Source organism: Spermophilus citellus (genome assembly GCF_964194105.1).
Source record: "Spermophilus citellus genome assembly, chromosome: 6".
NCBI classification, from domain to species: Eukaryota; Metazoa; Chordata; class Mammalia; order Rodentia; family Sciuridae; genus Spermophilus; species Spermophilus citellus.
In genome coordinates, this window is record NC_138187.1 from 164,537,255 (window position 1) to 164,608,868 (window position 71,614).

The 71,614-nt window shown below is 49.8% G+C and overlaps 1 protein-coding gene and 1 pseudogene across 2 annotated transcripts; one reads left to right on the plus strand and one right to left on the minus strand.

Moving 5' to 3' along the window:
• Positions 1 to 1,483: 1,483 nt before the first annotated feature.
• UCK2 (uridine-cytidine kinase 2) lies at positions 1,484 to 52,901 on the minus strand. The gene is made up of 7 exons (XM_081297737.1): positions 52,672 to 52,901; positions 13,355 to 13,514; positions 12,612 to 12,708; positions 10,232 to 10,374; positions 5,644 to 5,741; positions 3,966 to 4,014; positions 1,484 to 1,920 (listed from the first exon to the last, which is right to left on the minus strand). The coding sequence occupies exons 1-7, from the start codon at positions 52,768 to 52,770 to the stop codon at positions 1,781 to 1,783; spliced, it is 786 nt and encodes a 261-aa protein (XP_081153863.1). The 5' UTR covers positions 52,771 to 52,901; the 3' UTR covers positions 1,484 to 1,780.
• Positions 52,902 to 60,313: 7,412 nt separating this feature from the next.
• LOC308651335 (dnaJ homolog subfamily C member 12-like) lies at positions 60,314 to 64,607 on the plus strand (annotated as a pseudogene). The gene is made up of 3 exons: positions 60,314 to 60,328; positions 63,385 to 63,685; positions 64,160 to 64,607. The product of its transcript is annotated as a dnaJ homolog subfamily C member 12-like (transcript).
• Positions 64,608 to 71,614: the final 7,007 nt, after the last annotated feature.

Sequence of the window (71,614 nt, forward strand, 5' to 3'; positions counted from 1 at the left end):
TGGGAGTGGGTGGCTCAGAGACCCTGGAGGTTGGTCCCAACACCACAGGTAGATGAGGAAGCGGCTCAGTAAGTGAGGGCTCTGAGGAGGAGGACCGGCCCTCGGGCAGTGGGATACATGGCCAAGGCACTAAATGGTGTGGCACCTGGGAGCTTCAAGTAACGTCAGCATGCTGGGTGCTGGCCTCTGAAGGCTGAGGCTCCCTGCAGGATGGGCTCCGACTGAGCCTGGGCGGGCCCAGCAAGGCTGGGGGCCACATCCTCGGGATGCTAACCCAGCCTACACCCACCCTGCACCAGCCATGACTGTGGAGAGGCGAATCTGGCCCTGAAGCACTCTCCAGTGCAGCCACTCGCTGAGGACCCGCCTCAGAGCCACCCTGAGCCCTCGAGCTTCCCTCCCAGCCTGCATGGCCTCCTGGGGACCTCGGGGGCAGCAGATGGCAACCAGACTAGAGGGCCGATGGAGTGCAAGGGAGCCAGAGGGAAGCGGGTGGCTAGAGTAAGGAGGCAGACTACCCTGAAGGCTCAAGAGGCCGAGAGCCGCAGAGGGAGAAGGCGCTGCAGTGTCGGCATGGCAGCCACAGCGGGGTGACCGAGGGCATGGCCTGCCAAGCACCAGGAGGGTGGCCCCCGTGTGGCGAGCCCTGGCTCTTCTGCAGGTGGAAACTGGGGCACCGGACTCCTCACTCACACCAGCCTCACCCCGCGGGGCCCCCAACTCCTCCGCCTCCTGCCAGTGCGTTAGAATGCACACTTCCTCCCCACAAGATCTCCACCAAGAGGCCACCCGTGGGAAAGGGATCACCACCCAGTGCTTTCCATCTGGGACTCCAGCTTCGTGCCATGATTTAAATATGCTCCTTTAAAACACCTCCTCTGTAGTCCGCCTAGGAAGCCCCATCCTGTCCTACCACGGCTGGCCAGATCCCTGACCATGGGCACACTACCCCCTCTCACTGCATATCCCCCCATCACGTCCAACAAAAGTCCCTCGTGTGGGCAGCTCATCCCCAGGGCCCAGGAGCTCGGCTGCATGACATTGCAGAGACAGAAATGCCAAGGAATGCCACACCCGAGAACCAGCACGTCCTCAACTGAACTCCCTCCCTCCCGACTTATCACTTGGAAGTGACCCTCCAAGCCCTGTGGCTCTGGCTTCCTGGAGAGGCCAGAAAGAACTGGCCAGGAACCAGAGGTGGGGCAGGGCCAGCAGCCTCTGCAGACCTGTCCTCTCCCCTGGGATCGATTCTAAGTTTTGAGCTCACTAATTCAACGCAAAGGAGGACACAAGTCCCTCCTGTCAAGCACCCAAGCTTCAGCTCTCACAGGAGGCCATCAGGCTTCTGACCCCACTCCTGCCGAGCTCCTGGATGCCAAGCCAAGGGGCATCAGCCAGCCCACTCCCCACAACACAGCTCCAGCTCCAAGCCCCACATACACAAGCCAGGCCCCTGTAAAATACGGCAAAGAGCTGTACAGTGTTTGTACATTTACACAAAAATAGATCCTTTTATATATATCTCTCTATATGTGTGTATTTATAGTTGGTTACACGTTGGATTCATAATCAGGCATCACCAGGAGACGTTGGCACGGTTTGTTGCTTAAGCTCAGGTCAAGTTCTGTTGGATTTCGCCGTTCTGAAGTATAAACAGGAAAAAGAAAATAATCAAAGGCATTTCATCCCCAAGGTGTTTTCCTAAATACAGCGATGTCAGAGGAGACGGTGTGTACAGGTGAGCGGTGCCTCGGAGGCGGGCGGGTCTGCAGAACCCGGGTCAATGCGGCCGGCTGCTGGACTCCGATGGCTGCCTCTTGCGTGAAGGGGTGTAGCCGTTGAGGCAGCCGTTGGTCTGCCGCTTGGAAGGCCCTCCGTTGAGGATGTCCTGGATGTGCTGCACGATGAGGTTGATGGCCACTGCAGGACAGAGAGCAGCAGGGTTGGGAGGGAGGGAGGCCACATGCGCAGGGCTGGGAGCACTGGTGGACGCAGTGGGACAGGCTAGAGGGCTAGGGTGGCAGGGGACACAGGTCTGATGTGTGGACAGGCACACGGGAAGCACAGGCAAGGCACCCCGGGAAGTGGCATTTGCAGCCAAGTCACAACCTCCAGGCCTCGACGGGCTACCATGATGTCCCCTACAGGAGCACATGAGGAGGAAGGCAGACAATGCCAAAGAAAGGGCTTCTCACCAGCGAGGACCAGAGTGCCCCGCGGCAAAGTAACCAGCACAACTCTCCAGAGCGGGCAGCTGGCCCTACTGACACCACTAGCTGGCCATGAGGCCCTTGACTGAGGAGCCTGCCACCTAGAGAGGGCAACCCCAGGAAAGGGCTTCTCCTCCCTCAAAAGCACAGGGCAGAGCCACATGTATAGCCACCAGAAACAAGATACACCCCTCAACCAACTGATGCAAAGGTCACCAAGCACGGGACAGACACGGGGTGCTCCTGCTGCGATCCACACTCACTGGGTCACCAGACACAAAGGATGGCCCCAGCTGAGGGCCATCTGCCCACCAGCAACCCTGTACTGCCACTGTCACTGTCATGAAGACCAGAGACAGGCTGAGGAGCCTCTGCTGACTAGAGATCGTGTCAATGTTGCTTCTCCTGAACATGGTAACCGCACTGTGCCTGTGGGTCAGAATGTCCTCATTCTTTACCACGTGGTGATGCCAGGCATGGTGGCCCACGCCTCTGATTCCAGGGCTGTGATTTGGATACAGGGTCTCCCCCAAGAGCTGTGTGAGACAATGCAAGGGAGCCTGGAGATGAAATGAGTGGGTCTCGAGAGCCTGAGCCAAATCCATGGGTCCATCCTTTGGGGTCTGTACTTTGTTCCTGGTGAGCAGAGCTCTCTCTACTCTCTGTTGGCATGTCCTAGCTGCTTTCCTCTGCCATGCCCTTCCGCCATCATGTTCTGCCCACCTTGGGCCAGAGCAATGGGTTCAGCTGACCATGGACTGAACCTCTGAAACTGTGAGCACCAAATAAAACCCCCTCCTTGTGTTGTTCTTGTAGGTCTTTTGGTCCCAGCAATGAAAATGCTGATAAAACACCCAGCTACTGAGACGTTGAGAAAGGAAGGTCATAAAATCGAGGCCAGCCTGGGCAACTCAGTGAGACCTTGTCTCAGAATTTACAGGGAGGGTGGTGCTTGGGGGTACACCTCAGTGTAGAGCACTTGCTTGCCTAGCATGCAGGGGACCTGGGGCACAGTCCTCAGTACTGCTTTAAAAAAAAAAAAAAGGATCACCATGACAAATTCCCAAACCACTCAGCCAACTGTGAGTGCGCTACTCGGGACTGAACCCAGGGCTGCCCACACATGAAGCAAGCACTCTTACCACTGAGCAGCACCACCATTTTGTTGTTGTTGTTTTGTTTGTTTTGTTTTTAATTGTAAGGCAAGGTCTTGCTGAGCTACCTGGACTGGCCAGGAACTTGCAGACCTTCTGCCTTGGTCTCCCAAGTCACTGGGATCACAGATGTACACCACTGCACCTGGCAATCAACGTTTTAAATGGAGGACAAATGAAAAAAAGAGAAGACAGGGTCCTATCTGACATCCCAACTCTGCCACAGACGCCAAGTCAGGAGCTAGGTGGGCTCCCAGGCGAGCCAGCACCCGCACACAGCACCCAGGGGCCTAGCCAGCTGTGTTCTGAGGGCACCCGCGAGAGCAGATCCTCTGCATCACACTGAGGAGGCAGCCTGCTGTGCAGCCAGGTGGCGAGGCACCCAGGGGTCACCCTGGGCACCAGCAGAAGGCCATGGCTCCTCCAAGGGCATAGCCCTTGCCTGCCCTCACACACTGCACACCACTCAGGGAATGATCCCAAGACAGGGCTGCAGAGGGAATGCCTCTGCTCCCGTCGTAGAGCACAGAGCCCATGCCACCACACCCTGCCCCGGCCTGTGGCTGGCAGCTGCAGGGGTGAGGCGCCCGCAGGGACTCACCGAGGTTGTCTGCACCTCTAGGAATTATCACATCGGCATACTTCTTGGTCTGTGGAGAAAGACATGCAGAGTGTGTTAACAGAGGGGCTCAGAGTGCAGGGACCAGCCCCTCCCCAGGAAAAGGGCCAGCCTTCCTCAGAGCCAGGGAGGGAGGGAGCAGGCGAGGGCGAGAGGAACAGGGCGAAGGTGTCCCGTGTCAGTGAGGACACTGCTCCCGACTGGGCGGCACCTCAAAGCAACCCACGACCCGACTGCTCATCAGGCGCCTGACCTGGATGCACTCCATCCACGTTCCAGCAAACCAGGGAACTCTTAGTTCCTGGGCTAGCCCAATAGTCTGCACCACGACCTGCACAGAACGTGGGCCAGGCACACAAGAACCACCGGGCTCAAGGGGGCTAGGCCATCTGGGCTCTGACACAGTCTGAAGGTGACGGGACTTAGCCCAGGAAAGGCCAGAAAAGGCCCGTGGCCCCCGACCAGCTTCCCTGGCTCTGTAGGCACTCTCCGCGCCCGCCGTGTGAGCAGCCTCATGGTGAACTTCCACGCCAGGCGCTGGCACACAGTCCTGCCAGGCCCAAGGCCAATCCAGACAGCTCTCAGTCCCCGATTTACGGAGGAACAAGTTGGTCTTTGCTGAGCAAAGAGGGGCTGACAGTGGGAATAAGCAGCAACAACCCAAAAAGCATTTGTCCAGAATCTTCCACTGCATTCCAACTAGGTTAATGGCAAAGTGGTGTCTGACAATGAGGTCACTCTGGGTTTTTATCATTGAGTTTAGAGCAAGAAGGGCCTTGGACACTGAATGGACACAAAGCTTTCCACAGCTCCTGCGTCCCCTCGGCTGATGGACGGGTATCAAAGGCTGCTCAGGCCAGCTTAGAAAGCCTACCTGTGCTGGCTGGAAACAAGTCAAGTCCAACCTGATGTAAGATCTACCAACAGACTTCAAGAGACAGGCTGGGAACACAGTTTCCCAGGAGAGGAAAGAGAAGCTGATCACCAGGACAGGCCGAGGAATGCCCAGGCCCAGTCTTACTCCCACCCTGCTCAAGGCCTCTCCAGACTGCAGTCCCCAAAAGACCTCCCTAACTCCCTCACCAGCCTCCCCCTCCTCCCGCTGGGGCTCAGCCATGAATCACCAGGGGCTCCGCCATGGTTCAGCCACCCTGGGTCACGCCCCGGTCTCCAGCAGGCTCCCAGCAGGCCTCTCTGGGTCCCCAAGGAAGCACAGTGTGCCCCAGGCTGAGGGCTGGCTTCCAAGGCCCTCGACCCCCTACCTTGTCTCCACACTGTCTCACCTCAGCACTCCCAGCTGCCTGGGAGGACTGGAGGGCACAAGAGGAGGCTGAGAGGGCCACCCTGCGGCACGCTGAGGACCACCCTTGGACCTGACAGCCATACCACCTCACACGAAGTGCAGAACTTGCTGAGCCTACAGAGCCAGCAGAAGGCCTGGTCTGGCCCTCAGGTGCTCTCAGAGGAAGAACAGAAGGACGGAGCTCCCAGGAACACACAGGACACCAAGCACCTAAGGCTGCCCTCTCTTAGGACTCAGGGTGGAGATGCTCGGAGACAGGAAAGAGATTCAAGCTGGGGACTGTAGCGACTTGCATACCTTTATGTGCACCACAAAATTAAGTGTATATCCAACAAAACAAGCCAAAATGCAACTCACTGGCAAGCAGAATTCCTCAAAGGCAGGCTTGACGAACGTGATATACTGAGACAGAATCTGTTCAAGGTCCCTCCCTCTTTCGCTGATGTCCCTCAGTACTATAAGAGAAGAAAAACAAGGATCAATAAAACAGTGTGGGGGCCACCATGCATCTGCCCGCGGGAGAGCAGGCCCTGGGCTCCCTTCACTCCCACAGGCCACAAGCTGGTTCCTCACCTGTGAGAACAGGGCAGCAGCAGCTTCAAAGAAACAAGTTATGTGTCTAAGTCTTACTTCCCCGGATTTCACCAAAAATATCGTGGGAAACAGAAGACTGCCTGGGCCAGAGCCCGCAGCGTTCCTGTGTCAGCCCACAGCGGGCCCAAACCAGACTCCAATGTGAACTGCACACCCAGCACGGCCCTGAGGGCTCAGGGTCACAGGCCGCAACCTGGGCCCAGGCAGGTGGTGGCTCCACGCACCCTTCCCACTTATCTTGTCTGGAAGTCCAGCAACCCCCTACAGCAGGACAGATGAGTTCATTTTTGGCTCCTCACAGCCACCTGGGCAGGGAGGCCTTGCCCACTTCAGGCATAGAGGTTTGCAAACTGAAGGACTGTCTTTATTGAAAGGACACAGTGGCCCGGGGCAGAGAAGCAACCCAGGTGGCACAAGACTCGGCCATCACTATCGTCGCCTAGTCCATTTCATTCAGGGACTTTCGCCACTTTGTTAAATTCCTTTGTCAAAAAACAGAAAGGGGGCCGGTAGCCCTGGCTCTGCCACTATACCCCGACCTCCTTCAGCCTCGGTCCCTTAGGCAGTGAGCCCAGAAGTTTCCCTCACCAACACGGCCCTCGGTGGCTTGGGATCCTGCTGCCCAGCTGCTGTGTGTTCCAGCCAAGCCAAAGGTTGCCACCCCACCCACCATCAACTACAAGGGGCCCTTGGCTCCTTCTCCCACATTTCTCAAGTAACGGCTCAAGTGTGGGTGAGACGCGCCAAACGCATACAGGCAGGATCTGAGGGTGGACTTCTGGAAAGCCGTGTAGGAACAATCACTCTGCTTACACTCGAAGGTTTGGACCGGGAAGGAATGGAGTGGCTCTGACCCCGCCCCCCAGGACAGGAAGCCTGCCTCCCAGAGCTACCCCACAGGGGCAGCTGGCTTTCATACCAGCTCTGGTTATGCAAAGTCTGTGGTCCCCAGTGAGCCAGGACTTGCCTCACACCCACTCTGCCTGTCCACAGAGCCCACCGCCTCCTGCCAGGAAGCAGCTTTCTCCAGCCTTGCGGCGCGGCCTCTGCTCCTGCTGCCCCTGTGGGTCTGCTGGGCAGATGTGGCCAGGAGGAAATCCAAGGAACGGCCACATAGCTCCCGCCCATGAACCCTAGCATCTGGCACTCGTAGTGATGACTTTAACAGGACCAAAACATGCAGCCAGGGTGGCCTCTAGCCCTTCACACGTCCCCAGATAAAGCCCACAGTAAAGGAAGCCGGATCAAAGGGGCATCAGAGCTGGAGGAGAGCAAGTACCCTGGCACCCAGGAGGCCGGGGCTCCCCACAGCCCTGGTGGGGGCTTTGTTTTTCAACACAGGATGCGCATGGCTTCCGCACCGTGGGAGGCCTAAGCTCCTGCATGGCCTGGACACCCCACACATAGCCTCCTCCGCCCCACTAGGTCCTGGCTCCCTGTATCCTACAGACCCAGATGCTCATCCACTGGGCTTGAGAAGTGCCTGGTCATGCAGAAAGCAGATGTGCATTAGAGTCACATCAAGAGGGAGGGACAGGGAGGGAGGGGGAACGGAGAGGAAGAGAGGGACGGTGCCTCAGGAAAGCGGCCAGAAGGCTGTCTTGGCACAGGAACCCTGCAGACCAGAAGGCCCAACTCTGCAGCCAGAGACCCCGCAGGCACCGCCCACTGCAATGAGAAACCTGCCCCTTGACACAGCCAGAAACAGGACATGCCACGGGCTGAGTCAAAGCAAGGTCTTGGCACAAACCAGAACTCCTGGGACTCACAGCTGGCAGCTGTCCACAGTCTGAAGCCCACCCATTTGCTGGGCCAGGACAGGCCCTTTGAGAGGTCAGGGTCAAGCTGAGGAAGTGACAAGTCTGCCCACGATCCGTGCCTGGCCTCCTCACTTCAGCCCTTCCAACCCAGCACTGCTGTTCCTGGCCTGGATACAGCCAAGAGGAATTCAGGAGGAGCCACGACAAGGACAATCCCTCGCTGGTTACGTGAACTCACATCAGCAAGTGGCTGAGGAGCTGTGTCACCCATAGTGATGGCAAGAGGCTGGCTGAGGAGCTGTGTCACCCATAGTGAAAGAAGAGACTGCACATCCCACAGACCCTGCCTCCCTACCTGAGTGAGGTGGCAGGAGGGGCATCAGCAGCCCTGCTCGCCCTGCCCACGTGCCCCCTGCCCTGTACTCCAGGTGAGCGAGGTGAGGAGCTTGTGAAATAGGGAGTACCTGGAAGCCACGTCCTGAGTACAGGAGCACCTCTCCAAGGCAGAACCCCCACCAGGGCTGACTCAGCGTGGGATCATGTGCGCGGCAGGGCGTGGCAAGGAGGGGGCTGGAATGCTCCTGCTCATCCCTCCCTCTCCCTCAGTACCCGGTGCCCCCCACACCCATGCCAGGCCCTTTGTGTGTCCCATGTGGAGAGAATGGAGGCTCAGGGTGGAGCGTGGAGAAGGCCCACCAGGTAAGAAGGAAACAGCCTCGACAGTGAGCAACTGCAGCGTCAGGGTGCACGGGTCAGCAGCGCTGGGCCCGAGGCCTCCAGCGAGGGGGTTCCCCACTCCTCATGGGGATCTCATGCCAGAAGAGGACACGGGAGCTTAGCCCGCACAGTGAGGACCTGCTGGGTCCCTCCCGACCCCCTCCCCTGCTTCCTTCTCCAACACCCTGCGCCCCAGGCTGAGTGAGGCCCAGCAGCAGTGACCACATCAGTCCAGTGGTGCCAGCTCCCAGGATGTGGCCCCTGCAGTCCTACAGAGAGCCCAGAGAAAGCACCCCAGCCACCTGAACACAGGGGCTTCTATCTGCTACCCAGGCCTCAACTAACAAAGCATAGGCCACCCCACGGAACGACTAATCCTCACGACACTTGGGGTGCTCATCCAAGATGATCCTCTAATAGGAAGAAGAGCCCAGGACCACTCACTCCTGACTCCAAAGTGTATCCGCTCTGTACCCCAAGCTGCCTCACTGGTCCCGGCAGGAGTACCCACAGCAGGCGAGGGGGGCCCAGGCTGGTGAAGCAGAATCGAGGGGTGGAGGTTGGGCTGGGGCTCCCGTTACCTACCCACGGAGCCACATAACCCTACCCAGACAGAACTGCACTGCTTACAGCAGGCCTGTCCCACAGTTCCCACAAGGACACCAATGCCTGGGGTGTCCCAAGAGCTGCCCAAGTCACAAAACAGGCCGGAACTCTGCTGGGTCCAAGCACAGGCTCCCATCCTGCTCTTCTCTTGTCACATGGTGTTCTGCGTCCCTCCCAGACAGGGGCAGAAGTGGGGCTCCAACTATGTGGCGGTACTGCCCCTCAGAAGGGCCCACCCGGTGGTTTCTCCATGTTTCCCCAAGGCCCAGCGGTTCCACCAACAGCTCTGACAATGAGACCACTCCTTCCGATGGACACAGACCCAGGATCCATGGCTAGACTGCCCTGGCCGAGCAGCCGCCCTCGCTGCCCCCTCTCCTCTTGCACACAACAGGGACGCAGACTTGGTCACCTTTCATTCCCCTCTCTGCCACCTGTCCATCACCATCCCAATTCCTGCTCTGCTAGTACCTTCTCTTGTCCCCTCTCCTACCACCTACGTGACAGCCTGCCTCAGTCCAGATCCACAGATGGCCTCCCAAGACCTCCCAACCGCCCGCAGCTACGTTTCCTGTCAGAATGACCATCCAACAAAGAGCAGCAGTGCTCCACTCCCCTGCTGTCCCCGCCCGCCAGCAGCCAAACCAAGTCCTGGGCCTGCAGTGGCCCCCATTCACCTGCCCTGCACCTTCTTGGGTTACCTATGCCATCAACAATCCCATCTAGGTCCCAGGCCCCTAGTGCACCACACCCTCCAGAGTTTGGCCCCACCAGAGACCTCTGCACCTCTGGCTGTGGGCACAGGCTCAGAGCCTGCTCGGTGCCATCTGGAAAGACTGGCAAAGCTGGAGCGGCAGTGGTGGGAGGGTCACCCGGAGCTGTGGGGACAGGTTCTCCCATCTCCATGGCCTGTGGCTGAGCCAAGGTTGAGACATCCATTAGGGGGCTTTAGGGACCACAAGGAACTAGTGTTTAGTCACCTTTCCCTGGTGTGACAAGCAGGTGGACTTCTGGTTTCAACTCAGTGACCTCACAGCCTGTCTCATCCAAAACAGTCAGTGACTAACCCTTTCTCAAATGTCACCAAGTGTCTGGGTGGCAAGACATCCTGGGGTTGGATTGACGTGGCTAGGCTCGGCCATGTGCACACACGTCTACCCTGGAAAGACCCAGACTTCTGACTCAGGCAGGGGGGTAGGGAGGGCCACTCATGGACTCTCAAGTCCCCTGTCCCCAAGGTGGCCACCAACAGGGCTTTTAGAACACACCTCTTCGGGAGAGCCGGGTGTCTGCATCTGTATCCACAAAAAGTTTCATCTGGAACAGGTCTCGAACCTCCTGGGAATAGAAGGCCAGGATCCCTTCGAAGAGCACCACATCCGCGGGATAGACAGTGACCGTCTCCTCTTTCCTGCAAAGCAGAGGAGACAGGTCAGCTGGGGGATCGCGGTCGCAGCCCCTGCCCTGGGCAAGTTCCTGCCCTCCACAGACTCAGGCGCAAAACTAGTGTTGCGTCACTAGAAGAGGTTTAAAATAAAAGGCATCTGTCCTGGGAGTTCTACCAGGGCAGCCACTGTCCACACATGAACTTGACAGAGCTTTCCTGCAGAAGTACTCCACTTCTTCCACCGCCAAAGATCTGCAGTGATTGGAGCCTCTCTCCATCAAGACCCTCACTCCACCAGGTGCGAAGACGCACACCTATAATCCCAGCAGCTCAGGAGGGTGAGGCAGAAGGATCACGGATTCAAAGCCAGCCTCGGTGGTTTAGTAAGAGTCAGTGAGATCCTGTCTCTAAATAAAACATTAACAAGGGGGTGGGGATTTGGCTCAGTGGTTAGCTTCCCTGGGTTCAATACCTGGTACCAAGGGAAGAAAAAAAAAAAAAGACCCTCCGTCCACTGCCTTGGTAGGTGTGGCACAGGCCTCTTCCTGGGCAGCATCTGCTCCAGAATGGCCTTCCTGCGCAGTGGAGCTCCTGGGGCCCCCGCTGCTAGCTCGTCTGTGCTTCTTGGCCTGACATCCATGCCCTACAGGACTAGGACCTGAGGCCTACCTGGCTCCTACCTCCTTGTCCAGCCGCTGACTCACACCTACCCATGCCTCCTGCTCCCCAGCTGTCCACACAGAACTGTCCACACGATCCCTGAAATGCTTCCCAACTGTCACCTTGGAAATCTCTTGCCAACAACCTCTCCCCAACATACGGCTGCTCTATGCAACTGCTGGAGGTGTCCAGCCTCCTCTCAAGGACCACACTGCAATGCCTCCTCCTGAGCTTGGGCAGGAGCGGACTCGGTCACCAGCTTACCACACCTTACTAGTTATTTAGTTGGTGGAACTAACTCCCAGGATGCCCTCCTGCTGTGGTTCCAGGCTACTCTGCCATGAACACTTGGAAGGCGACCGTGAAGCAGAATCCACAGTGCTCAGGAGAGCATGGTGCTGAGGCCAGATCACTGAGAACACCTCTCAGCGTCACCAGGGGCTGGGAGCTGGACAAGGTGTGCTGGTGCAGGGGTCAGGCTGGACACTGATGTTTGCCCTCACTCTCTGGCTGCACTTACCAGCCCCAACATTCAGACCAGCTGCAACTCCTACACTGAACCCCTTTATTCCTGTATCATCTGGGAGGGTCGCCGGCTGACGCGGGGGCATGATGCCTGGCGTCCTGGGCTGGGCACCTCCCTCATGGCGACTCTTGGCTGCCTGCATCTCGAGCCCCATGCCCTCCTTCTTGGCTTCCTCCTCGGACCAGTTCCTTGCCATGCCTCAGGCACCTAAGAGAGGTGCAGGCTGGGTACACGCTGCGTTAAGGCTGAGATGTGCAGGCACAGAGCTCGCAGAGACGGCTGGTTCGTGATTACGGAGACATCTGGTAATAGATGAGTTCTAATTTCCTATCAACACTTCAACTCAAGAGAGAATGGGAGAAAAGAGCCAGGAGGGAAGAATGAAAAGTAGACAGACAGGAGGCACGCACAGCACCCGGCTGGAACTCCAGAAGGCCACAAGGAGCCCAAGGCATAGCGGAGCCACGCAGGTGCAGTGTGCTCTCCGGGTCAGCATCGGCTGGGACGTCCCCAGAGCTGCCATGTGAAAGCTGGATCAGAGTGAGTAGAAAGTCCTACAAGGGCCAAAGGTGCCCGGCATCAGGTAGCAGGAGGGAACTCCCCAGGAGCCCATTCCCAACACTCAGAGGGAGGAGGACACACTACCCAGCCAGCATCTGTTTCCAGTCAGGGCCACCCAGAGTGAAGCTGTGCTGAGGAACTGTTTGGCCTGGGTTGACAGGCCTCCTGGAGTGTCTGTTTGATCCTAAGACCTGCACCTGGCAACCTCCAACCCCCACACTCCTCCACTGGGTCCAATCCCAAGTCAGCAGGAGAGTAGGAAGAAGGGCTCCTTGTTCCTCCTGCCCTTCCTCCACTGCCTCCTTATATCCTGTTTCAGGAACAGCTCGGGGTGTGGAGCCAGAACACGTGTGCAGCCCTACCCAAGCACCATGGAGCACGCCCGCCTGACCATCCAGGAACGCCCCCCCACAGGTAGCCAGGGCACAGGGCCATACCATCCCTCCACTGGCAGCGACAGGGTGAAGGATGGGGTGGGAGTTGAGGCTGCTCTGGGTGGCAGGTACCCACTTACCGAGAATGGGAGACGAAGTCATACACGGGAATCTGGACTGTTTTCCCTTCAGTGATTTCTTTGAGAGTCTTCAAGATGAGTTCATTGTCAAAGGCATCTGAAGGAAGTCAAACCGTCAGAATGTCTTGATTTCAATTTAATTCCTCCCATGACCATGCACTCCAGGCCCCAGGTGGACGTGAAAGCTGCCTGGCCTCAGGCCAGCCAAGTGAGCTGACCGCAGGTCTCTGCCCCTGATATGCATCCCAGGCCTGCACCATCCTCCCCACCCCGAGTTCAGCCCTGGCCTGGGACTGGCACATGCTTGCCAGGAGGCCAATGACTACGGACACCAGGAGCCCTGTGCCTAGCTAGGCCTGACTCCAGCAACTGAGTGCAAGACACACCCAGGCAGCCACCCTGAGCCTGTGTGCCGGCCGATGAGCGGGTGACAGGTGCAGTGCAGGCTGCTGCAGCTTGGCAGTGGTATGAGGACCCACTGTCGGGTCATTCGGGGCTGGCCCACCTGAGGCCCAGGCTCTCACAGGTCCCCAGACATCCATCAGAGTGACAGTGTGTCACGAGCCAGGCACAACATCAGTGTCTTCCCAAATGCTTCCCAACTGTCACCTTGGTGCTTCTTCCCCAGAAGCCCACAACAGCCCTGCAAGGCAGTTCTTGAGTCCCCATTCAACCAGGGGAAGCCCAGAGGGCAGCACCTTCCCCTGGCAGCACTGAGCCACCTCCCCGCCCTCCTGACTCACCTGGGTGATCAAAATTGAACTGTCCCTTCAGGGCTTTGGCCTTCTGGTCCGACGTAAGGACACGGTAGAAGCTGTCCTGGCTCAGGATGACTACCTGCTTCTGGCGGTAGTCCACCTCGTTCTGCCCCAGGAGCTGCACGATCTTGGCACAAACTGAAGACTGCAGGAGAGAGAGCACGTGGGGGTAAGGGGCAGCGTGCAGGGTAAGGGGCAGCCTGCAGGCAGGAAGAGCAGTTGCTGGGCTGCCACGAGGCTCAGGAGGGCTGCCATCTCCACAGAGGGCAGAAAGGCCCAGGCTGTGGCTGCCCAGAGGCCAGCCCTCTCCTCCCTCCCTCCCCTCGCTGCAGTCCCTGCACTTGGGTACCATGGTGCAAGGTGGAGCAGACAGGTTCTGCCTCCTCTCCCATAAATACACAAACAAGGCAGCAGAAAGTAGGCCCTGGTGTGCTGACAGGATGAGGGGCCTGGGCACCTGTGGGACATCCTCTGTCTCTGCACTCGCAAGCCTAACCAGCCTCAAAGCCAGCCAGTGGAGGGCTGGGATGGTGCCCTCGATCTTCTTCTGCGGGCCACTTTTGCTCTATCTCTAGCCACAGATGCCACCCAGTGACAAGCCAGGGCCTTTCCACAGATGTGTGCCACAAGCATCACCCATGCCCAAGGAGCCCAGAGCGTCTCAATCACCTGGACACCAGCTCCCAGTGAGCAGCCTGTGGGCTCTGAGCTGTGCCTGGGGACGCACACATCTGCCTGTCCCCCCCAATACTGCAGGCAGTGTGCAGAGAGGGCCATAAAAAGTGAATTCAAAGCAAGGAGGTACTGAAGGGCTCATTCAATTAACTAGTTTCTTTTTTTCATTTGATACAAAGTTTAACTTTAAAATGTCTATATTACAAAAATTCTGGAAGCCATAACTCAAGGCTCCTTGTGGAACTGGTTGACCTAATTACAAAAGATGCAAAATCAGCATATTTAGAGGTATTTGAGGTTCAACCTTAGAAGGATTTTTTAAAGTTACAATTCTTACAAAAGCGTTTGAGCATAAGGAAATGGGCCACTCCTGTTGCAGTAGTCTATGAAAATAAAACTGTCTTACACAATGTACCCTGTTGTACAAGCAGTGACACAGACCTTGGAAGAATCTTGGAGGAACAGTAATATGTGGTGGGACTTGTTAATTATTTGTGGGTGATTTCCTTAGCTTGCGTGACTCTTCTTCATATTAATACAGATGAGCATTTAAATTACTTATGACTTTGGGACTGCATACCTTCCCCCCCACACCAAATCTCAGAAGGTAAAACTCGAAGGTGACTTTCATCCAAAAACAATTACAAACCAAGTTTTTAAACATCGGTCTGCCAATAATTTCCTTTTCCTAACTGGCAACTGTGTCCTACATTCTCAGGTTGTCAGAGAATAGTGTGTACCTGTAGCCTCTACTAGCAGAGAATCCAAAAGAAAGTGGGCGGGGTGGGGGTGCCCCTCGTAAAACTAAAGGGAGACACTGGAGCAGATGAAGGGGCCCGGGGAGGGAGGCAGGGAGAGAAAGGGAAGTGTTGAGGAATGATATCGGCCGGATGATACTGTTACTGTGTTCATGAACAAATGCGTAACAACAAATCCTACCATAACGTGTGACTACAAATCGCCAGTTAGAAAAGGGGGGAGGATTCCACTGGGAAGCCCGGAGAGCAAGAACGAAGAAGGCATTCTGGTGCCAGTGATTCCTAAATGGCCATCCGGGTCAGGGCGTTTTTATTACTCAGTTAAACCCACTAAATGTTGCTGATATGAGCAGCAATCCCACCAACCAGCAGGCAGAAAAGCTGTCCCCCTAATGTTGCAGCTCAGTGTCCCAAGCCAGGCATGACCTGGGCGTGCGCTTTAAGACTGGGCTAATAAGCAGACATAACAGCAACTCTGTCTTTACCCACTGCCCACCTGGGTGTCTCCTTCACTCCAGGTCCCCTTTGCCCTAATCCTGAGTAGGGAGGGGCACAGGGTAGGTGAGATGGTGGAATGAGACGATCATCACTGCCCTAGGTACATGTGTGACTGCACAAATGGTGCAGCTCTGCACCATGTCCAACCAGAGAAATGAAAAGTTGTGCTCCATTTGTGTACATGAAATGAAACGCATTCTGCTATCATGTGTAACTAACTAGGGGTTGGGGGGATGGGGCTTTGGTGCACACCTGTAATCCCAGCCACTCAGGAGGCTGAGGCAGGAGGATTACAAGTACAAGGCCAGCCTCAGTAACTTAGGGAGAACCTCTGTTAAAATAAAAACTAAAAAGGTGCTGGGGTAAGGTGCTCAGTGGTAATCCCAGGTTCAATCCCCAATACCACCAAAAAAAAAAAAGGTATGGAAAATTTTACCCTATGTGTATTTGCCCACAATTAAAAATAATTATTACAGCCGAAGGTGTCTCTTGCCATGTGCTAAACCCTGGGCTCAATGACATCATTTAGTTATTAGTTGTTCCCTGTGATGGGAACAACTGGTAGGCCAATTCTGTGGACATAACACCAGGGCCCAGAAAGGCTGGGTGACTCAGGCACAGGTAGGGACCAGGTGGCCAGCCCAATCAATGGGCCAGGACCCCTCCCAGGCAGGCGGATGCAGTGCTGGGGACTCTGCCTCTGACTTGCAGTGTATCTGGAATAATCCTGTCCTTGCCAGTGTGGCACGGAGAGAGGAGGACAGGTCTGCCAGGGCTGTGGGCTGATTCTGAACACAAAGTTGAGATGAGGTTGACGCAGGATCTCGGGAAGGAGAAGTGGAACCCATGAAGATCAGGAGAGCGACTCAGGACACCTTCACGTGTGCAGCAGCGGCGGAAGACTTAGTCCATCCCATCCCCAAATGAGGGAACTGACCAAGTTAGTACTAAGGTCTCATAGTGTCGGCAGACTTCAAACTGAATCTAATCAACAATGACAAGTAGCAGGGGGCTTTTCAGAGGCGAGGAGCCTTGGGGACGAGGCCTCACTGGTGGGACCAGCCGGCAGCAGGTCTCGCTTTCCAGAGGGTGTGGACACAGCAGTCCTCCCTTTCACCCTCTGCTCCTCCCGCCAAATGAGTACACGGCCATCCCTCCAGAGGACACTGTGACAGATGCTACTTGGAAGCTGAGCCAGAACCTTGGCCCAGGGCTACCAGCCTTGGGAACTAGGAGCAATGAAGTCTGCTCCCCACAATGAGGCCCCACAGCAAGGACCTTGTCATGGGGCAGAGCCTAACGCAGTGAGGTAACGAGCCACTTGTCCAGACCCTGTTGACAGAGGGTCTGTGGCTGTAAGGGAGGCGTGAGGCCATGTGGACTTGCTTCTGAAAAGCTGGGGGCTTCCTCCTAGTCCACAGGAGCCACAAGGAACTCAGCAGCCCAGCCCTCCCCAGGGGGCCGGCAGGACCCTCCCAGTCACCTGCCAGCCTCAAGTGTTTCCCCAGGTGTCAGATCAGAGTTGAGCAACCTCCACCCTCCTGGAAGCACCACAGGAGGCCCAGAGGACTGGGCCAGCACTGGATGAGAAGCCCCCCAGAAGCTCCAGCTCCAATTCCTGACCTCTAGGCAGGTCCTATAGGAGTCCCTCCAGAGAAGGCCCAGAGCTGAGAACACATCTGAGAAAGATCCTGACCATCAACAGGCACCAACCTAAGTCCTGGGCTTTTTGGTGTACTGACCAACTCACTGAGCTCTGTGGCTGAAAAGGGGCCTTACACACTCCTGGGTTCATAAAACTCAAATTTGGCTAGGCACTCTTCACAGGCACCAGCGCTGAGACATCAAACTGGATCAGAACCAGCTTGGACTGGCGAGCACTAGTGGGCCCCCTCACGGACACACTGCACACCGGGATGTCAGCTGCCCCTTAGGATCTGAAGGAGCTTCCAGGAACCCCCCCAGGCCCATGACCTGAGGCTCAAGTCCTCGAGTTTGCCCATGGCCCGTGCACACGCTCCTCTCTCCTTCACAGCTCCCTTCAGAGGACTTCCACCCTAAGGCAACACAAGTGCTACATAAAAGGGGTCAAAAGTCCATCGTGCTTGGTGCAGCTGCAGCCTAAGCCTGGTTACACAGGACAAGAACCTGGAGACAGAGGGCCAGCTTGACCCTCAAAGCAACCCTGACATGGGTCTTCTCACCCCCGTCCTGGGCATCAGGAAATGGAGCCAGGGAGGCAGACCTGGCCCAGGAGCACAGGTTTGGAGAACGGCTGGCAGACACAGCCTTCGCCCTGGCAGGCCAACTGTGGGACAAGTGCCCTTCACCACCACAGGAGCCGAGGGAACCTCTTCCCTCCCTTCCTAGGCGGCAAGACCACAGCGTTCAGCCCCAGCGAAGCTCATTCCTGCTTCCTGTAAGCTCTGCAAAAGCCCCCACTGGCTGGGCCCTTCAGAGTTGACCCTTCCTTGGTAGGAAATGCTGTCTACAATGCCTGTGTACATTTGGGAGAAATAAGAGGATGGCGCTGAAAACCTCAGCCCACGGTGCAGTCACTGGGTACATCTTTCAGAAGGCAGGAGACTGGAACCCAGCGGCCCAGTGCAAAGAGAAGGAGAGCATAGCGTGCCCTGTGGGGGCCCCGCCCCTGCAGTGCATCCTGGGCTGAAGGCCACTCAAGGGCAGGCACTGTGTGTGGATGGACAGCACCAGAGCATTGTGCTGGACAAGGCACACCCGGGTTGACTCTGCCATTCCACAATCCCTCTCCAAACTGGAATCCGAGGTCAGACTCCCGAGTCTGACCTCTTTAGTTCTCCTCCAGCAGGTGTGAGGGACAAGAGCAGGTACCCAACAGCCACTGTGTGTCCCGGAGAGATGGTTTCCTTCACTATCTTTGAAAACTCAATTTATAGCTGGGCACAGTGGCACTGCCTGTAATTCCAGTGACTCGGGAGGCTGAGGCAGGAGGATCACAAGTTCAAGGCCAGCCTTAGCAACTTAACAACACCTTTCTCAAATAAAAAGGGCCAGGGTGCAGCCCTGTGGCAGAGCACCCCTGGGTTCAATCCCCAGTACCATAAAAGGAAAACTCAATGTACTACTTACTCCTCACAACTTTTGAAGAGAAGGGCTCAAGTCCTCCATAGCAGCCTCAACTCCTCCTGTGTTTCCTGCTAGATTCTGCCATACCTATCATTCACCAACACATCCAGGGCACCAAACCCCAAAACGTTAAAAAAAAGCTGAGCACAGTCGCACACTCTGTAATCCCAGGTGCTCGCGATGCTGAGGCAGGAGGATCATGAGTTCAAGTGAGTCTAGAGCTGGGGGATGTAGCTCAGTGGTCAAACACATCTGCCTTCCATCCCCAGTACTGGGGGAAGAGGGTCTGAACCACAGGGGACCACAGAAAACAACCCCCAAAGCTACAAAGACCATGTTACTGTATGAAGGACAGAGAATTAGTCACTTTGGAAGCTATCACAAATTATCAGGGCTCATCCACCATGAGAGAGAGAGAGAGAGAGAGAGAGAGAAGGCAGTCATGCTTTGAACGTCATGACCATCTTTGACTAATCTGTGAAACTGAAGTGCTGCTGGCTAACTCTTGTTTAGACCCACACAAGTATTCCAACTGGCATGGCGGGTCCAGGAGCAGCTCATGAACAGCAGAGCACCTGTGGGCCTCACACCTGGCCTGACTGGCTTCATACAGCAGCAGGGCCCTCTGCACACCTCACGCAGTGGTGCACAAACACGCACCTGCCACATGAGCCAGCACCATACTCCTGGGCCTCGTCCAGTGAAGGAGCACCAGGCCACAGGGGTGTGCAGGAGCACTCGGATGTGTGCAGGAGCAGCCGGGGAGCTCTGCGAGCAAGGGCTGCCCAGAGGCCTTCCCACTGCGCCCCAGCAGGAAGCCTGCCGGTCTCCAGTCAGGCAGAGACAGAAAGAAGGAAGAAAAGAATACCGCGCCACCCCTACTACCCTACATGTGACAGAGCTGCAGGAACAGAAAGGACCTGGTGGCTGGTGGGGTGAGGGACAAGAGGACCTGTCTTAAAGCCCATGCAGTGAAGTGGGGAGGCTCAGAGAGGCTGTGTGTGAATCTGCAATCACCTCAAAATAAAAAGCACAGTGAACATAAAATGAACGACCCTCTTCTGCTTTTTGTCATTTATAATCCCAAAAACTCAGCCCTCACCTTTCAAAATTCCTTCTTCCTCAAAGTACTGCTAATTAATAATTGATTGGTGTGAACATCTCTTTCCCTTGGGGCAGACTGAATTGGAAGTGGGAGCCCGGGACAGGTGGTGAGCTGAACCTGTAGCCTCCCAGAACCTCAGCATGTGACCTGGCTTGGGAAAGGTCCTCGCAGGTGTGATAAAGATACCAATCTGAGCCAAGATGATCCTGCACTAGGAATCAGGACAGGTGAAGGTGCAGAGAGACGGGTAGAGTCGCACCAAGACAAGTCTGGAACTGGGGTCTGTGCCAGAGACAGCCCCAGGCCAGAGAGAAGCGTGGCCACTCTCCTGCCAACCCTCCAGATTTGGCTCCTCTGGACTCAACTAAGGTCACAAATCTCTGTTGTTTCAAGTCTGGAGGGATTTGTTCCAGCAACCCGTGGAAACTCATATACCTGCCAAATTCAATTTGTTTAAAAATTTCCTTTCATTTTTTGGTACCAAGGATTGAATCCAGGGTGCTTAATCACTGAGCCACATCCCCTAGATCTTTTTAACTTTTATTTTGAGAGGTTCTTGATAAGTTGCTTGAAGCCTCACCAAATTGCCAAGGCAAAACTTGCAATCCTCCTATCTCAGCCTCCTCAGTCACTGGGCCACCAAAGGAGGTCTGGTTTTTTTTCAAGTCACAACAGATGTGGGGGCTTCCTTCTACTAAGTACCCCCCGCACCGTTTTTCTCCCCTCCCAGAAGACACATGCCCATAAAGACTGTGCATGTCGTTACAGTTTATAATCTTTTCTTGCATAACTGTTTACTCTGATAGTAAACGCTTCTCTGGAACTCCTGCGCCTGCTTCACCAAGCATCCCAGTTAATCATTATCACCCCCATGAAACAGACCAGCTGAGCAGACGGCGTGCTGTCCCCTTACAGACCCGCTGAGCGGACGGCGTGCTGTCCCCTTACAGACAGGAGTTGCGCAGATCCAGCAGTGAGCTTCAGGGTCCTCAAAGCCAGCAGCAATCACTCTGGGCAGATGTGTGAGCAGTAGCATTTCAGAGCTTCTGCCTCAGAAATGCCCAGGGCGCTTCTGGGCAGAATGAGTTTTTAAGAAGCAAGACAAGGAGAACCACCCACCCACCACATGGCATCCAAGAAAACGCAGGTGGCTCTAGAATCAGTCTGGGTGCTCAGGACAGGACGGGACCGACTGCACCACACTGGTGACACTCATGCAGCTCGCCCTCCCAGAGTGCTGGCATCCTTTGCACAAAGCTGTCGGCATGGAACAAAGGCTCTGAGGACCTCGTCTCCAGGGCGCGTCCAGTTCCCTCTACAACCACTCTGCACAGTCCACGAGAACGTCATTTCTGGAACTCTGCTGGAACCTTCATGAGGCACCCGCTTATTTCCTTCACATCTATGAGACTGCACCAGACATCCTCACAGAACTGAACCACAGACACTGCTAAAACCGCACCACAGTTATAACTCAAGCCCCAGGGAAGAACAGCACCCCGTCCTTCAGTTCTCTCCTGAGAAAGCAGGGACCAGAGCCAGCTCCCCACCCTACACTGCCCTTCACCAAACAGCTGCAAAACCTCCAGGGCACAGCCCAACCTACAGTGGGAAGAAAAGGAAGTCTCGGCAAAACAAGCTTCTGTACACATTCAAATCACAAAACAAGCTTCTGTACACATTCAAATCACAAGGTAGTCCCTCAATAGGTAGGTGGAGCCAAGCGCAGGAAGCACACCTGTCATCCCTGCGAAGGCAGAAAGTTCAAAGCCAGCCTCAGCAGCTTAGTGAGACCCTTTCTTTAAACAAAAATAAAAAATAAAAAGGGCTGGGGATGGGGATATGGCCCCGCGGTTAGGCAATGCTGGGTTCAATCCCCAGTACCAAAAAAATAAGAGCATGTGGTGGACCCAGAAAATGGTCCATGCATAAAATTAAAGTCAGAGCACTATAGTTTTGGTAGGGTAGATTTAATGGCTGAAAAAGAGCAGCTCAATCTACGCCGAAATCATGAGGAACTACAGGGAGGAGTCATGCAATGAGTGGGCCCTTCAGAAACAGTCTGAAGTCGTGGGGGGCCACAGCTGGGGCTCTGGGCAGCAGGCAGGGTGAAGGCTTGGAGTGAGGGGAGGAAGCACCACCCCACCAGAGGCACAGGCCTCCAGGAAGAAAGGCAGGGGAGGTTTCTCCTGAGGTCCCGCTGGAGGGCTGCAGGGGAGACCAGCAATTTGGAAGAGCAGGTTTTACAATAAAAAGATGAAGGGCATTGAAAAGAAGGGGCTGGAGAGATGGCCATCTTCCACAAGAACCCAACACCCAACCGGAGGGATTTCCTCACCAAGGTGGCCAAGCAAACAGGGATCACAAAGAATGACACAGGAAGAGGTAGCTCTGCTTCCTCTCATTATAAAAGCTGCTGTGTAATAGATGGGGTGGAGGGGGACGGAGGGAGGGAGGGAGGGAGAGGGAGAAGAAGAGAGGGAGGGAGGGAGAGAGAAAGGGAGACAGAGAGAAAGAGAGAGACAAATAAGTAAAACAAACAAGTCGGTGTGGTGGCCCACGCCTGTAATTCCAGCAACTCTAGAGGCTGAGGCAGGAGGATCACAGGTTCAAAGCCAGACTTAGCCACTTAGCAAGACCCTTCTCAAAAATAATAAGCAAATAAATAAATAAGAATAAATAAAGTTCCTTCCGTAAACTTGGAGAGGCGGGAGGTGAAAGAACAGAGAGCCATTAGGAGAAGGTGACCTAACTGAAGTTATTCCCACCAAAAGCATGTAGAAACCAACTCACAGCCTAATAGAGTCTTATAGGGAGGCATGAAACACCTCGCTCTACTCTTGTATGTTCTAAGTTCATCTCTTTGGTGTCCTTTTCTGATGGAACTCAACAAGGAACCACATAACAAGGGACTCATCCTGCAGCCTACAACATCTTTCACCTTTTCACCAAAAGGTGAAAGATGGAGAAAGAAGCCAATATGGCAGCCACTGGTTACATGAGGCCACTGAGTATTCAAAATGTGTCCAGTCTGAATTGAGGTGTGCTATGTGTTAAAGAGACTTTAGATTCCAAAGAATTACTAGGACAAAGAAAATGAACATGAAATATCTTACTAACAGTTATTTTCTTTGCAAATTATGTTGGTAATCCATTGGGTTAAGTGAAAATACATCAAAATTAATTTCTCTATTTTTTAAAAAGTAAAGGAGAACAAGGTAACATTCTGTATCTTCACTATAGTACTATATATCCATATTTATATTGTCATTTTTATATGTTATCAAAATTCATACAACTATAAAACTAAATAGGGCAAATTATACCATATAAATTATATCTCAACAAACATGACTTTAAAAAGAAATCTAGCTCATGAAGTGTTTTAACAGTATTGAGCACATACTGACCACCTGATAAATAATGGTATTATTATAATTCATTAAAACAACCAGCATCAAGCTGTTTCATAGTGGGGTAGAGACGGGGAGCATGGGAGGAATAGATGAACTCTAGATAGGGCAGAAGGGAGGGAGGGGGAGGAAGGGGGCATGGGGTTAGGAATGATGGTGGAATGTGATGGACATCATTATCCAAAGTGCATGTACGAGGACACAAATGGTGTGAATATACTATGTATACAACCAGAGATATGAAAAATTGTTCTCTATATGTAATTGTAATGCATTCTGCTGTCATATATAACAAATCAAAAATTTTAAAAAAGAATAAATAAAGGCAGAGGATATAGCTCAGTGGAAGAGCACTGCTGGGTTCAATCCCCAAGGTAACTTCTGTATCTTTATATATCCAATTTATATGGTCATTTATTATATTTTATTTTAAAAAAGAAAAGAAAGAGTTGGCTTCTTCCTTTCACCAGACACAAACGTATGTGCCACAAGTCTAGGTCAAGCTCTTCCCAGACACCTTCCATGCCCAGGTGGTAGCTTCCTCCAATATGGAGGCCACCACCCCTCTCCCCCATGAGGGCGCCACCACCCCTCTCCTCCACGAGGGCGGAGTCTGTCACCTGGGTAGGTACTGACTGAAGACCACTGAAGTTTACTTTTCTAGAATTCTGTACTGTCCTTGCTTCATTCATTACTAAATGTTGTAACTGAAAACCAGACGTGAAACTGAGTTTATCCGTAGTTGTTTACCCTGATCTACTTACTTTAACCTGGTCTTTCATTATACTTCCATTACTTTTCAAGATAGTTAATTTTCCCAAAATGTCTCCATGATACAGAATTCACATGGCACGACATTGTAAGGTACAGAGGCTGTCTCCTTCCCAGCCCACCCCCAGCACCTGTGACCCCTTCTCTGGCTGCCACCATTTTCAGTCCTACATACATGTGTTTTAGGGGGAGCCCATGTATATAAAAATCACAACTGTATGGAAACCTTTCAAACACGACACAGTCTATACCTTCATTTGCTCAGATACCTCAAAAATCATGCCATCAGTACTTCTCAGACTGCCTAAGGGTTCACACTGTATGAAAGAACCATGTCTGGTCCTCTGTCAGCGGACAATTGAATTATGTCTAAACTTGATAAGCTTTATATATGAACCCACATATAACTGTAAAATAAATTTCCTGATTTGTTAGAGAGGAAAAAAAAAAATCAGCATTTTTTAGTCCAGTTAGCCTCCTTCAACACTTTACATATACCATTTCACCATACTCCTAGAATCTACTTTCTTACCTAGATGTGGTGGTGCACACCTGTAATCTCAGCAACTCAGGAGGCTAAGGCAGGAGGATCACAAGTTCAAAGCCAGCTTCAGCAACTTAGCGAGGCCCTAAGCAACTTGGAAAGACCCTGTCTCTAAAAAAAAAAAATATATATATATATATATATATATATATATATATATTAGGGTAGGGGATGTGGCTCAGTTGTTAAGTACCCCTGGGTTCAATCCCTGTAACCAAAAAATAAAAAAGAATCTAACTTCTTGATTGTCTCCATTTGCCTTCCTGTTTTAAATGAGATTAAACACAGTTGATGGACCTAGCAGGTTTCTGTTTTTCTGAAACTAGTCTGCCGATGTCCTGTCTTCCCTTCTGTTATTAGACGTCTTTTATTCCTGATTTATAACAGTTCCTCATGTACCAAGAAAGCTGGCTATTTCTCATGTGGATCACACATTCCTGGGGGTGGGGTACACAGTGCTCTACCACTGAGCTACACTCCAAGCCCATTTTGTTTGAGACAGGGTTGTACTAAGCTGCTGAGGCTGGCCTAGAACTTTCATGGGTCATAAATTCTTTTTCAGTCAACTATCTTTTTACTTTAAAGAAATATTTTGTACTGAAATCTGTTAATTCATGGCTGATTGATCTTAGTTTGTTTTTCTGGGTTTTTTAAATCATGTTGTACTTAGGAAAACATCCTCATCCTGAGATCTCTCTCCTAACGCCCCTGGCTTGCCTATTCCATGCCTTCTCTCTTCCTCTCCAGGGGCTCTCACCCCTGAGTCCTCACACAGATCACAGAAGCCACAAGAGGGCACCAACCCAGCGGCCCCCAGAGTCCTGATCACCTGCTGGAAGTGAGGGCTGAAGGGGGGGGGGGGGGCTGAAGGGGGGGGGGTGGAGGCACTTCCTGTAGTCACAAGGCCTGGCACATGGCAGCCAGGCTCCCCTGTGAAGCAGGGGGCACTTCCCGCCCCAGGCAGGAATTTTCTGAAGGCGGGGGTGGTCCAGCTGTCACTGCCAGAGGAACAGCTAAATGGCCTGCTCTGCAGACGTACAGCCCCAGGAAACCCGCACTGACCCGAGAAACAGCCCCTGGGCTGGAGGCGGACATGAGCAGCTCGGCCTCGCAGGGCTCCTTGTCCCGCCTGCGCCAGCCCTGCAGAAACCCCGCAGAAACCCCCCAGAAGCTCCTCTGCCGCTGTCTGTCATCCCCAGGAGCAGAGCCCCATGCAGGTCCAGCTCTCTGAGCCTCTGAGGGCTGAGTGTGGCCTTCACACAACAAAGCTGCCTTTCAACCGTGGACAGTGACCACGCGTTAGTGCTGCCCCTTTCTTCATGCACACGTGTAGGTCACCTCAACACAGTCAAAGGCCTGCAGTGAAGAGCACCAACGTGGCAGAGCATGGGTGACTTGCTGGCACCTAGAGCACTTCCTGCCAGTGAGACGTCATCAGAATCAGCACTCCTGTGAAAATGGGCGTTATGACAGAGGAGGAAGGGAATCAAGGGATGGGGTCCCACCCTGGGGACCGGAGGAGCTCCTACAGCTCAACCACGCAGGACCTGGCAGGAAACTGGTCACAACTGAAGGGCTTTCTCCAAGGAAGGCCGGTGACTCTGCAGACCCCTCAAGAGAGACTTCAGAAGGTTCAGCAGTTTTCTATTTAACTGCAGCCCATGTGTCCCCACCTGGTCAGCCTCCCCACACACTCTGGAACCACATCCCTAGTTTATGTACATTTATTAACATCATTGGTCAAAAAAAAAGAAAAAGGGGGCTGGGGATGTGGCTCAAGCAGTAGCGCGCTCGTCTGGTATGCGTGCGGCCCAGGTTCGATCCTCAGCACCACATACCAACAAAGATGTTGTGTCCGCCGAAAACTAAAAAATAAATATTAAAAATTCTCACTCTCTCTTTAAAAAAAAGAAAAAGAAAAAAACATGAAAGAAGCGCAGTAGGAGAAGTGGCAGAGACACAGTGGAACACCTACAGAGTCCCTGATTTAAGTTTTGCTTGGGGCCATGAAGTTGGTGTTACTTTTCTGGAAGCAGAACGGTTAGGAAGACTCACAGCCTGTCTGAATCCAGATGTGGTTTCTGGGCTCAGATGGTGTGGCTCCCCATCCTCGAACCTCAGCCTCTTTATCTGTGAGACAGCCAGCCAGGAGTCCCCCATCTGACACAGGCACATAATAAACACTGGGTAGGCCCGAGGCCTACACAGCTGACAGGTGACAGTTGAGAACTGACAAGTTGCTGCTGTGTCTGCAGTTTGTGCTTCCTGGAATTCCCATGTGGAAATCAGACCCACAAGGCAATGGTATGGATACAGGGCTGGGGTGCAGTGATCCCTCACAAATGGGATTGGTGCCCTTGTACAGGGTGCTGGAGCCACGTGCAGACGCACGACAAGCCCTTGTCATGCAGAGAACTGGCTTTGCCTGACACCAAGGCTGCTGTGGCTCTGTTGAGGACCTCCAGCCTCCAGAACTCGGAGAAGTAAGTTCCCACTGTTTGTTAACTACCCACTCTAAGGTGTTTTGTTACAGCAGCCCAGAGAGATTGAGGGTTGCTTTATTTCCTTTTTTTTTCCAACAAAGAGCAGTTTGAAGCACGGACATACTCCTGGTAAAGGGCCAAGCATTTTAGGTTAATCACACAGACTTGGGCCCACTGCCACGTGGTTCCAAAGATGCTAATGGAAAACAAGTGAGTGAAACACAGTGAACAGATATGGCCTGAGATTAAGAATCCACAGTGGGGAAGGGACCGCAAGGCCCACAGCCACAGTCCTCTCCCTTTCTATCGACAGTGGCAAAGGCAGCTTAGAAACAGAGGTGTGTGGTCCCAAAATAGAGAGAGGACCAGGGAGAGGTGTAAGCACAACCATGAAGGTGGAGGCAGGTGGTCAACAGCCTCCCGCAGGCAGTGGGCCTGGACTGAGCATCGGAGGCTGCCCCATAGCACAGCAGGGTGGGTGCTTGTGAGACCCAGGGGCCTGGGCTGCAGTGAACTACAATGAGCACCGAGCCTGCTGCAAACTGAGCTGCCTCTGCACGGCAGCAACCCCAAGGAGTGACAGCTGGTCACCCAAGTGTCTAAAGGAGAAGGCAGGCGTTTCCTCCCCAGATCTGAGCTTAGGAGGGACTTTCAATCTCATTGCTCTTGTGACAGGGTATTACTTAGGTCTCAAAAGCAGGAGAAAGTTCTGGGACCTGGGCCCTAAGGGCAGGATGCCACTTCACTGAGCAGGATAAAGAGGTTACTAAGAGACTGGAGAGGTGCAGTCCAGGTGAGCCGAATCAGACAGTGGCCAAGGGCAGCAGTGGACCCCAACAGGAGGGAGGCGATGGCTCCACACTACAGTTGCTCCTCTAGACATCCAGAAAAGTCAGGGGCCGCACAAAGCATCAACCTCCACTCGCAGGCTTCCAGCAGCCTCCTCTGCAGGCGAGGACAGGAGGACAGCATTCACTAGGGACACTTGTCCAGGAAGTTCAAAGTACAGGTGGAATGTGGCTTTTCACATGTATTTTATTACAGCCCCTGTCCCTGTGCCTAATGTGCAACTCTGAACTTGACCTTTTTATTCTTCAAAATACAGTTATGAAACATGTTGTAGCAATAAAAGCAGTCCCAGCAGAGGATTCACGCGGCCGGCGCCGACCTGGAGAATCTGATTCATGATTCACCCGGCCCGACTCTGCTGCTAACCAGGCAGCGCCCACAGCCTTGAGTGACAAACACATCAACGGGGCCACCTCCCCCTGCACTCCATAACAGCTGGAGTGCCTGGCCTCGGGGTCACCCACCTCACAGCAACTCATCTGTCCCCACAAGAAGGGTCCTACCAGCCCACTCTACAGGGAGCAGCTTCTGGCAGGGAAGGGAGAGCCCCTGTGGCCCAGAGCCTGTTCCTCTAGGTGGCAGCCCTTAGGCTAAGGCATGGCCTGAGCACCAGGCGGGGAGTCTACTCAGGGGCCTAAGGAGGGGCAGGAAGCAGCAGCTGCTCACTCAGCACAGGCACTTCTATGGCAAAGCCTGGCACGGCCACAAACCTTTATGGATGCGGGCACTCTCTAGGGACAAGTTCCCAGAGGAGCAGAGCAGCTGGCTGCTTACCTGCTCACCCAGCAGCAGACAGTGAATTAAGGCAAAGCTGCAAGAGGGCAGACCCGGCACCATAGCCACTCTGACCCCCAGGAAAGGGAGGGGCGTCAACAGACCCACACACACACAGGAAGCTCAGGGCAGGAGCGAGGTGGGCAGATCCACAGGTGCTTCCTGGAACCCCTGACTGGCTGAGCAGCCTCGGGTGGCTGCTTACCTCTGAGCTTCCACCTTCTCCCCCATGATAGAGGACCAGCACACCTCCCCTCTCAGGATGGAGGACACAGAAATTTCAATCTCTGTGCACCCTGATCAGTGGCTAGAATCTCCATAACTGCTACTAGTCCTACAGGCACACCCCGTGCACAGCTGGCATGCCCTGAACTCATGTTTTGTGGTGGTCTTGAAGGAGCAACTCCAATCCTGCTACTACACCCACCCCCTGCAGTCTCACAGCGCTGACCCTGGACTCCCTCAGTCCCTCCAGCAGTGGTACAGACCTGGCTCTCTCCCCTCTGGGAGCACTCAACCTTTCCAGAGCGGGGACAACACTGGCAGCCTAAGGAGAAAGCTCCGAGGGTTGAGGAGGAGACGCAGGCCACGGGATGGGGCACACCAACAGCAGGCGCCAGTTTGGGCCCCCAGGAAGGACACATAGAGTCCAGCAGAAAGGGCACAGTCAAAGCTGTGCTTGGCAGCTGTCGAGCGGCCCCACCGCTGCTCCTGCCTCGCTTTGGCTGTGTGCTGGGCGTGGGCACCACTGCCGCTCAAGACCTCTCCACCCTGCACCACTTCTGCTGCCCCTTCCACTGCGGCTCAGGCCTCTCCCCCTAGGCACCCCTGCTCAGCTCTCCCCAGCAGGCCACTCCCCACCGCATCGTCAGCAGCTCTCTCCTCTGTCTGCTGCCAGACTCCGCTGGAGCCAGGAACCAGGAGGCGGCAGGCACTCGGTGCTGGCAAGTGCACGCATGACTCAGTTGGCACCTGCACAGGCTGCCAGGGCCTCCTGGGCTCCAAGTGGCTGGCAGAGGCAGCATTCAGAAGATGACGGGCTCAAGCACACCACCCCTCACAAGACTGACTCAGGATCAGCTGGGAAAGCAGGCAGGAGGAGTGGCCACACCTGCTCTTCTGGCCCCTCAAACCTCTGCAGAGACCTGAGCAGAGGCGTCAACAGACCCCCCTCACCCAGGAAGCTCAGGGAAGGAGTGAGGTGGGCAGACCCACAGGTGCTTCCTGGAACTCTGCTTCTCATCTGTGTCAACACAGGCCAGGAGTGAGAGAGAAACCCACAGGGCCCTTGAGGCCCCACGCCTAATTCTCAGACTTTGGTGGCACACGCCTGTGATCCCAGCGCCACCAGATGTTGAGGCAGGAGGATCCCAACTTCAAGGCCGTCTCAGCAACTTAGTGAGACCCTGTCTTAAAATAAAATTTAAAAAGGACTGGGAGTGCAGCTCAGGGCTAGAGCACCTGCCTAGCATGTGTGAGCAAGGCCCTGGGTTCCATCCCAAGCACAACACACACAAACACACACACGCGCGCGCATTCTCAGGCTCTGAAAACATGTTCCACTTGTCACCTGCAGCGGCCAAAGGAGTGACATTCGGCTCTGGACGTGTGTTCCAATTAATTATCTACTGAAGCTTTCCACTCCCACCAGGTAAGCCAAAGCTCATGGGTAGGAAAGTCAGTCCAGTTGCTCCTGGCAAACCACGCCAGCAACCTGATACCACTAGGGTCACCACCCTTGGCCCACTGGTTGAAATCATCCTAAGTCTCTTGTCCCACTGGTCACTCCTCTGGCCAACTGCAGGACATACATACACAGGACTGTCAAACAAGAATTAAGACTGAAAACCAAAGACTTAGACATTGAAATCAAAAGACTTTTTTTTAAAGCTCAATGCCTTTGAAGCTCATCACAAGTTACGTAGAGAAAGACTGGGGTGCAGCTCAGTAGGAGAGCACTCGCCTGGCATGTGAGAGGCCCCACGTTCACTCTCCAGCACCCTGAAAATAATGCCATTGTAGGAAAACACACAACAGACAAAACTCACCTAGCACACCAAATGCCAGGCACCAGGAACACAGCAGGCACTTAATGTTTGCTGAACAAATCAATGCAGCAGATGGAAACTAGTACCAAAAGGTACCAACTACTTTTGATGGACCCCATCAGTTTCACAGAAACCAGGATTTAAAGAGAAGACTCAAGTACTGGCTACTCCACTGCCCAGTTCTGTGACCTGGGCGAGACGCCGATCTCTGAGCCAGTTTCATCACCTGTGACAGGTGAGAACATATATCTTGAATAACATATAACCCATTAGTGCTCCACATCTGCTAATTCTACCAACTGCAAATCCAGGCTATCATCTGCAAAGGCCGTGGGTGCAACACACGCTAGTGTGTGCGTGGCCCTAGTTCGATCCCAGGCACCAGAATCGAATCCAGTGAGGTTATCAGCAGGGTCCATACCACCCACTAGTCACCCATCTGCCAGTTCAACCCAGCCCGTCCTTGTTCCCTAGACACACTGTAAGAGCCACTCAGCGCTCACACTGTATGAGGTACTGCGTGCCGCCTGGGCACAACTCAGTGTGCAGCAGCCTGTGCACGCGGTACATGCACAGACTGCGCCATTCAAGGACTTGAGCGTCCGTGGAAGACATTCGTGCATTACCACGTCTCACCATACATAAAGATCCTAAAATGCAATAGTTGATACCCTCTACACTACAAGACATTTCACCTTATCCTGAAGCGTTCTTTATGGTTTAAAAACATTTCACATCTGTTTTCATAATTTATCCTCAGAACACCTGGGTGCCATAGACAAGGTCAGACCCTTGCACTTGATAGAGATGATAAAAAACTATGAAGGTCAGTCAACTCCACCAGAGTGCATGGTGTAGAAAGGAGAATCAATGCGTAACATTTTCTTTCTCTACTCTGTGCCCCACACTCATCAGGATAAGGAAGCAGCCCCCAAGTCTCCACCCAGCCTGGCCCACCCCCACCAAGCCCTCTGGAACCCTGCCTTCCCACCCCAGGTGGCCCCAGCCAGCAACTTCCAGCAGATGCCCCAGAACAAGGCTCCCAGGGCACACACTCTGCTGCCCATGGTGTTTAGATGCCCGTGGGAACCAGATAGCACGCAGCTCAGAGGGTGTGTGGTTTAGGCAGGGCACTGGGAAGCAACTGGGCGAGCAGGAAGGCCACTCCCCCTCCCGCCTTGTGGGTCCTGAGTCTGCGAAGTGTATTCAGCACGCAGCTGTTCTGCAGCAAGACGGAGGAGGACCCAGCGCTACAAACACCTTATTTTGGGACATCTCTGCAGCAACATAAAGGGAGAAGATTCAGACAGGAAGGAGGAATAGGTGTTTATAGAATTAATTCAGAAAGCTTGACACATTTGTGGGAAAAACAAGTAGAAAAGAAAGAGTCTGAGGGCCGGAATGAAGAATGAAAGGCAGTATTTATAGACCAGAAAAGATCTGATGTGGAAAAAAAGCAGCTTCAGAACAGAGGGATGAACAAACCAAATATCAACACTGGAAGACCTAGCACAAGGCTAGATCTGGCCGACATGAGTAAGAGGTAGCAAGAGGCAGCGGCAGCCAGGCCCATTCACATGGTGATGACCACCTGAAGGCCCATGACTTGCCAGCAGCTGCTCAGGAAGACCAGGTCAAGGCTGGGTTAAAAATGCGGAGCTGGCACTGTGGCCACACCTGTAATCCCAGCCACTTGGAAGGCTGAGGCAGGAGAACGGCAAGTTCAAAGCCAGCCTGGGCAATTTAGCAAGACTCTGTCCCAAAATAAGAAAATAAAAAGAGCTGGGATGTAGCTCAGTGGCAAAGTGCCCGGGGTTCAATCCCCAGTAGCAATAAAAAGCAGTGGAGCAAGGCTGTGCACCAGAACAGAGGATGGGGACAAGAGGGCACTCCACCTGGTCCTGACTGCCAGGTCTCCCACCATCCATCAGCAGACTCCCACACCCCTCACCATGACCTTCTCCAACACTGGTCACCAACTCCCAAGAAGCTTAGGGCCAATGCCAAGAAAAGCAAGCTGTTAAGCAGAACTTCGTGGGTCTCTGTCCCTGCAGGCCTTGCCACCGTGGCTCCACCTATAACTCAGCCCACACAGTAGCCTCCTCAGGAGGAAAGTGCCGGGCCCTTCTCCTCTCACTGAGTGCCACAGCCCACTGACTGCCAGACCCCGTAGCCACTTGATCCTAAAGGCCTCAAAGCCCCAGCCAGGGCCCTTCGGGACTACATCATTAACTGCAGACCCAGAGAAACTCTGCGTGGGTTCTGGGTTCCCACCCCTCTGCAGGTCCGGCACCCACCACTCGGCCAGGTGCGACACGAAGACGTCTGCCCTCTGTGTGGGTTCCCAGCCCAACGCTCTCACCACCTGACCTCCTCTGCCTGGTTCACTGCAGACACTGGAGACCCACAAAACCACAACTCGCCCTGCTCCCCCAGCACTCCCCACTCTGGGTCAGGGTAACAAGGGAATCAAGGCGGTCATTCCCACCATGCACACAGGGCTCGTCTTACCCTTGGGGCACCTGGAAGGAAGCAATGCCCTCCCTCCTGCCCTGTTCACCCTTCAGACCATCCCACTTCCTCAGGCTGGGCTCGCTGTGTACCACAGCCAGCAAGGCAGTCCCACCGCGCGCTTCCCTGTGGCCCACTGGTCTGCTGAGGTCCTCCAGCCTCCCACCCAACCCACCACAGCTGCTGGGAGTCTTTGACACCTCCTATTCATGGGTGACACAGTAGCAATAAAAACTGAGCCCAACACAGGAAGAGTGGCTAGTATCCAGAAACGACAGAGAGTTGGGGGTGGGGGGTGGCACATACCTGTAATCCCAGCAACTCAGGAGGCTGAGGCAAGAGGATTCAAATTCAAAGGCTAGCCTCAACAAAATTAAAAGGGCTGGGGATGAGCTCAGTGGCAGAGCACCTGGGGTTCAACCCCCAGTACCACAAAAATACTACTACTACTACTACTACTACTACTACTACTACTACTAATAATAATAATAATAATGTACTAAGAAGTTGTTTAACCTCTAGCAAGTCTTCCTGAGACTCCAGATTGCTTAATGGGTAGAAAGAGTACCAAGGAGAAAACGAGGGCGCCAATAGACGGCGCCGTCCCTCCTGGTGTCTCTCAGGATCACAGGCCCATCCACCAGAGCCTGTCCACCTGAGCCCTCTTGTGATCCGAGAGCGTGTGCAGGCAACGTGACTGAGCCGAAGCCTGGCACCCTGCTGCAGAGGCTTCAGTACAGCCTCCCCCTCCACAGGCGGGCAGCAGTCAGCCCAGTGCTGGGGAGGAGATGGTCACACAGAGTGTGTCTAACAGGAGGACAGGTGAAAGGAGAACAACAGAAGAGCCCAGTGGCCGCCTCAGGGGTGGAGGGAGGCTGCGTCCATCCTGACTAGCAGCCCGAGCGGGCGGTTTTCCTCCCCAGCCAGACACTTCCCGGGTGCTGTGCACAGGCAGCCCTCCGCCACCTTCTCTGCGACCCTCTGCCAGGTCTTCCCAGTCTGCAGAGCAGGCGTGGACGGGGACCCATTTCCCAGCGAGGAAGACTGATGGGAGCTGGCTGAGCGGGGCAGCACGTCTTTCAGGCCTTTTCAGACTTTTTCCAGAGTATTCCTTCGCAGCTAGATTCTGATGATGTGCCCGCACACCCCATCTGGAAACGGCATCAGCCACTCAAGAGGATGTCCCAACAGGCACAGTGGTACCTCCTGTAACCCCAACAGCTCAGGAGGCTGAGGCCCTAGGAAACTCACTGACACCCTGTCTCAAAATAAAAAGGGCTGGGGCTCAGTGGTTGAGCACCCCTAGGTTCAATCCCTGGTGCCAAAAATAAAAGAAACAACAGAGGGTGTGAGCTATTTCCACAGCATGATACAGGCTCAGGAGGAGACAAGCCCCTGGCCGGGGACCCTGCGCTTTCATGAGCAGCAGTCCAATCTCCTTCTCTGGTTTTTCCAACCCACCTCGCTTTCTAGATCAGAAGCACATGCACGAGTGCGGGCACACAGAGACACGGGTTTCTCCTGTGTCCAGTCAGCTTCCAGGACCTGAGCCAAGAAGACGGGAGTATTCTGACACGCCTATCAGAAGAGGGCTCGCTGTCCCGTCCTGGGACCTGGGGTGCAGTGCCCACCCCTGTGACGTTCTGCAGCCCATCCACAGCCCCAGACGAACCACACAACTCCTGCTCTGCTGGGAGGACACACAGGACGCAGCCACCTCCAAGATGATTAAAAAGCAACAGCCCCCATCCTCATCAGCAGCTGTGGAAACTAGGACAGCTGATGACATGGCTTGACGCGCTGTGCCCACAGGTCTCCATGTTGAGGCTGGGTCCTCCGGGGAGCCACGTTGGGGAAACCTGGAAGAGGTGGGGCCCCATAAGCAGCAGTAAGGATTTGGGGCACTGCCCTCAGAAGAGATGAAGGTGTTCTCATGGGACCAGGTTGGTCTCCTGAGCGTGATGGTTTCACAGGAGCAGACTGACCCCTCCCCTCTCATGATTAGGGTCTTTCCAGATGACCTCGCCCTCTCACACACGTTCCCACCATGATGCCAATGGTTGAGGCCCTATCCAGAGGCCGTAGTGATGAGGCCACTAGATCTTGGATTTTCAGGATCCAAAACTGTGAGCTAAATAAAACCTTTTTCTCTATATATTATCCAGCTTCAGGTATCTTGTTATAACAACAAAAATAGACCGATTCAGTCAGCAACCCAAATTCCAAAAAAGCCATGTCCTTGGTTACCAAGAGATATTAACTTCCTTTCTGATAGATACCATTTTCTAACAAGAATCAACAGAAGATGGATGGCAGCAACAATCAGTAGGGACACTAGGTCCCCAAGGCACTGCTGATGGGGCTGGAACTAATGCAAAACAAGCTCAGCTCCAGTTCATTGTCTCCTGGTATAGATAACATCCCACCTCAAGGGACACAATCCCCCAGGGAGTCTGGAGAGAAAAATCCTCCTAGAGGGAAAGTTCATGAGCAGAGCCCACAACTGTGCCTAAAGGAATATTCTAATTGAAGACAGGAAGACAGGCAAGCTCCTGGGCTGGCCTCTGCAGCCTGCCTTCCTCCTCCCAAGCCCTGGGATCTTGCCCTCTGGGCCACAAGCAGCAGCCTCTCCACCAGCATTCCAGCCGGCCCAGGAGAGCAGCCTGGAGACAGACAGACCCAGGAAGAGGGCACAGTCCACAGGGATGCCCCTCTTCAGAGGTCAGTGCAAGCAGGCTGGGCTGTGCTTCTGACCAGGGGCCATAAACTGAGAGGCAGGCTTAATCCCTCAGTATAGCTCACAAAGCCCAGAGCAGTGATGTCCTTAGCCCCTCTACTTATCACAAAGGGCACCAGTGATGGCCTGCTGGAAGGGACAAGGCTCAAGGCCCCTGGGAGGAGCAGGAGCCCCAGGGCCCTCTGGTGAGGCCACCCTCCAGGCTCCTGGGGCCTGCTGTGGGGTTTGTAGGAGGTTTAATGACACGGGCACAGCAATCACATCATGGGTCACAGTGACCAAGTCAAACTTCAGCCTCTCTGCCATGCCTGGAGCTGAGGAGTGGAGGCTGTAAGCTCCTCCTCTCACCCCCGCTAATCAACCCTCAACCTGAGGGCACGAGGAGCCCACCAGAGCTGCCTTGTTGGAATGGAAGCTGCTCTGTCCCTCAGGAAACTCCCCGGGATTCAAGAGCTGTCCCTCACTAAGAGTCAAGCTCCGTGGCAGGAACTAGGGAAGAGGTTTCAGAGGAATACATTAGAACCAAAGACCCTCCTACCAGCCCTGCATCCGAGCTCGGAGCGGGGCCAGCACCAGGGTCAGGCCAGGGCACATCTCTCCAGCGGCAGTGCTGCAGGGGCTGGGGGACTCTCTTCACCTGGAGCACTCAGTGCTGGGTCCACACCCAGGGCGGCCAGCAGCAGCCTGGCTGCTAGGGTCTGAATTCAGGCCCCACTCGCTGGGTCCAGCACTCAGGATGCTGCTCCAACGGGTCTGTGCTGTCAACGGAAAACGGGACCACAGGAGCTTGGAGAGAGGCCCCGTGCCAGACCTAGAACAGCACCTGGCACGTGGCCAGTGCTGGGCACACTCGCCATCACAGAAGCACACTGAGGAGGCCGCTAACCAACAGCAGTGATCCCAGGTGCCGTGGGATGGAGGAAAATCAGATAAAGCAGAGTGGCCTTGGGCACTCTACAGTCTGCAAACACTTTACAAGAGCAGGTCACTTTTGATTAGGAAAAAATGTGGCAAATGTGATAAAAGTTGTTCCTTCTGATAAATTAAAAGCCCTCAAAAACTCTGCGGGCCACCAACTTCTTGAAACTCGAACATCTGCCCAAGAGCACAACAGAAAAGAAACAGCTTCTGCTACAGACACAGGGTTTGTTTACAGCTGGCTCTTCCAAGGCCCACACATAAGATCAACTTCTCAGACCTTGAATATAAGAATGAGAAGGAAAAAAAGACTTTGGCCCCAGCACAGTGGCACACACCTGTAATCCTGGCAGCTCTGGAGGCTGAGGCAGGAGACTGCGAGTTCAAAGCCAGCCTCAGCAACAGCAAGGCGTGAGACCCTGTCTCTAAAATAAATACAAAATAGGGCTGGGGATATGGCTCAGTAGTCAAGTGCCCCTGAGTTCAATTTGTGGTGCCAAAAAAAAAAAGACTTTGATGAGCCCCACTATTACAACCCCACATTCATGTCAAAGAAACCCTCGACACAGAGAAATCTAGGTACGTTGTTAGGACAGGGACCTTATGAGGGTCAGCGGCAACAAATTGAATATGATCCTGCTATATATTCACAAACTGCTGCAGATGTGGTTAGGGCATGGAAGACTTTACAAGGACATGGAGATTTACAAGGTCAATTATCTAAGATTATACAAGGAGCTAATGAACCTTACGCTGAATTTGTAGATAGGCTTATTCAAACAGCTACCAGAGTTTTTGGGGATACAAAACAAGCAATGCCATTAATTAAACAGCTAGCCTTTGAGCAAGCAAATCATTGGTGCAAGGAAGCCATTAGACCATGGAAACATAAAGATTTAAACACATATATCAAATTATGTAGAGAAATTAATGAACAAGGGCAATTCTTGGCAGCTGCAGTACAAAAGGCTTTAGATGCCAGGCAAAAAACATGCTACAATTGCGAACAAACAGGACATTTTAAAAGTAATTGCCCCATAGAAGGAGGGTTTAACAAAACTAGGTATCAAAGGGGTAGAATACCGGGTATTTGCCCACGATGCCGTAGAGGGAGACATTGGGCTAATGAATGCTGTTCTCAAACCACCATAGAGGGTACTCCATTATCAAAAAATGGACAAGGACCAAGTGTTTACCCACAATATCATGGAGAAAAGCATCGGGCTCCATTGCCAAAAAACGGACAGGGGGGCCCAATGCTCCAGGGCCCACGACCACAAATATATGGGGCACTGGAGGAACCCAGCAACACCATGGAGGAACCCAGCAACACGATCAGGGTAGTGCCCAGGACACATTATCCATTAGATCCCTCATCAGACAACCCAGAGGGAGCGCAGGGTTGGACATCTGCACCTCCACCAGAGCAGTACTAACTCCAGAGATGGGAGTTCAAATCATTCCCACAGGGGTAAAAGGACCTCTTCCCCAAAAAACAGTAGGCTTATTATTGGGACGGAGTTCTTCCACTATAAAAGGACTTATGAAAAGTCCTGGGGTAATTGATCCCGATTATGAAGGTGAAATAAAAATTATAGCCAGTTCTCCAAGGGGTATATCAATAATTTCACCAGGAGATAGAATAGCACAGTTATTAATAATACCCAGCCTGCATGATAAATTTTCCAGCCGTACTATAGAAAGAGGTTCCAGGGGATTAGGCTCCACAGGTGTAGATTGGGCTATGCTGTCTTTAAATTTAGATTCTCGCCCCATGCTAAAACTAAATATTCAAGGACATGAATTTAATGGGCTACTGGATACAGGTGCAGACCTTAGCATCATCTCTCATCAAGAATGGCCAAAACATTGTCTGATACAACAAGCCACTCAAACGCTTCGAGGCCTAGGAGTGGCAACTAATCCCCATAGAAGTGCAATGGTATTAGATTGGAAGGATCCTGAAGAATGTGAAGGAACTATACAGCCATATGTATTGGATCATGTTCCTATAATTTTATGGGGACAAGATGTCCTAGATCAATTAGGTTTGACATTAACAAATAACATCAATCCTAATGCGCCCACTATTAGGGTTAGACAAGGTTTTAGGAAAGAAAAAAGATTAGGAGAACAAGAACAAGGTATAGCAGCACCAATTCAAATAGATCAAGGAATAAATAGACATGGATTGGGTTTTCAGAAGGGGTCACTAAGACAATCAAAATTACTTGGAAATCAGAAAGACCAGTATGGGTTCCTCAGTGGCCCCTGAATAAAGATACAAGCAGCCCATGACCTGGTCAAAAAACAATTAGCGGAGGGACATATACAACCTTCCGTATCTCCCCATAATACTCCCATTTTTGTCATCAAAAAGAAATCTGGTAAATGGAGATTATTGCAAGATTTAAGAGCCATTAATAATGAGATGGTTATTATGGGACCTGCTCAATCAGGGATTCCCCAATTGTCTGCTTTGCCAAAAACCTGGTATGTTTTAGCTATAGATATTAAAGATTGTTTTTTCTCAATTCCAATTCATCCTGAGGATAGTCCATGTTTTGCATTTACTACCCCTGCACTGAATCATGAAGGTCCTGATCAGAGATATGAATGGAAAGTACTCCCTCAAGGGATGGCTAGCAGCCCAACTATGTGTCAAATTTATGTTAACAAAGCAATCCAGCCACTTAGAAATCAAAATCCTGAACTACAAATATTTCACTATATGGATGATGTATTATTAGCACACAAAGATAAAAACACATTGCTAGAATGTTATGCCACACTTACAAACTTATTAAAAAATTATAATCTAGAGATAGCAATAGATAAAGTACAATTAAATTTTCCAATTAATTATTTAGGAGTTCTATTATCCTCAACCATGGTCCGTCCACCAAAAATTCAAATACGAGTAGATCAACTCAAATCACTTAACGACTTTCAAAAGTTATCAGGAGACATAAATTGGATAAGGCCTTATTTATGCATACCAACAGGAGAGTTGGGACCTTTATTTGATATCCTAAAAGGTCCATCAGATCCAAATTCACCCCGAATGTTAACGCCTGAAGCAAGAAAGGCATTAAAAATCATTGAAACACATATGGAAAATATGCATTTGGATAGAATTGATATAAGTTTACCTTTATTATTTGTTGTAATACCAACAAAAAATATTCCTACAGGAGTATTTTGGCAAGAAGGTCCATTATTGTGGATACATTTATCTTAATTCTCCTAACACTATTCTCACTAGGTATCCTGAGGCTGTAGGACAATTAATACTCAAAGGAATAAAAGCAACAAAGGGAGTGTTTGGAATTTCTCCCAATAAAATTATTGCTCCATATACTATGGATCAAATTGATGAGTTAGCTAATGAGTTAAATACTTGGGCAATAATCATGTGTAAATCTAATGTTTCGTTTGATAATCACTTATCATCTAATTCTTTATTGTCTTTTTGGTCTTCGCATCCTGTAGTTTTTTCCAAAAATGACAAGAAAAACACCTATCATGAATGCTCCAAATATATTCAATGATGGGTCAAATAATGGTACAGCAGCAGAAGTTACCCCTGATCAAACTTTTACATTTTTAGTACCCAAACAATCAGCTAAAAAGGTAGAGCTTATTGCAGTATTACAAGCTTTTGTGATGTTTAAAGATTCTGTATTTAATTTATTTTCTGATAGTCAGTATGTAGTTAATGCTATAATATCCCTTGAAGATGCTGGTAGGATTTCACCTTCTTCTACTGTTTTCTCTTTGTTTTCCACTATACAAAGTCTAATCTGGGACAGAAAAGATCCATTCTTTATAGGACATATCAGGGTACATACAGGATTGCCTGGAGCCCTTAGTTTGGGCAATGATTTAGCATTGAAAATATGACATACATATTTTCTGTACGCTAGAAGAAGCTTCAAATTTTCATAAAAGGTTCCATGTCAATGCTAATACTTTACAAAAATGTTTTTAAAAAACTAAGGAACAAGCCAGACAAATAATAAAGCAATGTCAAAATTGTGTGACCTTTTTACTACAAGTTAATCTTGGAGTCAATCCTAGAGGACTGATACCTAACCATATTTGGCAAATGGACTTCACACACTTGACAGAATTTGGAAAATTAAAATATTTGCATGTTACAGTTGATACTTCTTCCAGATTTTTGATGGGCTCCCTTCATGCCGGAGAAAAAACTAAAGATATTATAGCTCATTGCTTACAAAATTTTGCCATTGTGGGCGTTCCAAAACAGCTAAAAACAGATAATGGTCTTGGCTATACCTCTACCTCTTTTAAACAATTTTGCTCATCATTTGGCATTACTCATATAACAGGAATCCCATACAATCCACAGGGACAAGGCATAGTTGAAAGAGCTCATCAAACTATTAAAATGTACTTATTAAAGCAAAAGGAGGAATTGGGAAGGGGTATATATCCCCCAAAGGTAAACTTAAAATAACCCTTTTTACTCTAAACTTTTTAAATTTGGATTCATCAGGGCTTAGTGCTGCGGAAAGGCATATGTGTCCAAAAAAATGTACATAAGCCCAACGTACTTTGGAAGGATATTCTAACAGGACAATGGAAAGGTCCTGACCCAGTGATTGTCTGGAGTTGGGAGTCTGTGTGTTTCCACAGGGAGAACAGCAGCCGATTTGGATTCCAGAGAGATTAACTAAAGCGATTTCTACAGACCAAAAAGAAGATGATTTGGCTCAAATCCATAACAGCTGATATTCAGAACGCCAGTTTGGCTATTCTTACATCTGCGACAGTGATTCTCCCACACCTGGAGGCTAATGAATAATGAACACCATTAAGGCCTATTTCAAATGTAAGAAACCTTGGGGCTTGCTTGTGGGAATACCTTCAGACCCATTATGCAAGTTACAGGAAGAAGGATGGAATATCAAAAGAAGAGTCAAACCTAGGTGGTAACCAGGATGCTTTTTTTCAATATCTAGTTTATTATTGCCTTTTCCCACATCATAAAGTTCTATTTTATTTTTTGAGCTCATACAGACCTAGGTTAATGTTTTGCTGATCAGTTCTATTTTTTGACTGTGGAGTTTTTAAACATTGCAATGGAGATTTCACCTGTGAAAAGCTACAAGGCCTTTACTATTATGTGTTGTATGTATTGTGTTATGTGTGCACACTTCTGTTTTGTGTTGTATGTCTGTATGTGTGTATGTCCATATATATGGAGTGCTCATGAAAAAATGGATCCGAATATTTTTTTTATTCACGTGATTTAAATGGTTTAGTTTAAATTGGGTAAACAGCTGTTGAGGATTGTTTTAATATGTGAACAAAAAAGGAGGTTAACAGATCTGTTTGTTTACTTTCACCTTTCCTTTTCATTATATTTAATAATTCTGTTCAGGATAATGTAAATTGTTCAGAAAATTGCTTTATTTTAGTGCCTGCTGGAATGTTACATAATTTTTTTTTTTAGCCATCATTGCCAGAATTCCTATCTTCATCCCAGTGCTGGTGAAGACAAAGATAAAACTAAGTTAAAAAAGATAAAAACTAAGTAAACTGTATAAACTGATGCATCAATGAATAATAATTCAACAAGTGATTCTCAATCAAGAAGTCGATTTACTTTGGGAGGAAATGGACATATTAATGGATTCCTCTGCTTTGAACTGTTTGCAGAACTTGCCTGGACTATGTATCACTTGCATGCATTGTGAACTATCTGTTGATGCAGTGAATTGTGGTAGTGCTGGGGTATCTTTGCTGATGGTGGCATTGGTGGTACAATTTTTCCCAAAAAAGCCGTCATTTGGCTTGGTGCCGTGGCATTTTGCATCCTCCTCCCTTTCTGCTTGTGATGGTCTACAATTTGGGGGCCAACAGAGGTGAGGCAAAGAACCTCACCCCCCCACACTGGCACCAAGGCCAAATTTGGGGGCCAACAGAGGTGAGGCAAAGAACCTTACCCCCCCACACACTAGTACCAAAGCCAAATTTGGGGGTCAACAGAGGTGAGGCAAAGAACTCACCCCCCCCCCCACTGGTGCAAAGGCCTAGCCACAAGTATGGCTGTATGCTGGACCAGTAGCCAATGATGGGTAAGATCCAATTACAATGGTACCAACCTAAGACAGGAGGCTGACACCTTGAGGTCAGCTCATCTGATGACGGGTAAGGACCATATGTAGTACTGGACAACCTAAGACAGGCAAGGTCCCTAAGCCACATGCTTGTTGTTTAATTAAACAGAAGGGGGAGATGTTGAGAGCCACAGTTTAGTCAGAATGAGACCTGGCATTTTGCAAAAGGGAATGGTTGAAAGGTGAACCTGCTCTGGGATTAGGGCGGCTCCAGGATTAGGGCGGATCCTGTTGGGATTAGGGCAGATCCTGCTGCCTTGGGCACCCACTATGCCTGCTACTTTGGAGTTTCCGGGGAGTTCTCCTGGGGTTCTGAGAGGAGGCGTGTGTTCCTGGGAAGTGTGTGTAGAATGCCAGTAAGAGTTCGGGAATAAAGGTTGCTGTTTGAACCTACAAGGCTGTGTGGCGGCTGGGTTATTTTGTGCTCAGCCAGACTGCGGCAAAAAAGCACATAAGCATGGGGGGGTAGGGGGCACTGAACAGGTCACCAGATCTGCTTCACCAGAAACTGCAAGGCTCTCACCCAACCTCAAACTCCAACTTCTGAAGATATTCCGAAGACCTCTCGGCCAACAAACATGCCACACAACAGAAGCACAGCCAGCCTCCTCAGACAGTGCAGCCGCCCCACAAGTCTTTGATAAGCATCCCACAGACCCCAATGCACCTGCTGGCAGAGATGCCAACCCGGCAACCAAGCAGATGGTGGGCTAGCTGCACCCCAGGTCCGCCAAGTTCTGTTGAGAACTATTTTCTATCGACCCTAGCACAGATGTATCAGAGTGGAGAAATAAAGGCCAGAACTGCTTCTTAACTTGGAGGGTCTGTGTTTTCATCAAAAAACAAAAGAAGAATGTTTTAACAGCATCTCAGATCTTCACCAAAGCCTGGAAAACACATGATCACGTATCATCTGGACGATAAAGGGAAAAATCATGCTCACCCAGACGGCACAACACAAACCACACATCGGCTCTGGCACTTCTTCTCAAGGTCTCCTTCACTCAACAAGGACGTGCCCTGTTCCCAGGAGCACTCAACTACCAGATCTTCCCACCCTTGTGACGATGCTTGGCACCCTCCCAGTTCCAGTCCAGGCCCAGGCTGGGGTCACGGCAAGCTGCCCTGAGCAGAGAGGGTTTCCTCCCAAACATCAGGGGTGATAGTGAAGGTAACGGTTTCCATCTGAAAGATCTACTCCTGTATTTGAGTTAAAGATCCAGTTCATATCAACAGCACTTAACAGAAAGGAACAGGTGACAACCAGGTAAGAACTTGACAAGAGCTGCTTCAGCACCCTTCAGCAGATTCTATAATGGTCAAAACAGACCATTAGCCTTCGAGCATGCTTACACCAGGCTCTGTGGTTAACAATGCGCCAGCAACCCCGTCCAGGTCAAAGGACCGAGAGGAAGCACTCCCATGAAAAGCAAAGGGACAACCATCCACAGCCCCCCGGCAGATGAAGCAACCAGGTTTAAGCATCAAAAACTATTATCAGGGGCTGGGATTGTGGCTCAGCGGTAGAGCACTCACCTAGCACAGGCGGGACCCGGGTTCGATTCTCAGCATCACATAAAAATAAAGGCATTGTGTTGTGTCCATCTACAAAATATATATTTTTTTTTCACTCTTTCTTTCTTTCTCTCTCTCTTAAAAACAAACAAACAAAAAAAAAAAAAAAACTAGTATCAGAAGATGTAACTAAGCCAGGAGCTGGGACGCACAGCTATAATCCCAGCAGCTGGGGAGGCTAAGACAGGAGGATCGCAAGTTCAAAGCCAGCCTCAACAACAGTGAGGCTCTAAGCAACTCAGTGAGATCCTATCTCTAAATAAAATACAAAATAGGACTGGAGACGGGGCTCAGGGATCAGGTGCCCCTGAGTTTAATTCCCAGTACCCACCGCCAGATAAGAAAAAAGAAGCTGTGACTGAGCAGAGAAGTAATGCCTTCTTCAGCCATCACACAGCATCCACTGAGCACCAGAAATTGCTGGTCATGAGAAACAGACTTAAGCAAACAGAGGTGGCAATGGGAAAACATACTGAGTTAGCTGTTGAGACTCTTACAACCGAGATAGATGACAAAAGGCATCTCCTCCCACGAGGGAAGGATGCCCTGGCAAGATGAACTGCCAGCACGAAGGACCTATTTATAGGGCTTTGTGGACTTTGGTAAAGACTTTGGCTTTCACTGGGAGTAAAATGGGAAGGCACTGCAGGGTTTTAAAACAGGGCAGGTGCCAGGCATGGTGGTGCCTGTGATCCCAAGGACTCAGGAGGCTGAGCCAGGAGGATCTCAAGTTTGAGGCCAGCCTCTCAGCAACTTAGCAAGGCACTATCTCAAAATAAAAAGGGCTGGGGATGTGGCTCACTTGCAGTGCCCCTGGATTCAATCCCCAGTAGCAAACTAGAAAACTAAAGAAAAATAAAACAGAGCAGGGATTCACCAACTTCCATTTTAACAGGTCCCTGTGACTGCTGTGAGAACAGAACGTACAGGGACAAGGGCAGCAGAGGAGAATGGCCTGAGGAACTGCAAGAGCCCATAGAGAGACAGAGGAGGCCAGGATTGGGGTAGGACAACAGAGGCGGGCAGTGGGTGACTATGGTAGGCTGACATAGGGCCGACAAGAGTCTTCAATGGAGAGTGGTCAAGGGCCACTCCAAGGTCGGAGGCCTGAGCAACCAGGAGGCACTGTCATCAATTGGTCAGAGGAGGCTGCAGTCGCCATGTCCGAGGTGAGATCAGGGGCTCAACACTGGACACAGGGAGATTCCTACTGGGCGTGGGTTTGAGAACAAGGTCATTACCAGCCGGTTACTGAACAAACTGGAGAACATTCAGCCCTGCTTCTAGGCCACGTGTTAGCCTCAGGCTACAGTGAGGAACACAGTGGCTGGTCCCGAGAGCTCAGTCTGCAGAAGACCAACATGGAGGTGTGGGTGGGGAGGGTGCCTACAGCTAGGTCCCTTTGGGAGACTCCAGCAGACCCAAGGAGGCACCTGGTCAAGGCCAGGAAGACTTCCCAGGCAGCCAAACCAGGACGCAGAAGGAAGCCTGGCCAGGCAGTGCTGGGCAGGAGATGGTCAGTGAGGCTGGGACTCTAGCACAGACCAGCGCCTGCAAAGGCCTGAACCTGAGAGGGAGCACTCAGGTCCTAGGGCCCAGAGGAAGCTGGCTGCTAGGTGGGTGTGCCAAGTGGCAGGAATGCCAACCTTCCAGGACCTGCCAAAGTTGCTTCCAAGTGCCCAGCATCTCTGCAGCTTCCGACCAAAGAAGCAGTCAGCATGGGTGGGCAGTGGTGAGGGATCCACACAGAGCCCTCAAGGCTGGGCGCAGAGCTGTGACATCCTAAGGGCTGAAAGAGCCCTCTTCTAGCAGAATGTACAGACACCCAGTTAAGTGGGAAAGGAAGGCTGAACCCATGTTCCTGAGCCAAATGCCTTCACTTGAGGCATGTGAAGATTCGAGGCAGCTGTGGCACGTGAGGTGGTACAGGAATCAACAAGTCCCCCCCAGACCTGCAGCGCTCCTGAAAGGAGTCTTTCCCAAGATCACATGTCCCTCAGGCTTCTTCTCTGTCCTACACAGGCAGCCCACCACTCCTCCAGGGAATGTGGCTCAGTGGTTAAGCACCCTGGGTTCAATCCCTGGTACAAAAAAAAAAAAAAAAAAAAAAAAAAAATCTTGTCTTCTCCTTTTCCTTTTCATGTAAATCTTACAGTGACTTGTTCTTATGGTATTTTACTTTGGGAGGTAGGGGCTGCTGGGGATTGAACCCAGCCTCCCTACCTCCCATGTAGCTGGGATCACAGGCCTACACTAACACATCCAGCATGATACTTCACTTAATGACAAGTTATAACTTGCTACTGTTTTACATAAAGTTGAAAGAAAATTAAAACATTAAAGCTACCAAATCATCCTATAAAAAGGTATTAGAAAATATTTCCAGTGTTAAGCAACTTTGTTGCCAAAAACTTTATACTTACCTCTAACCCAATAGAAACTGCATAAACTTGTAAACACATTTCTAACCAATTTTAAAATATTCCAAGTGAAGATTTTTACTGTTTAGAATCTACTACTGCAGTTTAAAATTTTTAACTAAGTTTACAAAAATAACTGATGGAGAACAAAAGAAAATTAAAGATTTCTAGCCTGTTAACAAAGCCACTGCATAACTGGGAGATGGGAAAGTGGTGACTTAGTGGCCATGCTACTGACCACTTTCTCTAATAGTCTCTCTTTATGGAGTAACATTTTCAAATATGATAGTCTCAAAGATTCAAGTCTAAGAAGACCCACAGCCAGCCTCACTTTATCACCAAAGTTAGTGTCACCAAAAATCATCCAGGACTCATCAAGTATTAAACAAGATTTTCAAAAATAAAACATGTTTTGATTACAAATATTTTAATAAGAACCCAAAAGTTTTATGCCATTAAAGGGATGTTTCTACACACTCATACATTGCTGGTGGTGCAGCCAATATGGAAAGCAGTAGAGATTCCTTGGAAAACTGAGAATGGAACCACCATTTGACCCAGTTATCCCACTCCTTGGTCTATACCCAAAGGACTTAAAAACAGCATACTACAGGGACACAGCCACATCAATGTTTATAGCAGCACAATTCACAATAGCTAAACTGTGGAGCCAACCTAGATGCCCTTCAGTAGATGAATGAATAAAGAAAATATATACAAACGAAATATTACTCAGCAATAAGAGAATAAAATCATGGCATTTGCAGGTGAATGGAAGGAGTTGGAGAATATAATGCTAAGTGAAGTTAGCCACTCCCAAAAAAAAACAAATGCTGAATGTTTTCTGATATAAGAAGGCTGATTATAGTGGGGTTGGGAGGGGGAGCCTGGGAGGATTAGATGAAGTCTAGATAGAGCAAAGGGGAAGGAGGGAAAGGGAGGGAGCAGGGGGGTAGAAAAGACTGTGGAATGAGATGGACATCATTACCCTAAGTACACGTATGAAGACATGAATGGTGTGACTCTACTTTGTATACAACCAGAGATATGAAAAATTGTGCTCTATGTGTAATATGAATTGTAATGCATTCTGCTGTCACATATAACAAATCAGAATAAAAAATAAACAAAATTTTTCTAAAAAGAAATGTTTCCAGATGTATCATTGTTAACCCTTTTATATTTCCTATTTTTGCATTTCATAATATATTTGGGCTATGCTTATATAATTTACATATGCATGAAACTTATGATGAAAGATCAAATGTTTTAATGATGTCAGTTTAAAAGACCCCTTATGTACATGCGAATCTAAGTACACTCAAGCCTTTTTTACTTGAGCCATGTTGAAAAGATGTCAAGACCTTAAACAGTCTCAATAGCACCATGGAGCTACTAGCGAAAAGGTCAGGACTTCAGCAATAGAATTCCCAAATGCAATCTGTCTGCACAGAACCTTAAAAAAAAAAAAAAAACAACAAACATGATTTGACAGAGAAATGGCATTAAGCAAAAGATCCAAACAAATCCTATATAGTGCGCTGGCATCAGGTGGCCAGGCAGGGTCAGCACCAGAAACCATACCTGGGCTAAGGTTCAGCTCAGTGGGAGAGCTCCTGGGCCCAAGCTCAGGGCTAGGGGTGGAGGACTTCAAAGACAAGGCAGAAAGGGACACAGCCAGAGGCAGGGCAGCAGGGGAGGAGCTCCCAGGGTTCTGTTAGGTGTGCACCGTGCAGCCTACTGCACCAGACAGAATGTCACAGAGCAAACAACATGTAGGGACATCCTTGGGCAGGGAAAGAGTGGCATGCCAAGCCCTGAGTGGCTAGAATAGAGGAGTAGCAGGTGGCAGCAAGGCCAGGCCATACCAGGCCTTCATGGCCCACGATGCAATTCAGAGCGCCGGAAAATACATGATCCCTGCCCAGAAAACAGAGCATGGACCACACCAGTTCCAGGGTTCTGGGGGCACCTGGCAGAGGGAGGACATGGAATAAGTCACCTGGCTGGGGGCTGCTGAGGCTCCACAGCAGGTGCAGAGTCAAGGTTGACAGGGTCCATGGCACATTCTGAAGCACTCAGAGCAGATGCTGACTCACTGGCAAGCTGGCCAGAGTCGACAGCTCAGAGGGACTGCAACTCCCTGTGTGCCCTCCAGCTCAGAATGACAGACCATCCTCCCTATAGACACCTGAAGGGGAGTGAGTGGCCATGCTCAGGCAAGAGCTCACAACAGGCACATAGGAAAAACCTCATGGCAGTGCAGCTCTATCACCAGTCAAGGAAGACACCTGCCTGGCCACTTCCAAGGAAAAGAGAAATTTATGTTTTGTTTTGGGACGAGAGTTGAACCCAGAGGTGCTTAGCCACTCAGCCACATCCCCAGCCCTTTTTATTTTGAGACATGGTTTTGCTAAATTGCTTAGGGCCTCACTAAATTGTTGAGGCTGGCTTTGAACTTACAATTCTCCTGCCTCAGCCTCCAGAGTTGCTGGGGTTACAGGCGTGCAGCAAAAAGAAGTTCTTAAGGGAAAAAGTGGCCTGACAGGACAAACAGTTTAAGCAGTTCACAACCAGGAAACTCTTGGGACTGACACTTCCTCCAGTCACATTCACTCGTGATTTCCCCTCAATGGTCCCCAAACACCTGAACAGCATTCCAGAATTTTTACATCTCCTAAACTCTGGTGGAGGTGGCAGCAACAAATAAGGCCAGAGCAAGGCCAAGTGTGGCCCCTGGGGCAGCAGGAGAGAGAAAGGGAATGGCAGTGGGGAAGCTGGGGGGGGGGGGGGGGGAGGAGCCTGCAGCACCAACACCCTTCCAGAGAGGAGCCAGCAAGGGTCAGCAAGGGCAGTCCAACAGATCTGGCTGCAGGGAAACAGCCTGGGCCACACGTGGGGGCCACTGGAATCCGCAGGGCACTGCAGTCCCTGACCAGTACTCTGGGTAGCAGGGAGGTACCCACTGTTTCCAGAAAGGAGACCAGCCAAGGAAGACCTGGAGGCCAACAGAAGGCTGCTATTAGCTGGTAAGGGAGAGTAACAGAGGACCAGGAGGATACGACCTGATCACAGCTGGACAAACAGGCAGACATTTACATGGTTTGCTTTTCCCCTTCCAGTGTTCTTGCCACCTCCAGGCCCGTCCTTTAGGAGGAAAAATTAATAATTTTTTTTTGATGGAGAGAGAATACAGTACCAGGGACTGTACCCACAGCCTTGCACAACTAGGCAAGCACTCTGCACACACTAGACAAGCACCACTGAGCTACATCCCAGCCCCTTTTATTTATTTATTAATTTATTTATTAAGGTACTAAGGATTGAATCTAGGGGTGCTCAACCACTGAGCTACATTCCCAGCCCTTTTTTATCTTATTATTTTGAGACAGGGTCTCACTAAATTGCTGAAGGTCTCACTAAGTTGTGCAAGCCAGCCTTGAACTTGAAAATCCTTCTGCCTTAGCCCCTCAAGTTGCTGGAATCATAGGCATGTGCCACCATGCCAGGCATGTTTTTAACAAAAGGTCACAATTACTTTCTCAACCCACCAAAATTATACATGACTGTTTAAACAATGACTGGCCATATCAGCCTACCAAAGTTTACTCTGAAGTTCTAATTCATCTTCATCTACAAAACAAACGGGAAAAAATGTGATACATGAACCTACAACCACCATTCTTGCCTTCTATGACCAAAATAATTTACTGAGATAAAATACTTGTACTCTGGGCAGCCACAACATTGAGACAAATGAGAGCCACACAGGAAAACACTTCCTCTCCCTCAAGAGAACTGTTTTTTTCTTATTAAGGAGGGGTTGAAATGGGAGAAACACTCAAGATCTACAATAGCAGGCTACAGGGTACAAAGCAATCTGCATTTCCATCTCCAACCCAAATTAAATACCTGTGAAACCCAGCATTCATTAGTAGCTAATTCCAAGTAGCCACTCTTCAAGTTGACATCCAGATGCCTCCTCCTATCAATCAAATCTTAAACCCAGCACTTCAGGGACTGGGCACACAAGTTTAGTCCCAGCTCTGTCACTGCCTAATTTCAATGTTACTAACTCAGGCCTGGTTTTTCTCGCCTATCCACAAGGCCCTGGATCTGATCGCAGGCACCACAAAAAAAAAAAAAAAAAAAGTGATGAGACCAACTGTTGGACTCAGTTCTTTCTAGCTCTAAAATTGTCCTTTTCTGATGATGTGCTTTTTTCCAAATTCCTTTAATCAGTACACAGAGTATATAAGCTGCCTGTTTCCCACTCCTACTGCACCACCAGGCTCACCTTTGAGACTTTGAAAGGAGATGCAGCTTGCCAACACTGTCCCTCCAAAAGGAATAATAAAATCAAAATACAATTACAGCAAACTACAATATGGGACAAATCCAATTCACCCTTGGATTTTTTTTTAATAACAAGACAAGCATAAAATCTTAAAAGATGACCAACTATCATGGCCCAAATACAGCAGATGCTTTGAGAACAGCAGGGAAATGGGGTCCTTGGTGGGGAGTCCTTCACTCTCCTCCTGGTGCACTCAGGGGCAGTCAGCCACTCCTGTGATAGCTCGCAGGCTCCCACTCCTCACAGACTGCCAACTGGAGCAGGCGGCAGTGACTCCAGGGTGAGGATGGAGCTGTTCCACCTTTTAAGGCCTCAGATTTCACCTGTGGTGACTGCGTTTCTAGAGGCTCACCAAGGTCATTGCCAGGGCTCCACTCATCTACAAGTTCAACCTCTTCTCCCCAGGACTTCAGGTTAATATGAAGACCCCAAAGATATCCCAGGCATCACAAGAAGCACTGGGAACAGTCACAAACAAAAAGGGCCGCGCAGGGCAGAAACAGGCGTCCCGGTGAACAACAGGTAAAGCTTCCCGTAGAGACTGGCATCGGGCTTTGCTTTGAGTTACTAGAAGTACTAGTACAAACACACGTGAACACTTACAAATCAAAGGAGCATTCGAGCAGAGGGCAGGCAGCACAAACTTCGGAGACCCGCAGCCGGCCAATTCCTAGCCCTGGGCGCTAGGGACGCGAAGAACTCCCCGGGTAGGAAGTTCCCAGCGCCCGTGCCGCTGCCCCTGCGCGCCAGTCCAGACCTGGAGCCAAACGCCAGCCAAAATGGAGGAGGGGCCGCCCGGAGCGGGCCTCGTGGCGCGCGCTCACGGCGCCAGCCGCCTTCCTGCTGCCCGCCTCGCCCGCGCAGGCTGCCCTAGCCCAGCCCGGACTCGATACGTGGCAGGCTGCTGCCCGGCGGGAAGCCAGAAGCCACTCCGCAAAGACAGTAAGAGAGCAATGAAAGACCCACCAGAGAGCTCCACCCTCTCCACCCGCAGGAACGTCCGGAGTAAGGCTGGGACGCCTCTCCTCGCCTAGCTACAAAACAAAGACAGCAGGCTCCAGGGAGGCAGACCAGTGACCCCTTTCCCCGATTCCAGGACGCGCACGCCCGCCGCGAGCTGGGAGCCAGGAGAACTTTCCCACGGAAGCCCACCGCTTCCGCCCTCTTTCGCCCTCAGTCGCGGCTGCAGGGCCGCTCCCGCACTCCTCCGGGGCTCGGCTGCACCGGGAGCCCTGCCATACCGGTGGGCGCCCCACGCGGACACCGCGCGCGTCCGCGCCGCCTCGCAGCCCTGGGGCCCGAGCCCCGCTCACTCCGCCGGGACGCGTTGGACTGGCGGGGTCGCTTCTGGGAGCCCTGCCCGCAACACGGACCAGCCAAACAATAAGCCTCCGCTCCCTTTCCCCTCCCCCGGTAGACCCCGGCCACGAGGCACTGCCGCGGGAGGAGGGCGTGCGCCTGGCGCCAGCCCGCGATGCTGGCCGGGTGCCCTTGCTCCCGGAGGGCCGAGCCTGTGCGGGGCCGCGGAGCCGAGCGCGGCCGGGAGCGCAGGGCGGGCCACGAGGTGGCCACGGAGGCGGACGTGTGTGCGGGGGCCCGCGCGCGGTACCTTGCCGCTGGCCGTGCCGCCGCTGACTCCGATCAGGAAGGGCTCGCCGCCGCTGGGCTGCTGGTGGCTCTGCAGGGTCTGCTCACTGTCCCCGGCCATGGCTCGAGCCGAGGAGCCGCCACTCGCCTGGAGCGCGGTGGGCTGCTTCCTGGAGCTGCCGCGCGCCTCCCTCTGCCCGCAGCGGCGGCGGCGGCGGCGTCTACATCCCGGGCCCGGGTCAGCGTGATGCCGCTGCTCCAATCGGGCGGGCGGCGCGCTGCGATTCGCCCGGGCCAAGGCTGCGAGGCGGAGGCCCAGCGCGCGCCCCGCCCGCCGCCCGAGGCCGAGGTGTGAGCCCGGCGCTCCTGGGCACAGAGCCGGGTCCCCGGCGCCCTCCCGAGGACCCGCGGGAAAGGAGGGCTGTGCCGGGTGCCGTGTATGTGCCGGCCACCTCTTTCAAAGGGATAAAAAGCGAGGAGGGACCTAAAGGCAGATCAAGTAAGAGAGGGAATGTCCGGGACTGAGAAGCAACATCAGAACCAGTCGGGAAGATGACGTTGAAACAGTTAATGCCATTTGCCCATCATCCGCTAAGATATTTTGTTTAAAGAAAACTGGATTCCCCTCTCCCATTTGCCCGAAATAGTGTGCCAGCCGCAGCTCTAGACATCTCCTGTCCTGGAGACCAGGCGCGCCCTTCTCGCGGGCAGGCCTGTCCTCCCGCACTCCCGGAGCGGCCTGATTTGAGAGGCTTGTCTGGAGAGTACCCTTCCTGGGACCTCAGCCCCCAATACTGAGGTTCCTTAGTTAGGTTCGTGAGGACACTAAAAGGGCAGTGCCGCCTTGGGTACTTAAACCCACTGAACTTGAAGATGACCGCCGGCCCAGCTAGTGACTAAGAGCAGCCCCGGCCTCAGGAACCAGCTTTCTGGGTTCACACCCAGGTCCAGGGCCAGTCATTCTCCTGCTGTGCCTCAGCGTTCTCATGCGTTCAGTGGACATAATGTGGATCCCATTCTGGGATGTTTGTGAGGTTTTAAATGAATAATCATATGTGAAGTTCTTAGAAAGTGGGCCTGGCACAGTCCAGGCCCTATACTATGCTTGAAGAAAAAAGGCTCCTGAGGGGGTCTGGGGAGGGAAGTTTTGCTGGGCACACCTGGGAACCATAGGGCTTCATGAGGAACCTCCAGTCTCTGCCTCTCTGAATGTAGGACTAAGTCACTACTGGGTGTTTTGTTTTGTTTTGATACTGGATATTGAACCCAGGGCTTTACAACCGTGCTACCTCCCCAGTCCTTTTTATTTTTAATTTTGAGACAAGCGCTAGCTAAATTGCTCAGGCTGGCCTCAGCCTTAAGAGTCTTTGGGATTACAGGTGTGCATCACCATGCCTGGCAATTTGTTCTCTTTCAAAATATAGTAAATAAGCTTAAATTGAAAATTATTTTGATGGGGCTGAGGATGCGGCTCAAGCGGTAGCGTGCTCACCTGGTATGTGTGCTGCCCGGGTTCGATCCTCAGCACCACATACAAAGATGTTGTGTCCGCCGAAAAACTAAAAAATAAATATTAAAAAAATTATTTTGAAAAATAATTATTAAACAAGATTAATAGTAGCCAAGAACATGTAATTCTTTTCACTTTTGAGATACTTTATATAACCATCAGTACCAAACACAGAAGCAGTTCAGACAGGATGGGGAGATCGGCTGCTGGGTACCCAGAGACAGACACTTGAGAGAGATTTACTGGAGGTCATCTTACCAAATAGCTATGGAGTGGATTAGATCTGACTGGCCATGAAGTCTGCCTCTTCTCCCAAAAGTCTTCTGCAGAAAAGAGACTTAACAGTCTTCGAGGACTTTTGCAGAACACTTTATAACCCAACATGAGGCCATTAGAATTCTGAATTTTAGAACTCAGGGCTAAAGGTTAGCATGGGGACACTGGGATGCAGAGTGGAGGAAGAAGAGGATAGGAGGGTGCCATGTCCTCCATGAACGGCCTTCCCTGTCATTTCTATAGCTTTTTTCCCATAATAGTTCATCATACAAATTTCAAACATACTTGAGAGATTTTGTCATAAACACTGAAATTCCCTGCCACGGAGTCTCTAAATAGCATGGTACTAGACCTGCTGTGTCACGTAACTGCTGATCTGCCCACCTTCCATGCAGTGAGATGGTACTGTAGTATTTCCTTCCCTTTATTTTGTTTGGCTTACTCCAACTGGCTTAAACATTCCCTGTCTTTTGTTGTTGCCACCATGTCCCCAATACCTAGAACAGTTTCTGCCATCTAATAGGGTCTCAGTAAATATTTGCTGAATGAGTGAAGAGACACCATATCTCATTTCCACATGCTAGGGCCAGGTGAGCAGAAGGACAGGCAAGTGAGAAGCAGTCAGGGTGAGACTGGTGAATGAATGAATGAATCAACAAATACATAGGAGGGAAGAATGCACCAAGAAGCAAACATCCTCCCATCATTTTGAAAGCAAAGGTGGCGGTCCCTTGACTGCAATCGTGTGGTTACAAACTCTCATTTCCGAATATTTTGTTTTTTCTGGCTGCTAAGGTTTGGATGTGGTTCATCCCCACCAAAGCTCATCTTGAAATTTAATTGCCAGTGTAAGTGTTCCAAGATCTTGGGATCTTAGGAGGGAAGTGCTTAGATCATGGGGCTCTACCTTCAAAAGGGATAGACGCAGCTCCTACAGGGTGGGCTAGTTATGGGGCTTTGGGGAGAGGATTCAGCCTTCCTATGCTCTCTCACACAGGTGTTGCTCTTCCACCTATACCTGCTCTCAATCTCAGCACACTCCCACCACATGGTGCCATGCATCCACCACATCTCTGGCAGCCTGGGGTGAAGCCCTGCCAGAAGCCCAGCAGGTGCAAGGGCATGCTCTGGGACGCTCTCACTTCAGTGCTTTCTTTGGCATTCCACACTAACTGTCTACAACGAGTTCTAGTGTGCCTCTTACCTAGTGGAGCTTACTGGTAACTGAGCTAACTCACTGTGCTTCTCCGAACCTATAATAACATGAGTTAATACCACAAAAGTAATCTAAAAACGATCAGAAGCTTTCTTCATGAAGGTAAGATCTACTCAGCAGAGGACAGTCAGTGCAGTATGCTCCCTTTCCCTTCTTTCCCTTCTCTGCCCCATCCCTAGGGTGGCTTGCCCACATATAGAGAAGTTACTGTCAGTTTAAATTGTTAAGAGCACTCTCATCACAGTGACCTCAACAAGGACTTCTGCATCTCTGCTCTCTACAAAGCAAGGCAAGCTGCCCACGCTATCCCCATGCTGTGTCATCTTCTCTCAGGAGCCTGGTCACCAAACCCTATTGCTGGAGATGCTCCAGTCACATGGAGCCTCCTGTAGCAATCACACTGCAGGTTCTGAAGTGGCTTCATGCTATGCTCCTTCCCCTCCCACCAGGAAAAGGATAGTTTTAATAAAATCCAGAGCTGCAACACATTCAGAGAACTACATCCTTTTGGTACCTGTGACTTTTCTTTATATGCTGATTTTGTCCTGATCCAGTCAGGCCTAGTAACACTGGAGCTGAGTCGGCATGAGAGTGCAACTCAGCTGCAGCCAAGGACAGTAAACCAGGCACTGCGGCTGACTCGGTGTACCCCTCCTCCCCTGGCTCCAGCGAGCTGAACAGTTCTCTGTTGGCTTCTCTTCCCAGACTTCATGCTCATTTCCCTGTACTGCCCCTCTAGCTTCTTTCTGCCTTCCATCAATCAGCAGTTGCTTTGACAGGCCATCAGTACTCTCCTTAAAAAGATGACCATATGATACCAGAGCTACTTGAACACCCAGCTCTGCGACCTACATCAATCAGGTTCTCAGATGCTGTTAGGCAGCACAATTGTAGCGCAGGGTCAGAGAGGCAGAAACCGCGGCTGCGCTGGAAACGCACATGCTTGGGTTCCACCCCGGAAGTGGTGAGTCAGGACACTGGAGGTGGGGCAGAGCGTTCCAGTCGGGCCCATCGAAGTTTGAGAACCACCGAAGGGGTGCAAAGAAGGACAGCTGCAGTCGCAGTGCCAAGATTCGGATCCTTGCTTTGTTACTACTTTGTAGCCCTTGATAAGTTAATTTCCATAAAGCTTTTTTTCAACTGTTAAATGATACCTTGCTGGTAGGAAGTTTGGGGAAATGTGACTGTCCCTCCATGCAGCCTGTCAGCAGCAGGTGCCTCTCCATTATCACACAAGTCCCACTGAGGGGTCAGAGTAAGAAGACCTAAAAGGCATTTTCTAATAAAAGTTGAAAGGAAATGTCCTGTAGGGCAAGGTGGTGCTTGCTGTAGTCCCAGGTACTAACGTGAGGATTCCTTTAGTCCAGGAGGTAAAGACCAGCCGGGAGACCCTGCCCCCATCTCCTGTGTCACACACATACACACACACACACCACATCTGCATATTTTTAAAAAGATAATGTTCAACCACAATAAGTGTTTGAGAGAATGTTTAACCTGACTAAAATATTTTTTAAAATATTTATTTTTTGGTTGTAGTTGGACACAATACCTTTATTTTGTTTATTTTTATGTGGTGTTGAGGATCGAACCCAGGGCCTCGCACATACTAGGCTAGCCCCAGCCCCTGCCCCACCTGATGTAAATATTACGCAATACACACATGCATGGAACATCACCCAAACCTCATTAGGATACAACTTCAAAGCTTTGAAAAAAAGCTTAAAAAGCAAAAAAAAAAAAAAAAAAAAAAAAAAAAGAGCAGGTCACAGTGGCACTCACTTATACTCTCAACAACTAGGGAGACTGAGGAAGGATCGCAAATTCAGAGCCAGCCTCGGCAATTTAGACAATGTCTCAAAATTAAAAAAACGAAAAGCTCTAGGAAATGAAGTGCTTGTTAACGAAGCAGTGGTGGAGCACTTACCTGGCACCTGGGAGAGACTGAGTTCAGTCCTCAGCACCACATAAAAATAAATAAATAAAAGAAAGTATTGTGTCCAACTCCAACTAAAAAAATAATAATAAAATTTTAAAAGGGGTGGGGTGGGGATGTAGTTCAGTGGTGAAGCACCCTGGATTCAGTCCCCAGTGCTGAAAAAAAAAACAAAAAAAAAAGAAGCTGGGCATGACGGCACATGCCTATAATCCCAGCCACCCAAGAGGCTGAGGCAGTGTCACCTGCAGTCCTGCCCAGGGGTCCTGCCTGGATCCTGGATGGCTTGCCTGTGTCAAAAATAAGAAAAAGTTGGAAAAAGGAAAAATGAACTTTATGCAGTTTGACCAAACTGGGAGAATTCAGTTTGCTTCTCCACACTGGCCCCACAGAAGCAAGTGGCACACATAGGTCGATTCAGTTGTCCTGTTAGGACTGGGCAGGGGCTATCTCTGCTCACTTCCTGGGCACCTGGCCATGGGGCCTTCGCCCTTCAGTGTTTCTCAGCCGGAGGAGTCTGTTCCAAGTGGGGAGGAGGGGCAGATTCAGTCTGTTTCAGCAGGAGGATCCAAGTTCAACTTATTAGCAAAAATCTGTCTCAAACCGTTAATAAAGGGGCTGGGGATATAGCTCAGTTGATAGAGCGCTTGCCTTTCATGCACAAGGCCCTGGGTTCAATCCTTAGCACCACTAAAGGAAAAAAAAAAAGTCAATAAAAAGGCTAGGGATATAGCTATGCTGTGGAGCCTTTGGCTAGGATGTACCAGGTTCCAGCCAGGGCAAAAAACAGAAAGCCCAGAACAGGCAGATCTACAGACTCAGAAGCCATCAGTGGCTGCCCACAGTCAGGGATAGAGGCTAGGGGCAAATAGGAAGTGAGTATTAATGGATCCAGAATTTTTGTATTTTATTTTTTAGTACCACTCTGAGTCACATCCCAAGACCTTTCTGATTTTTTATTTTGAGAAAGGGTCTCACTAGGTCGCTTACAGCCTTGCTAAATTGCTACGGCTGGCTTCAAACCTGCAATCCTCCTGCCTCAGCCTCCTAAGTGACTGGTATTACAGGCATATGCCACCACACCCAGCTCAGAATTTCTTTTAGGGGTGAAGGAAATATTCAAAAAGTAATTATTGCGAAGGTCATGCAACTTTGAATATAGTAAAAACCACTGAATTGCACAACTTAAATTCATGAATTGTATGGCCTATCATTTATATCTTGATAAAACTGCTTTAAAAATGGTTGTCAACTAGCAGACTAGGAAGGGAAAGAGATATTTAGGAATTGGGAAGAGAAATGGGCAAAAGCACGAGAAATTTTTGAGCCTTAAAAAAGCAATATCAGATGGGGCTGGGTTGTGGCTCAGGGGTAGCGCTCTCACCTAGCATGTGTGAGGCAATGGGTTTGATCCTCAGCACCACATAAAAATAAAATAAAGATGTTGTGTCCATCGAAAACTAAAATATAAATTTTTAAAAATTCTCTCTTTAAAAAAATAAAATAAAATAAAAAGTTTTTTAAAAAATAAATGTTTTTTAAAAAGCAATATCAGAGAACTTTGTAACCTAAAAAACATTATGCAAAGTCAAGTTACTAAATTCAATACACATTCTCCCTCAAAAAAGATGGTAGATATCAAGAGCCCTAAGTTACCTATAATTCCAGTGACTTAAGAGATTGAGGCAGAAGGATCACAAATTTGAAGCTAGCCTCAGCAACTAAGCAAGATCCTGTCTCAAAAAATAAAAAAGGATAGAATTGCAGCTTAGTGGTAGAATGCCCCTAGGTTCAATCCCCAGTACCAAATAAACACACAAGGGCTGGGAGATAGCTCAGAGGTAGCGATACCTACCCCACCCAGCACGGGTGAGGCCCTGGGTTTGATCCCAGCACTGAAAAACAAAAACAAACAAATAGCAACAAGTAAAACTTAGTACAGAGGATTTATAGGTGACTTGGGGTTTGGAGGTATGTACTGGAGATGAACCCAGGGGTGTTCCACCACCGAGCAATGCCTCCCAGTCCTTTTTTATTTTGAGACAGGGTCACCTTGACCTTATGATTCTTCTGCTGGGAGTACAGGTGTGGGAGGATAGGTTTGGTTTGTTCGCTTATGTTAGGCAAGTGCCCTACCACTGAGCTACATCCCCAATCCCAGAATTTGTAGTTTAATTTAAAGATTTTCTGATTTTTCTTTCTCCTTCTCAAACCAGGATGTGCTTTCTAATGTGACCCTATGAAAACAGGCTGAGATAAAGCCAAGAGTTAGTTGCCCTGCCAGCTGCCAGAGCCCTGGCCAGCTCACCATACCCTGGCATCATCCTGTTAGTGGGTCCTTTCCCAGACCCCTGCAGGCCTCGGCTCTTCTCCTGTCCACAGACCAAATCACTGCTGTCTCACTTTTCTGTATGACTTCTTTCCCTTCCCCAAGTGGTCCAGGGTCACCCTACAAATTATCTACTTCTGCTTCCTCCCTCCCTGGGGCTGGTATTCTTTCTATCACACCATAAGAACACATCCTAGCTGGGATTCGAGCCTGGGACTGGCATGAGACAAGGGAGATAGATGCCTCAGATGCAAAGAGCAGCGGGGCGGTGGTTCTCAGACGGAGGAGTTTGAGTGAGAGCAACCCTAGCAAAGGAGCGCCTCTTCCAATGCCCTGCCCTGGGCACCTCCGCCTTGCCCTGGACCCGGCCTGGTGGCTGCCAACAGAGGAAAGCGAGATGGCACAGCTGAAGGTACCCCGCCCCCTTGGGGTGTGGTTACTTTTAGTCCACTGGTTTGTCCAGAGACCAGTGGCCAAGCATGGCAGGTTAGACTGGGATGATGGGTTGAGGTGACTGCAGGTGTTGGAGGCCAAATGAGGCTAGCAGAATCAGGAGACTGGCTTTTGCTCACATTTATGGTGTGCTGCTGAAGTCATTGGGAGGCTGCAGTTCCCTCCTTCCTCGCTTGCCTCTTTCCTTTCTTGAGACAGGCATCTCATTATTTGCCCAGGCTGCTCTTGAACTCCTGGACTCTAGCAGTCTTCTCACTTCAGCCTCCAAGTAGTTGGGACCACAGAGAAGCACCACCACTCCTTAAAGCCAGGTCTCCCCAGTCAGTTCTGCTCTGTAATGAAATCTCAGCTGTTCTTGTGACAAGGAGGCCTGAGTTTTCTAGTGTAGAAATTCACATTTTGTAAATATTTTCAGTAGGACACACTTTGAGAAACTAGCAAGAGCAACAGGCCTCCAGGAAAGTTCATGAGCTGCACACCTAACAGATGGGACTGGAGACCTAGGACTGCAGGCACAGGGGCTGGCGCAGCAGCTGTCCTTACAGGAGGACAAGGCCTCTGGAGGCCTCGCCCTAGCCAGGTTGTAGGATCTTCAATTGGTCAAGTCTTCAGAGCTGGAGAAATGAGAAGATACCAGGAAAAAATTAAGTGTGTGTATATATCCATGTCTAGAGAAATATTTATATCTTTGTCTTTCTTTTTTTTTCCCCTTTGGTACTGAGATTGAACCCAGGGTCATTCAACCACTGAGTCACATCCCAGCCCTTTTTTCATTTCAAGACAAGGTCTCATTAAGTTGCTTAGGGCCTTGCTAAATTGCTGAGGCTGGCTTTGAACTTGCAATCCTCCTGCTTCAGCCTCCTGAGCCGCTGGGATTACAGGTATGCTCCACTGCACCTGGGTTTTATTTTTTATTTTAAGACAAGATTTCAGTAAGTTGATTAGGACCTCACTAAGTTTCTTAGAGCCTCACTAAGTTGCTGAGGCTGGCCTTGAATTTATGATCCTTCTGCCTCAGCCTCCCAAGTTGCTGGGATTAAGGTGTGTGCAGCCACACCCAGATCCTTCCAATCTTTTGCTCTGCTATTGGGGGCCCCACCTTCCCAGAGACTTCAACAACCCCGCACCCTTCCTTCCCTGCCCTTGGCTTTGGGGGAAGAGAATCCCCACCAGATTTCTTAGGGTTGCTGTTACCTCTGTCACCTACTCATTCACAGTGGCCTTGACAAGCTGCCTCCTGGAGGCTTTGGAGGAACAAGGTTCTCCAAAGTGTCTCCTTCTGACCTTACATTAGACATCTTCCTGGGGCATTTATCAGGGGCAAGTTGGTATTACCCCCTCCAAGAGCTAGCCATACTGTTTCCTCCTTGTCCTCCTTCTTCTATTGGTACAGGGACAAAAACCCAGGGGTGCTCGACCACTAAGCTACATTTCCAGTCTGTTTTACTTTTTATTTTGAGACAGCCTCATTAAGATGTCAAGGCTGGCCTTGACCTTGGGACCCTCCTGCCTCAGGCTGGGCATTGCTGGCATGTGCATCCAAGCCCTGCTTAGCCATTATTTTTTTCAGACTTCCAAAAGCCTGGCAGCAAGTTGTCCCCATTCTCTGGAGTTTTGGGTAGGGTATTAAAGCTTTTGTCCTGAGAAGATGCTCTCGATTGGTGACTTCTTACTTAGCCAGTCTTCCAATCTGGCAACTTTATTGAGTACCCTTAGATGCTAATCCCAAGCACATTTCTCTGACTCAGTATTTATTTCTGTCTTATCAGGCTGGTAGCCAGGAGAGGAGGTGGGACAGACGGCAAGTTTGGAGAAGGGCACCTCTGCCAGCACAGCAGAAGTTGTAGCCCTTATTAGGAGAGATGGGCCACCTCTGCAACCCCAGGGAGAGCCAGGGACAATGTTGCCAAAGGCATCCATCCTGACACCCCACCATATTTCAGGACTCCAGGTTTCCATCACCAACACGCCCTTGTTCACCGAAGTCCCTGTGGTTGGACAATGCAGACAACTGTGGACAAGTGGACTGTGGATCTAGACCAGCAACCAGGTCTTCAGCCTACTGTTCAAAAACACTTTTTGTAGCTCCCATCGAGATTCCCCAAATCTCACAATTGGCCACTCACTAATCGATTGTTAGCAGCCCTCAGTCTTGCAGTAACCTTCTGTAAAGTATCACTACAGCTCAGCTGCAACCAGCCAACTTCACTCTCTATAAACATTTCTCCTCCATATTCCTGAAAGGCCTGAAATTTCACACCTGCCTCTTCCTCAGCATCTCCTCCAGCGGTGACCTTTCCCCAGGTCAGCATTAATGGAATCTTTAGCAATTAGCCTACCACCCTGTGCCATGCCCCACTTCCAACCCAAGACAGCATCCCCTTCATCTGCCAGGCAAGAGGCAAGGCAGCATAGCTCCACCTTGCCAACTATTGTGGTGGACACTCCTGCTGCCTTGTATTAGTCTGGGTCCTCTAAGAAGCTGATGCCAAGATGGAATTAAACACACACGATTTTATTAGGGGAAAAATCTGCAAGAGGAAACAGTAAGGGAGCTAGGGAAGCCAGCAGACTGCAGCACAAGCCTGACTTGAGGGAGGGTCAGAGAAAAACAGGTGGGGTAGATGCACCCTAGATGACTGTTTAGACTGAGAAGGTCTGAACAAGTCAAAGCGTTGGCCACCATGCTGTGCCAGTGGCACACACTGTAATCCCAGAGACGGGGAGGCTGAGGGAGGAACATAGCAAGGTCCAGGTCAGCCTGGGCACCTTAGTGAGGCCCTATCCCTAATTTAAAAATAATTAAATAAAAAGAGACAGGGCAGCCGCCGAAACAAGGATGCAGTCGAGCTGGAGAGCCTGAGGAGGGCCCGACATCCCATCACTTGTCATCGTTTCCTGAGCCTCTGCATGATCCTCACCTCTCTCAAACTCTACCACCTCGTCTGGACCTTGGTGAGAGCTGCAACTTCTCCCTAGGACCCTCTCCTCAACCGGTCGTCCACTCCATGCCAGGAAAAGCCTGCCTTGGTTCCAGACCTGGTCACGTGGTCTAAGCTGGAAGACAGTGAAGATACTACACATTACTGGGATGTGATGAACTCTCTTCGGTTGAACAAATCCTGGCAGAATTTTAAGGTCAGGGCTCTGGAATGTCACCCTGACAAGCATCCTGAAAACTCCAAAGCTGTGGAGACTTTCCAGAAACTGCAGAAGGCAAAAGAGATTCTGACCAATGAAGAGAGTCTAGCCCACTATGACCATTGGCGAAGGAGCCAGATATCGATGCCATTCCATCAGTGGGAAACTTTGACTCATGCTGAGGGCCATTACCAAGTAGGAATGACGCATCGAAATTTCCTTGCCAGCGTACCCCATGTTAATTTCACTGTTGACCTTGCATGTGTATTTGAGAAAGGTGACCCTGCTCAACGACCAGGGTGGATCCAGGATTAGGGTGTGTCCTGCAGTTTGAGGAAGTATCCTGCTCCTTGGGTTAAGGGCGTTCCCAGTTTAAGACCTTGGATTTTAGGGAAGTTTGATGTTGAGGATTATTGCTGCTGGAATTAGGGCGTTCCTGCTGCCTGAGCTCCCATTGAGTTCTCGTGAGATTCAGAGAGCATTTTGGGAAGAAAGCCTGGTGGAGGAGGTGATTTGGGTGGCAGCAGAACTGGGATTGCCCCAGAACGTGTGTGGAGGTCGGCGTGAGTTCGGGAATAAAGAATTGCTGTTTGAATCTACAAAGCTGTGTGGTGGCTCGTGATTCTGTGCCCAGCCAAGACTGCAGCAGACTCAGTGAAAATGTCAATGCATTGGGCTGTCAAAGGTAAAAAAGACCTGATGCTGGAAGAGTCTGAGCAGACTCATATCAGCAAGACTAAAAATGAAGAATGGAATGAGCAAAGAGAAATAAAGAAAGAAGAACTGGGTTCAACCACAGAGAAAATAAAAAGCACCGAGTCCCTGGAGAAGTCAATCTCCCCACAAAATCCAGAGTCTCCAAGTCTTTCAGATGTGAACTCTTGGCACCTTCGTTTCTGCTGGTCGGGGGATGCTCCCTCGGAACTCCTGAGGAAGTTCAGAAACTATGAAATGCCCTTGCTCCACAGAAGGGGGAGAGCAAGATGTTGCCTGCACTGCCAACATGCAGTCTTCATTCACATTTTAACAATGTCATGTTTATGAATCACTTAGGACTGACTGATTCCTCCATCTTTGAACCCAGTTTCACAATGTGTTTTGTTTTGTTGTTGTTTGTGTGTTTTTTGGTGCAGGTGACTGAACCCATGGTCTAGGGGACTGAACCCACTCTTTACCACTGTGTTTTATCCCCAGATACAAAATGTGTTGAGAAATTTTTAGAAGGCTAATTTATTTCAAAATTTGAATAAATTAAGGCTCTTAGATCCAAGTAGGTTATATTATTATGTGTTCTCCTATTGATATTATTTATAGAATTCTATTTGTAAATCAATCTTAGTATTTAAATATTTCGTTGATATACCATGATCTCTATTAGTTCTGGATGAGAAAAAATGTTTTCTCTTTTTTGGGGGGTGGTACCAGGGATTTAACTCAGGAGCACTCGACCACTGAGCCACATCCCCAGACCTCTTTTGTATTTTATTTACAGACAGGGTCTCACTGAGTTGCTTAGTGCCTCGCTTTTTGCTGAGGCTGCCTTTGAACTCGTGATTCTCCTGTCTCAGACTCCTGAGTCAATGGGATCACTGGCGTGTGTCACTGTGCCCGGCTGTTTTCTGACTCTTGACTTAAAAAACATGAAATTTGAAAGTACTTGTGTAAACTCCATGGAGTGAAATAAATAATTTCCCCAAAGTTCCTAGATGCATTCACCATTCAACTCTATTTTAAAAATAATCTAATAGAAGGGACACTAGCAGAGTAGAGGAAGGGACCAGGAGAAGAGAGGAGGGAGGGAAAGGGGACATTCTAGGGAATGTTAGCCAAATTACACTGTTATATTGTGTAAATATGTAACAACAAATCCCACTATTATGCATAATTATACCAGTAAAAATATGGAAAACAAATAAAAGCAATTAGCAAAGGGACAGTTCAAAAAGAGAGAGAGAGAGAGAGAGAGAGACAGGGATGTGGCTCAGTCTTAGAGAGCCACTGGGTTTAATCCCCAGAACCAGGAAAAAAAAAAAACTGTTGACATGACAATCATTAGAGCACATATCTTCCAGTAATGAACCTGCCTTGGTATTCCTGCACCCAGGCACTTGCTTCCCTGGCAGGAAGCGAAGGCCCCAGCTGATCTCAGAGCACCATTAGCTGGGCTCTTGGTCAGCTGTGCTCCTGGAGGTGAAAGCCCTGGAGGCACTTTGTGGCCAGCACATGCTGAGAGGTGAAGCACCAACTCTGTCCCAGTCCTTTCACATTTTCTGAAACAGGGTCTCACTAAGTTGCCAGGGTGGCCTGGCACTTTCCATTCCCCTGAGTCACTGGGCAATGCATTGCTGCACCAGCCTGGAAGCCCATTTTGTCAGGTATGCCTGGAGCGGTTCCCTGCAGCTGCTATGATTGATATCTGCATGGCATATCATTTCCCTTCTTGAATTCTAACCTGTCTGTGCCTATGAGTCTGAAATGTGTCTCTGTGAACAGTGTATATATAATAGGACTTGGGTTTTTTATATTTATTTATTAGTTGTAGTTGGACACGATACCTTTATTTTATTTATTTTTATATGGTGCTGAGGATTGAACCCAGGGCCTCACATGTGGTACGCGAGCACTCTACCACTGAGCCACAACCCAAGCCCCAGGATATTTTGTTATTTATAATGTCTTGACAATCTATGGTAGATCTGCTAGCAGCATAGTGGCAAAATGTTTTTGTTGATTTAGTAATGCTTTAACTTCAATTTCTTTAAAAAATGTTTTTGGGGAGCTAGGGTTATAGCTCAGTGGTACAGCACTTGCCTAGTATGTATGAGGGACTGGGTTCGGTCCTCAGCACCACATAAAAATAAATAAATCAAGGTATTGTGTCCAGGGCTGGGGATGTGGCTCAAGCGGTAGCGCGCTCGCCTGGCATGCGTGCGGCCCGGGTTCGATCCTCAGCACCACATACCAACAAAGATGTTGTGTCCGCCGAGAACTAAAAAATAAATATTAAAAATTCTCTCTCTCTCTCTCTCTCTCTCTCTCTCTCTCTCTCTCTCTCTCTCTCCTCTCTCACTCTCTCTTTAAAAAAATATTTTTAAAAAAGGTATTGTGTCCATCTACAACTAAAATTAATTAAAAAAATAAAAATAAATGGTTTGGGCTGGGATACAGCTCAGCAGAAGAGCACTTGCCCTGTATGCATGAGGCCCTTAGTTGGATCCACAGCACTAAAACCAGAAATAAACAGACAAACAAGACCTAGAACCCTTGGTGCAGAGGCTGCTTCCTTTTGTTCTCAGCATTTCGTACGTCATACCACTGTCTCTCTGGCCTCCCTTGTCGTCCCTCCTCCTCCTCCTTGTTCTTCTTTGGTGCTGGAGATTGTACCAGGGTGCTCTACCACTGAGCCCCTCCCCAGCCCTTTTTTTATTTTTATTTTGAGATAGGGTCTCGCTAAGTCACCTAGTCTGGCCTTTGACTTGTGTCCCCCTGCTTCAGCCTCCTGAGTGGCTGGGATGACAGGTGTGGCCACTCTGCCTGGGTCTCTGCAGTTTCTGGTGTGACTCCACCTATAAACAGTATTGTATGCCCTCAGTATGATGAACCATCTCTCCCTTGCTGCCTTCCAGATTATTCTCATCTAGGGCTCTCTGGAATTTGACTGCAATGTGTCTGGGTGTGGTTCCTTTCTGTTTAACCCACTCAAGTTTTATTGATATTTCTGGATTGTAAATTAGCATTTGAGGATTGGGGATGTAGTTCAGTGGTAGCATGCATGAGGCCATGGGTTCAATCCTTAGCACCAAGAACCCTCTCCAAAACAAAAGTAATAATTACTTGAACATATTCATAATAGCAACTTTGAAGTGTTTGCCTGTGAATCTAAAATCTGGGCCAATGATCTGTTTTTAGTAACTGCTTTTCCCCCACTTTATGGATCATACGTCTCTGTTTCTTGTATGTGTAGTAATTTTGGGAAGGAAGGAAGGAAGGAAGGAAGGAAGGAAGGAAGGAAGGAAGGAAGGAAGGAAGGAAACTTAAATATTTTAGGTAATCTATTGTAGCAACTCCAAATATTGTTTTAGCTTTTCAATCACTGCTGGCTTGTTTCTAATAACATCTCTAGATTTAAACTGTAGAATCTGTGTCCCTGATGTGCAGCTACTGGTATTTCTACAGTTGGTTTTGGTACTGGGGACTGAACCCAGGGGCACTTTACCACTGAACTACATCCTCAGCTCTTTTTATTTATTTATTTACTTTTACTTTGAGACAGGGTCTCACTAAGTTGCTTGGAGTGGTCTCAAACTTGGGATCCTCCTGCCTTAGTCTCCTATGTACCTGGGATTACAAGTGTGCCACAGTGCCCTGTTCTTCCTAGGACTCTGGGGCCTCCTCCACCCAAGCACAGTGCCTAGTCAGCCAAGGATGTGTGTGTAGGGCAGGTTTCATGTCTCCATTTCTAGGCTCTCCACATTGAACATCCATGTGGCCATGTGATCTGAAGCAAAAGCTCCATCTCAAGTTGGCGGGCTGTATATTTTCCACTTATGCCCAACTAAATGCACCACTTGTTGCTGGAGAGGCTTTGGGGTTTTGTTCCCCATGTTGAATAGTCTGCCTCCTCTTGCCAAAGCAAAATCCCAAACTGAAAAATTTCCAACAAAATAAAACTAAAATTCAATTGGAGGATAAATCAAATATGTTCCTATATATCAGTGATGAATCTACTGAAAGAGAAATTAGGAAAACTACCCCATTCACAATAGTCTCAGAAAAAAAAATACATGGGAATCAATTTAACAAAAGAGGTGAAAGACCTCTACAATGAAAACTACACAACACTAAAGAAGGAAATTGAAGAAGATCTTAGAAGATAGATCTCTCATGCTCTTGGAAAGGCAGAATTAATATAGTAAAAGTGACCATACTACATTCTTCATGGAACTAGAAAAAACAATCATGAAATTCATTTGGAAAAATAAGAGACCCGCAATAGCCAAAGCAATCCTTAGCAAGAAGAGTGAAGCAGGAGGCATCACAATACCAGACCTTAAACTATACTACAGAGCAACAGTCACAAAAATGGCATGATAATGATACCAAAGTACACTGATAGACCAATGGTACACAGAGACACACTGACATAAATACACTTAGCTCATAATAGACAAAGGTGCCAAAAAATACATTGGAGAAAAGATAGCCTATTCAACAAATGGTCCTGGGAAAATTGGAAATCCACATGTAACAAAATGAAATTAAACTCCTATCTCTCACCTTGCACGAAACTCAACTCAAAGTGAATAAAAAAATTAGGCACTAAAACAGAGACCCTGTGCCTTACAGAAGAAAAAGTAGGCCCAAATCCTCACCATGTTGGCCAAGGATCTGACTTCCTGAACAAGACTCCTAAGGCACAAGAAGTAAAATCAAGGATCAATAAATGGGATGGATTCAAACTAAAATGATTCTCCTTAGCAAAGGAAACAATAATGTGAAGAGAGATCCTACAGAATGGGAGAAAATCTTTAACACATGCACCTCACATACAGCATTAATCTCCTGGATATATAAAGGACTGAAAACACACACACACACACACACACACACACACACAATCCAATCTATAAATGGGCTAAGGAGCTAAACAGACACTTCACAGAAGAAGAAATAGTTGATCAACAAATATATGAAAAAAATGTTCAACATCTTTAGTAATTAGAGAAATGCAAATCAAAACCACTCTAAGATTTCATCTCACTCCAGTCTGAATGGCAATGATCAAGAATACAAGCAACAATAAATGTTAGTGAGGATGTGGGGGGAAAGGTACACTCATACATTGCTGGTGGGATTGCAAATCTGTGCAACCACTATGGAAAGCAGTATGGAAATTCCTGATAAAACTTGTTATGAAACCACCATTTGACCCAGCTATCCCACTCCTTGGTTTATACCCAAAGGACTTAAAATTAGCATACTACAGTGACGCTGCCAACTGTTTATAACAGTTCCAACTCATAAAAGCTAAACTATGGAACTAGGTGTCCTTCCAGATGAATGGATAAAGAAAATTTGGTCAGACACACAATGGAATATTACTCAGCCTTATAGAAGAATGAAATCATGACATTTGCCAGTAAAAGGATGCAGTTGGAGAATACCATGCCTAGCAAAATAAGCCAATCCCAAAAGACCAAAGGCCAAATGTTTTCTCTGATATATGGATGCTAATTCACAATAAGGGGAGAGCTAGGAAAGAATAGAGGTCCTAACCCTAAATAAAATACAAAATAGGGATAGGGATGTGGCTCAGTGGTCAAGAGCTCCTGAGGTCAATCCCTGGTACCCCCTCCCCCCAAAATGAAATTAGACCCCTATCTCTCAACCTGCACAAAACTCAAAGTGGATCAAGGACCTAGGCATTAGAGCAGAGACCCTGTGCCTACTGGAACAAAAAGTAGGCCCAAATCTCCATCATGTCGGCTTAGGAACTGAATTCCTCAACAAGACTCCTAAAGGGCAAGAAGTAAAATCAAGGATCAATAAATGGAGCGGGAAGAGAAAAATAGAAGTCACTGGATTAGACAAAGGGGAAGGAAGGGAAGGGGGAATGGGAATAGGAAAGACAGTGGAATGAATGGGACATCACTTCCCTGTGTTCATACATGAATACACGACCTGTGAAACTCCACATCATACATGAATACACGACCTGTGAAACTCCACATCAAAACTTCCCACAAGAATGGGAAGTTTTGGGAATGAAACCACCATTTGACCCAGCTATTGCCCTTCTCGGACTATTCCCTGAAGACCTTAAAAGGGCGTGCTACAGGGATACTGCCACATCGATGTTCATAGCAGCACAATTCACAATAGCTAGACTGTGGAACCAACCCAGATGCCCTTCAATAGATGAATGGATAAAAAAAATGTGGCATTTATACACCATGGAATATTACGCAGCACTAAAAAATGACAAAATCATGAAATTTGCAGGGAAATGGATGGCACTAGAGCAGATTATGCTTAGTGAAGCTAGCCAATCCCTAAAAAACAAATACCAAATCTCTTCTTTGATATAATGAGAGCAACTATGAACAGAGTACGGAGGAAGAGCAGGAAGAAAAGATTACTTTAAACAGAGACATGAGATGGGAGGGAAAGAGAGAGAAAAGGGAAATTGCATGGAAATGAAGGGAGACCCTCATTGCTATACAAAATTACATATAAGAGGTTGTGAGGGGAATGGGAAAATAAACAAGGAGAGAAATGAATTACAGTAGATGGGGTAGAGAGAGAAGATGTGAGGGAAGGGGAGGGGGGATAGTAGAGGATAGGAAAGGTAGCAGAATACAACAATTACTAATAGGGTATTATGTAAAATTGTGGATGTGTAACCGACGTGATTCTGCAATCTGCATTTGGGGTAAAATTGGGGGTTCATAACCCACTTCAATCTAATGTATGAAATATGATATGTCAAGAGCTTTGTAATGTTGTGAACAACCAATAAAAAATAAATAAATAAATAAAAAGAGGGAAAAAAAAAGAAATGGTAAAAGTGTATAAAGTAAAATATACACATGTATGTATATATATACTACTTCCTTCTTTCTACATGTATATTTTATATATATATATAAAATATACATATATATATAAAATATACATATATATAAATATACATATATATTTATAAATATATATACACCTATACATAGAATAGGTAATATGTATATAAGGTAAAAAATTAAACAGCACAAAAGAGTATGTATTAAAAACCCAAATTTCTGAGGTGGGGTTGTAACTCAGTGGTAGAGCGCCCTCCTAGCACGTGTGAGGCACTGGGTTCAATCCTCAGCCCACTAAACAAATATAACAAAGGTATTATGACTACTACAACTAAAAAAATATTTACCTCCCCGGCCAAATTTCTACCATGTGTTCCAATGACCTCCCAAAGGCAGTCACGCTCCGGAGACCCTGGCGCCCTTGGGGTGTCTGTGTGTGAGCCAGGTCTGCTGGTGCAGGCCTGTGATCCCAGCACCTCGGGGGCTGAGGCTCTGAGTGACTCAGTGAGAGCCTGAGCAAGGCGCGG

Bases quoted from the DNA above. Each gene is read 5' to 3' on its own strand.
- UCK2 (XM_081297737.1), bottom strand. From the start codon at position 52,770: ATGGCCGGGGACAGTGAGCAGACCCTGCAGAGCCACCAGCAGCCCAGC. The intron at 13,515-52,671 runs GTACCGCGCGCG...TCTCTCCTGCAG, and splicing joins GCGGCACGGCCAGCGGCAAG to TCTTCAGTTTGTGCCAAGAT. The intron at 4,015-5,643 runs GTGAGTTGCATT...CTTTCTCCACAG, and splicing joins TTGAGGAATTCTGCTTGCCA to ACCAAGAAGTATGCCGATGT.